Source organism: Corylus avellana, chromosome 2, assembly GCF_965113065.1.
Source record: "Corylus avellana chromosome 2, dhCorAvel1.hap1.2, whole genome shotgun sequence".
Classification (NCBI taxonomy): Eukaryota; Viridiplantae; Streptophyta; class Magnoliopsida; order Fagales; family Betulaceae; genus Corylus; species Corylus avellana.
In genome coordinates this window covers 8852689-8922747 of record NC_142491.1, presented here as the reverse complement: position 1 = coordinate 8922747, position 70059 = coordinate 8852689, and the positions used below count along the sequence as shown (strand labels likewise).

Below are 70059 nucleotides of genomic sequence, written 5' to 3'. Positions count from 1 at the left end.
GAAAAAAAAAGCAAAGCACCCATTAAAGTATGAATACTTTCATTCTAGATTCACCTCAAAGTAAAGTGACCAAAACCTTTTTTTGTTGGAGACCCATGCGGTGGACCATAGCTCTAATTGATTTGGAGGCATTGATCCTCATAATAAAGGAGCAAAGCTCTAAATAATGTTATTGTAGGGTCTCTCTCACATAAATGAACCATATCCATCATGGTATGGTCCACGTCTTGTGTAACAACATCCCATGTGACACTTTCTTTCTTTTTCAAAGGGTGTTTTTGTCTTTTTGTCTTTTTCTTTTCTTTTTTTTTTTTTTGGGTAAAATTACCCAAATTTGGAAATTAATATATATACAGCATGGTTGGATTGTTGTAACAAAAAATATATTTTTATTGTTTTCCACTAGTGGACTTTGAAAATTAGACGGGCTAAAATAAGAAATTTCCAAATATTTTGGAGGGACTAATGACTTTACGTCCTAGCCATATGACCATTTAGGATTATACATTAATTAGTAGACCAACCGAAAAGCTTGACTATGCTTATTAATGACGTTATTTTCTGTTATTAAGTCAAGCACATTAATAAATAACTTAAAACACAAAATAATTAATATTTTTATCTTTATGTTGTATTAGATTTTTTAAAAAAAAACAAAAAATTATAGCATTTTTTTTTTTTTAAAAAAAAAAACAGAATTTTAATGTTAAGTTATTCATGGGCGGCTTGATAAAAATTGAGGCATAAGGTGCAAAAAAAAAAAAAAAAAAAAAGGCTCTTTTTAAATTTTAAAATATTAATATAATAAATATTAAGAAATTAATTTAAAACAATTCTTCTAATTTTTTGAAATATAAAATTAATAATTAAATCTTCATGTGTCGAGTTTAATATGTTATTTTCAATAGATAATATGACTAATATATTTTAGATTTTTTTTTTTCACATGTTCGCACAAGAAGGGGAAAGGGGATTTGAACTAGTGACATCTGCTTTATTAGGCGTAATTTCAGCCAAATGATCTACCTCTTGAGGATAAGTTCCACATATTTATTTTTATTTTTATTTTTACATGTCCGCACAAGAGGAGGGAGAGAGATTCGAACTAGTGACCTCCACTTCATTAGGCGTGGTCCCAGCCGATTGAGCTATCTCTTGGGGACAAGTTTTACATATTTGATCCATATTCTTCTACAAATATAATAATTGGAGTATACCATTAGCTTATATGGGGTCCACATAAGTTTACAAATTTAATAGTTGATTTATAAGATGAGATAATCCAAATATAAAAAAAATATTGACCCTTAACATTTCTCATTTATTTTATCTTTATTATAAGATAAACAATTGTGAATAAGATTTAATTAGTTATGTATTGAAATCAACTACACGTGACCAGAACTTGTAATAACGGCCAATTAAAATCAACAATGCCTAAAAATAAGCATAACATATAAAATACAAAATTAGAAGTGATAAAAGAAAATAAAAGACAAAAAATATATATATATATATATATATATATATATAATTTTCTAAACTCTCGTAGTCGTAGGTAGCATGTCAAATAATTTTTTATCATTTTATTTTTCTTAGGCCTTCTAATTTAATATAAAATATTTTTTAAAAATAAATTAAGGGCCGGCACAGAATTTACTAAAACACCCTGGAATACGTTTTACCCAATGGTAAAGCGGTAACCACGCGCCACTAAACACCCTTTCCCGCTTTTCAACTTTTCAGTTCCAAGGCACCATCGCATGTTCTCTCACCCACTCCCACCATCATTTCACAATCCGTTACTCCCACTATTAAAATAAACCAAATTAAAATTAATTAAACATAATTACTGCATAAAAAAACTAATTAAAATTTTAAGATTCTAAAGCTTTTTGTAATCTCCGATAACCCCTCTCTCTCTCTCTCTCTCTGAAAAAGCCGTCCAAACAAAACGCCACCCAAAGAGAGAGAGAGAGAGAGAGAGAGAGGGAGAGAGAAAGCTAGAAACCAATATAACGTAACTGAATCTCATGGACTCCCACTCTCAGATCTTGAGCAAACTATAGCCATAGAGCCATATAGCCATAGCAATATCCATTTCTTTTTTGCCCAAAGATTTCCTCCATTTCCCTCAAGATTCTCCCTCGCTCTTCCAAGAATCTGCCAGCTCCATTCCGATCCCTTACTCGTCCATTTTGGTTGAGTTTTCGCCGGATTCGAACTCGGCTTTCTGGCTCTTCCTCGAAGCGGTAGAGTTTCGCGTTCTTGCTCTTCTGATTCCGCGATTTTTGGCGGGTATCGGACCGTTTCTTGTCCGTTCTCTCTCCGGCATTCTCTGTTTCGGGCTGTACGGAGCGAGTATCTAGCGGTTTTCTTCCGATTTCGGTGATTTTTGCTTGCAGGAGTCGTTGTGAGGGTTTTATTAGGATTTAATGGCTTGAAGTTCGGTTGTGGATTTTGGCGAGGGAGGGATTGGTTGGGAGGTTGGCAATGAAGGTAGTGATGGTGTAGTGGCTTTGAGGTAAATATGGACGATAGAGGAGGGTCATTTGTCGCTGTCCGGAGGATTTCGCAAGGTCTGGAGCGAGGCAACACCTGCCATTCAACTTCTGGTAAACTTTTCTTCTGTATCAATTCCTTTTTGTTTTCTTACTGTCTCCAACTTTCTCTCTCTAGATAGTTACTTTGCCCTGTTATTTAATGTTCTCTCTTTCTCTCTCTCTAGAATTCTCAATTCTCCTCCCTCTATATTTGAATTTTCTTTTTTCGTTTTTTTTTTTTTTTTTTTCGTTTTTTTGTTTTTGTTTTTGTATTTGAGGTTTAGATCTGTGACTTGGAAGCGGGTCATTAGGGCATAGCTCTGAGTATATGCGAAGTTCTAAACTGACTTCATGTCTTCCGCTATTCTAGATTGCTGTGGTGGGTGATTTTTTGAGATGGCTACGGGTTTTTATTATAATTCCTTATTTTATGTTTTTGGGTAAATTTAGTGTATGCGAACCTCAGGAGCGAGAATGGGATGATAAAACTGTTATATTGGATTGATTTTTCTAGAAAGCGATTGAACTAGATTTATACGCTAGGGTCCTTCTTCTCATCATTCATTGTGTCCTATTGATGCCTCTAAAATCGCAACAATGTGTCTGTGGAAGACGGTAACTATATAACAAAACTCATTGATCCATTACTGTTGATTTTTTTTTGACTGAGAGTAGATATGCTTCTGTGCATCTCCTACTGCCGGGGGTTCTAATCTGCGTTCTGCACGTGTTGTTTGTTCTTAGATTTTACATTGTGATGCGCTTTTATTTTGCATTTATTTGGTAGTCACATTGATTTTTGTATTCCAATTTTTTGTATCAATGAGAAGCCCAAGTACTGGAAGTAGTACTTCAAATTTTTGTAACTTTTGCTGGATATGACTGGTTAAGCGCATAATGCACGTTGTTCTGCTCCCTATTTAGCTTAGCTAATTGGTAGCCAATACTTTGTCCACACTCTTGAGACTGTCTAAAGTATTGCAGCTGAAAAAAAATGAAGAAGATATTACGTTAATTATGTTAAAATTGTAGCAACTCACATTCTAAAACTTTGCATCTGAACATTTAGAAGTTTGATTTTCATTAGTTGGCGGTTTTATTTTGTTACAGCTGAAGTTGTCGCAGGATCAGCAGCGTGGCTTGGCCGAGGACTTTCTTGTGTGTGTGCACAGAGAAGAGAGAATGATGCTCGCCCCTCATTTGATTTAACCCCTGCCCAGGTAAAGTTCTTGTGATTTGATGATGGTTTCATCTTATGTCTCTATCATTAATGGAACATGTTAACCTTTAAAGCATGCTAACATGTCTTCTCAAGCAGCCCTTGCGGTTTATAGTGATTAGCCTTAATTCCATGAGAGTTTACGTAATTGCTTTCACTTTGGTGCCTTCAGGAGGAATGCTTGCAGAGGCTACAGAGCCGTATAGATGTTGCCTATGATAGTTCAACTCCTGAGCATCAGGTACCCCTCTTGCTGAAGATTCCTTTGACTTTCTGGACGTACATTCAATTTTCAATTAAATTGATTGAATACAGGAGCGCAATTTGCATGAGTTCCTACTTTTCTTTTATTATCCTTATGGTTTGTTTGTTTGTTTGTAAATTTACATCTGTACATTCAGACAAATTTGTTAAACCCACATGGCTTATCTGTACATCAAAGTATTGAATTGTTAAGGCTCTAATAGTTATATGCCATCTCATTGTTTTAGGGAGCTTTAAGGGCTTTATGGAATGCTGCTTTTCCTGAAGAAGAACTACGTGGTTTAATATCTGACCAGTGGAAAGATATGGGTTGGCAAGGGAAAGATCCATCAACAGATTTTAGGTAAATAGCGTTTCATTTATCATCTCCATAGCACATGTGTTGCTAACTCTTGCTTTCATTTCTTAACATTTTATGTCACCAATTAGTGCAATTTGGACTTTTATCTGGCAGAGGTGGTGGTTTCATATCATTGGAGAATTTGTTGTACTTCGCCAAGAATTTTCCGGTATAGCCTGTTTCTTATCTTGTTCTCAGTTTCCCCTGTTTCTCATCTTGTTTTCTTATCTTGTTCTCTATCGCCTCCTTTTCCCCCTTCCATACATATTTCAAATGCTGACAAATAGATGTTTGGATGTAAGAGAATGCTTTTACTAGCAAGTTCTTAAAACGTCTGATCATTTGAAATGGGAGAGGCAGTTTGAAGTTTGTGAGTGATGAGCTTCTTTACATTGGAATGAATGGAAGAACTAATTGCTGTCTATTTGTTTTTTTTTTTTAATCATTTTATAACATTTTCTCTAGAAATAAGGTACCAGTGGTTAGATGCTTTTTTCTTTCTTGGTGCCTACAGCTTTATTTGATGGTTGTAATCGCCTTTAATAGTAAGAACAATGTTTTCCCTGTTTGAATGAACGTTATGCATTTAAAAGTTAATTTGTTGGAAAGTGATTTATGAGGTGGGAATATATTGGTGAACTAAAACTGGAACTTTCTTATTAGTTAATTTCTATCAGGAGTCCTTTCTGACCGACTCTACAGCGGACCTTTCTTTTTAGTAATAATTTGAAGTTCAATGCATTGCTGGTGTTTAGTTTTTCTTGAACTAGTAATTGCAATGTTTCATCTGACACGACTTTTTATGTATCTTATCAAGATAGAGGGGTCCTTTGAGATCTGGGCTTGTTTTTTAAACCTCTTGAAATTCTTTTTCTTCTTTTCCTTATCCTTATCAACATGTATATGTATTATTTATTTATTTATTTATTTATTTTTAAAGATAAATAGCTATTCTAAGTATATAGATTCCACTTGAAGATGAAAAGCTGCAACCTTTGAGTTTGGAAATTACCAAAGTCTTTTTAACATTTGAACAGAACTTGTTTAGTGGGACGCTCTCTCACTCTCTAAATACATATCCAAAGATGAAGTTTGAAAGCTGTTGATGCTTAAATCATAAATCTGGAAGTTTCTCGAGTCTATGTATCATGTATGGTTAAAACAGAACCTTGATATGTTAGTGGGATCTCTCTCTCTCTCAGCACCCTCCAAACTCTTCCCTTTTAACAGTGATCCTGTGAAGTTTTTTGTTACGTCCTTGAGTTCCATATATTTGAAAGTAGTTCTGCTTGATACAAGTCACCGAAACAAATGATAGCAGCTTTTCTCTTAGATGTACCTCGAGTATCCTGCTGCCACAGAATCCTGATAAAAAGGTTCTACTGGGTAAACTGGGTAAAACATTATGTATAAGGAATGCAAGTTACTTACTGTTGTATTTGGCTTGAGAGGTTTAGAGTGAAGGTGGATGCACATTACTCTTGTTGTTAAGTAGCTTACCTCACATATCTTATTATATAGGTTACAACTACAATGAATGAGCGGTAGTATGGACTAGTCCATAATCTTTGGGTTGATTTTTTTTTTTTTTTTTTGTGTTGTGGGGGCCTTCTACCAAGATGCTTTCCAGGTCTAAACCTGGTGTGTGTCTGAATTACTCTGCAATGATAATTTTTTCTACCTTTTACTCGCCAGCATTCCATGTATATTTTTTAATGTTGACATCAGGACGTGGGCTGTTGATTCTGATAAGCATGTTGGGCATTGGGCATTGGGCAATAACTAGTAAGATATAAATTATTTCAACATACACGTGTTACAGATATGAGACACTTCTGTGTGTAACGTTGCATGACATGGTAAGTGCATATATTACCAGATGTATAATACCTGCGTGTCTGTGTGACCAACTTGTTTTAATTAAAGTTTGAGGCACTGTGCAAATTTATTTTTACATTTCTTCAAAGGAAAATTTTCAGCGAGTTTAAATATGGCCTTATTAGATGCAGCTTTTGTTTTGTTTTGTTTTGTTTTGTTTTTGTTTTTGTTTTTTTTTTTTTTCTAATCCGAGAACTTATGAAACCTTTTAATGCAGAAATCCTTCCAGGATCTTCTCCGAAAGCAGGAAGGCGATCGGTCAGTGTGGGAATACCCTTTTGCTGTAGCTGGTGTGAATATCACGTTCATGCTTATTCAAATGCTTGATCTGGAAGCAGGTTAATAACTTTTCTTCTTAAATTTGTGTTCAGATTGTTCGGAGGACTATCTGCCTTTTTTAAAAGGAATTACAATTTTCAGAGGGCAGTGCACCATGCCCTGTGGAAATTTTCATTCTTTGATTAGTGACTACTTGTTAGTCCCTTATTCTTTCATTGCACTTTGGCGTGTGCATCGTGGAGTGTATTAAGTCTACTTAAAATGAATCCGCCCTTTTTTCTTTTTTCTTTTTTCCTTCCCTTTTTTGTGTTTGTGTGTAGAGGGAATTGCATTCTGTTTATTTTCTTGTCATTTCTGGTACAAAGTAGTGGATTTTATATATGAGAAAGATCTCTGGCACATCCAAGGTACGCTTAAGATGTGTGTTATCTAAAGTTATGAAATACTCGTGTCCTATACAGTATGCTGGTAAACGAAATTGCCAGACTTGAGAGTCAACCTTTAATGGTCTTTTGTGTCTTTCAAGTCAATTTGAATAGGAATTTGATGCTTTTCATCACTTAACTGCGTGCTTCAACTGTTCAGTGAAACCAAGAACACTGGTCGGAGCAACATTTTTGAAGTTTCTGGCAGGTAATGTTGGACCGGTTTTTAGTTCACAACAACTGCAGTGTTTCACATTTTTCTCCGGGCTCATTATGCTTTTCTACATGCGCTGTGTATAGAATTTGTCGGGTTACCACATTAAAAAAATGCTTGCTGTGTGAATGTTCAATATGATAATCTAATTCATTCATTGAATTTTAACCTCTGTTTGCAGTTAAATATATATCCTAAAACATCGTAATGCCTTTTTCTGACAGAAAATGATTCAGCATTTGATCTTCTATATTGCATCACCTTCAAGCTAATGGATCATGAATGGCTTTCTATGCGTGCATCATACATGGATTTCAATGTATGTATTCTCTGCCAGAAAGTTCTTTGTAGAGATATTAAACTTACTGACCGTGATTAAAAAAAAAACTTACTGATTTTAGTTTGCTTGTAACTTTTCTTGATAAATTGTGTCTCTCTTATGTTATGTTCCTCACAGACCGTGATGAAATCGACGCGGCGGCAGCTGGAAAAAGAGCTTTTGCTTGAAGACATAACATGGTTGGAGGACCTGCCCTCATACAGCCTTCTTACACGATAGTAGATCAGTTTGCTAGAGTTTTAACAAGCCAATTATGTAACAGCAAGATTCATGCACTTGTTTTTAGCTTTAGATAGTATTTGTATATGATGTGGTGTTCCTCATTTTGACACTGCTTGCTCCCAAGACAGACAGCGTGTTGCGATTTGATTTCTCAAAAAGAGGGTTTCTTGAGTTTGTAAGGCTGAGACGATGTGCAAAGAATAATTTCAATCAGCAGGTTTAAACCCTGCAGTTAACCTTTTACAAAGGTGAAGACCATATCTCTCTTATTATTGCAAATTTAAGATGGAGTAATGTTATTTAGTAGACTATCATACAACTTGATGATGTGACAGTAAAAATTAGCCATTAGATTAGCACTTAAAAAAAGAAAAACTTTGGGTTAATTTATATGGTATAACAGTTCATTAAATATCATATTACTCTTTAAGGCTTCGTTTACTTCGACGTAAAATGGTTTTCAGAAAATGATTTCTGTATTTTACGGTGTTTACTTTAACGTAAAATAGTGGTCAACGGAAAATATTTTCTTTTTGACCGAAAATTCTTCTTTAATTTTTGGAAAATGGTTTACGGTTTTTGAAAACCGTAAACCATTTTCCGACTATGAGTATCTCATTTTTAAATCGATGGACCTTGCCAAGACCCGCCTAGGACCTCGTCGGGACCTAATCGGGACCCACCCGAGACTCCCAGGACCTGTCCAAGACCCGCACAGAACTTGACTGGGACCTGCTCGGGACTTGCCCGCGACCTAATCGGGACTTGCCCGGGACCTAACCGGGACCCAGTGAGGCCCCGAGCAAGTCCCGGGCAAGTCCTGGGCGGGTCCCGAGAGGGTCCAAGTCAAGTCCTGGGCGGGTCCCGGGCAAGTCCCTGGTGGGTCCCGCCGGGGTCTTGGGCAGGTCCCGGTCAGGTCCCGGGCGGGTCCCAGGCAAGTCTCGGGCAGGTCCCGGTCAAGTCCCAAGTAGGTCCCAGCGAGGTCCCGGACAAGTCCCGGTTAAGTTCCGAGCGGGGTCCCAGGTAAGTCCCTGCAGAGTCTCGAACGAGTCCTGTGCAGGTCCCGGCAGGGACCTTATTGGAAAATATATATATAAAAAAAAAAGATATTAAAAAAAATTATTTTTCGTGTGCAAAGTAAACGCCGTAAAATATTTTCGACGGAAAATATTTTCAGGAAAAATAACTTTCCTGAAAATATTTTACGAAAGAAACCATTTTACGTCGAAGTAAACAGAGCTTAACATATAGGTATAATGCTGGCTTTTGGTTTGGGTTTAAAGTAACTTTTTAGAAGTTTTGTCTGGATAAGTGCATATCTAAACTCTCAAGTATAGAGTTTGGTGTTCTCTTTGATAATTACTTAACAGTTTCTCGTTGAGATTGTGTTTTCAAATTCATCAACTGTCCTATCAAAAATAAAAAATAAAAATTCATCAACTGCCATTTCCCTTATAGTGTCCGTAAGTCTTTTTTATGGTGACTTCAGGACCTCTGGTTTCTTTTTGTTATTTCTCAGAGTCTAAATTACTAGTTATTGGCATTTTCTGTCTAAATTACTGGTTATTGGAAATCCGAGTAAGCACTTCCCCAAGACACCACCCTGTAAACCATGAATGATATCGGCCTCCGCCACTCTTCACCTAGACAATCAAGACCAGCATGAGTGTACATGATCACCATATCACATTGAAGACACTTCCTTGATCATTACTAAACTTTGTCAATTCATGCAATTGGTTCATATCCCACAAACATAAAAAGCTTTCCTTTCAGGCAAAGGGTTGATAGTTGACACTGAAGTTTATTCATAAGAAAGGGCTTTTCTTGCAATACCAAGAACAGCAAAACCCTAGATATCCACTAGATCAAGTAAAAAATTATTCTTGGTTTAGAGTCAGACTCGTGAAAACCAACGTTTAAATAACTAAAACAGCTTAACCTTAATAGGGGCATCATAACATTAAATGATAAGCAAATCCAAGGAAACAAGCTAAGCCAAAACTTCATAACTAGCTTATCAAATAGTAGTGATAACAACAGAAGAGCGAGGATGATGGGCTTCAAACAGCTCAATCAAGCATTTACTCATAGATCCACGAGTGGAGGCTGCTCTCCCAGTTAACGGGAGCTTCGGGGAACCACAGTGCAATTTCCTTCCTTGCACTCTCAACTGAATCGCTTCCGTGAATGACATTCCTGCAAAAAAGTTAATCTCATGTGTCACTAATCCAAGTTACAATAAAATTAATCATTTTTCAGGTTCCATTTCTTCATAACATTTCAGTTTCACAAGTCCAAACAATTCCTCAAGAAGACTTTCAAAAGACGAAGAAAACTAAGCATTTTTTACATGATATGAGCTAACAAGTAACAACCCATGTTGCGAAAACCTTCTAAACCCAGAAAAACAACATAAAGCCATTTATTGCTACATGATATGACTATAACACCAAGATTGCCCAATACTACAAGCAAAGGACACAAACCCTGGTATCATACAAAGTCCATCAGTAAAAGGAAAAATGAAGTTACCTGCCAATTTCAACTGCAAAATCACCACGAATGGTTCCAGGGGCGGAGTCCGAGGGGTTTGTGGCTCCAATAATCTTTCGGCCAGTTGTCACAACATTCTTACCCTCCCAAATCGTAGCAACAACAGGACCAGATATAATGTAGTCAACCAACCCATTGAAAAAGGGCTTTGCAGACAGGTCAGCATAGTGCCTCTCAGCAAAAGAACGGTCCACAGATATGAGCTTCAAACCTAAACACAAGTCACACATACTCAATACAGACCAAGAAAGGTTTCTATTTACCAGCTAGTTTTAAGTCATACTCAGAGTAGGCCATAATGTTTTCAATGAAATTCAGACTAGTTAAGCAGTTATGAAATTTAGAAGAATAAGCCATCTAAATATTCTTTAATCTAATCACAATGGAGAGATTATACTAGATTATACTAGTTTAGATTACACTTATCAAAAAAAGATTCTACTAGTTTAGATTTTTTTTTAATAAGTAATAACCCGTCTTATTAAAAGAGTAAAGCGCCCCTAAGTTCACACGAGTATACAAAAGGATCACCTAACTAGAAAAGAATTTTTTTTTAATGTTTTAGTTTCCCCTTTACTTAAAAGAAGAGAGAATTTGGAAATTCCAATGAAAATTCATCTAGAAACATGAGTATTTATTATTGAACTTTATAGGAGTAGGCCGTACAAGATGAAACTTGCATTTCAGACTAAAATTGGGGGTATAAAATTTCCTTAAACAAATCATCTATTGGAAACCACTACAGATAAAGTTGAGCACATGTTGCAGCCAACTCATAACTATCGCAGCTCATGTTATAGGATCAACTGTTAAAAAGATATTACCTTTCAAATAGAAGCCCTTCTTCTCAAACCTGCTAATGATCTCACCAACCTGAAACATAGATTAAATGCTTCAATAAAACTGACCCCTATTGCCGTCACCAGCAATTGCACACTGAAAATGAAATACAAGCATTCAAATAACAATTTACAATCTTGGTTTCGAGCAGATAAAAGTTCCCAGCTCAACTAAGCAAAACTAGTTGTATGACGGACTAATCTGATTAGATTTTCAGTTATTTTCCTCCCGTTTCTCATAAACCAAACACTTAGATCTACAAACACCACCTCACATAACAAACGAAATCCCACAAACCCAATTCAGTTTCAATCGAAAACCTGCAAGTTCTGGTTACAGAAAAATAGGAAGGAAAAAAAAAAAAACAAAAACCAAAACTTTCCTTTCCTTTCCTACACTTTCGCTTCAGCCAAACACAAAATCCATACAGATAGTAAAAAAAATTGAACTTTCAAATAAAAAAGAAAAAACCCACGTACCAAGCCCCTCTGGACACCATCGGGCTTGATCATGATGAAGGTCTGCTCCATCGTTCTCGCTGTGAAGTATTTTCCTGTTAAAACTCTTGAAAATAAGGGAGAGAGTGACGATATGATTGAAAGAAGGAGAGAAGGGGTACTATATATATGGCTGAAAACAAAACCCTAGCCCTAAGTGCAAGAGAATATTCGCTTAAGAACAGTTTGGTTTTTTTTTTTTTTTTTAATCATGAGTTCAATCTTAAAATTTGTTATCTTCATTAACTTTATTCGGATTGAGATCCTTTTGGTGTTGGACGGGGTCCAGTGCCATTTTTTTCAACCGTTCATTTGACAGCAAAATAACACCAACGGCCCCGATTATGACAGCAAAATTAAAACAAAAACAGACAGCTGAAAAAGACAAAGGGTCGAACCATATCATTTATTTGAAGGGAAGTATTCCCCAGAGGTAACTTAATCGGCTGGAACCACGCTTAATAAAGCGGAAGTCACTAATTCGACTTCTCGTCCCCCTCTTATACGGACATGTCAAAAAAAAAACCCTTATATAGGGAGGTTGCACAAAATGTGAGTTTTGTGCCACCAATCGGAAGGTGACAATTAAGCCAATCTTGCTAAACTTAAGTTTTTTTTTAAAAAAACACAACTATACTAGATTATATCACATACGAGAAAAAAACAAAAACTTAAAAAATTAATTAAAAAAAAAAATTGAAGGGGTGCTGCCAAGTCGAACCATTCTCTTGGTTAAAAGATGATTATGTGGTCACCCTCAAATGGCAGTTTAAGAGTGACGCAATCATTCCGTATGAGAATTATGGATGACGTGACCATCGTAATGAGAATCGGGAGTAGTTGTAACCATCACCAATTGATTGAAACGTGGGAGTAACCCCGACTGTCTTAAAAGTTAAAATTGTCATATTGGGTGGCTGAACCAGCTCACTCACCAAAAGGGTGGCTTAATCACTCTTGAACCATTCAAAGTAGTAACAACCTTAATGGACTCCTTAATGGACTCCAACGGCCAGTGTTTTTTTTTTTTTTTGGCATTGTAGCATGATAATTTTAAATGGCCAGCCAAAAAAAATGTAATTGCATCCATGGAATAACTCATATGTCAATTCACTTTGTTCTATCAGTTTTTTTATTTTTTATTTTTTAGCCAACTTTATTCTCTCGGTGATAGAACACATGGCCTTGTTATAAGTATTTTTCGGATAAGTAAAAGGAAAAAAAAAAAGAATTAAACATCAAAGAATATTTATTAAAAAAATATTATTTTCTGAACAAATCTTTTTTCTTTTCTTTTTTTGAAGGATGAGTACTGATTTATTTTATTTTATTTTTATTTTATGATGAGAAAGAATATTCAAGGTTTTCAACTTGATTATTTTAGCCTTATTATTCAGATATTCTATTTCTCTCACAAAGTTGGGTGCTTTCTAATAAGTTATTTTGATAATCTAAAAGACGAACTAAAGTAGGGATAACCTATTTAATTAGTGGTAGTCCAAATGGTAACCGCATCCTCCTTAAAAACATAATATTCTAATTTAAAGTAAAGCAGATAAGAATGGCATTACATACTTTTCTTTTACTTTTTGTTTTATAACGGCATAACATACTTATTTGTTCAAATAAATAAGTTAAAATATATATATATATATATATATATATATATATATATATATATATATATATATATATTTGTTTAAGGTTTACTTCTATGGGTTCTTTTTCCTATGTTTTAAACCAACATTTTCTTTTGTTTATTCAATCATTCGAGTTTGGGTCTGATACGTATCCATATACCTTACTAGGACAAGGAATTTTACCAAAAAAAAAAAAAAATTATTATTCAATATAAACGTTAATAAACAAATGGAAAAAGCAAATCAACTAGCACAAAGGAGAGACGGTTCCCTGGTTAGTCAAATATTTAACGCTCTCACAAGAGGCCTTAATACTTTCGTCTTCTTGGCGGGCAAGATTAACGTCTTCCAACCAAATTTCACGACATGGAAAACTCTTGCTGCACTTGAAGTTTATGGCTTCCTCTGATGCGCTGACACCTGTGATGTTTTTGTAAACAATATTGCTTACTTTGACTGCTGAAGCCTGTCATTAGATTAAGTGATTGTTAGTAACAATGATGAGTTTTGGGATACAAGTGTTGTTAGAGTATTATAACTCAGTTTTGCCATTGTGCCATGTGACACTCATGTTGAGTATCATCCACATAAATTTATAAATGCACATTATCATTACACCGAACATTTTTGTTAAGAGTATTACCTGTTCTGAGCATGAAGGTTCTTTTTCATCACAATAATATTGATTTATGATTATAGGATTTTGGACACTGTGCATTTTAACATTTTGAAATGTAATATTTTTGGCATATCCAGAGCCGCCCTGCGTATAAATAAATGAATAATATGTTAAGTGTGAACTGCTAACCAACAATGGAGTAACAAAAACAAAATACATATTTTTAATTACCTGCCATGTTTTTATTCTCAATCCATTTGTGGTTCCTGATAGTATCGCTCTATCGACTAACACATTCGAAACATAGTCACTTGAACCGCCCGCACCCAAACTTCCTATGCTGCAAGTAAAATAATATCCAAATAAGTAATAATTAAATTACATGTAAAGAAAAAAAAAAAAAAACGTAATAATATTCATGCATTCAAAGCAAGAAGAGTTAGAGATCCCTAGCTACCTGATTCCATGGCCGGGTCCACAGGTAATATCTGTGGCTTCAACATTTTCAGACCCACTTACTATCGAAATACAATCATCCCCTTCAATAAATAAAACATAAAATCTCATTATTGTCACTATATATAGTGGCAAGCCAAACTTGATATTTAATTAGCAACTTTTTATAGAAAATTCAAGGTTACCTGTCCCTATAATGCAGTTTTGAATATGAATGTTTTGCGTTTCTGTGACATGAATTCCATCGGTGTTGGGGCTATGCTCCGGTGCAGTTACCACGAGACGTGAAGCTTTGACATTTGAGCATCTTTGAAACGTGAGATGCATTTGTGGTGCGTTTTTGATCCGGAAGTTATCTACTGTCAAATTGTTGCAGTTGAGGAAAGTCACGGCCTATACATACATACATACCCAATATATATAAAAAAAGATAAAAATATTTTGAAAAGAATCAAGAAATAAAGAAAAAGGAAAAAATTAAAGGCTTACAGTTGGTGCGTGCGTGCAAGGCTGCATGCAAAAGAAATAGAAGAAAGAAATGACAACTAATTAATTAGTTCAAATTCTATTAATTAAGAGATGGAAAGAAAGAAATTAAAGTTGATGGAAGAACTCATGAGCCGAATTACATACCAGAGTTTTGTTGATTTTGCATGATTTATTCCACCATCTCTTCCCATTGCCATTGATGGTGCCCGTTCCCCCACCTTCGACAGTAAAATTTTGAATATTTTGGAACACAAGCCATTGTCGTTTATGTTTTTGATAATCTGATTTACGAGGAGAAGCTTTGATTGTTCCATAGACCTAGTACAGTAAGTATAAAGAAAGAAAAAATAGGCATATAATTAATTAGATATTTATATAATTACAGATGCATGCATGCAAATTCAACGTAAAGATAGAGACCTTGAATGTGAAATTAGAATTGCAAGGACCCTTGAATGTAATTGGCTTGAGATGATAGCTCCTATTTTGAGGTACCACAAGAACGCTATCTTTTGAAGAACAAGCCTCTCTCCATGCTTTCTTAAATGCCTGCAGTGCGAAAACATCAAACCAACATCAATCAATCAGTTGACCCACACAAAGAAAAGGAAAAAAAAAAAATCAAAACCAAATTCTGCAGGAAAAAGAAAAAAAAAAACGGTGGAACGTACAGAGAATATATATATATATAACAAGGTATATATAGACCTGAGTATCATCTCCTCCATCGCCTTTAGCGCCAAAGGCATCTACATTAAGCAGCTCCGGATTCGGTGTTGAAGTTGAAGGGATGCTTACTATGCGTGAAGTAGTATAGGCGCGGGAATCATGAAGCCGAAAACAGGATGTTTCGGATGAGAAAGACGTTATAATGATGAAAACGGTGAAAATAAAAAAAAGGGCGTGGGCGTGAAGAAGAGCCATGATATCTGAATTTGCACTAGTTGAGAAAGGAATTGATCTGCATGCAAGAGATCGACGATCGTTGTGATTTGTTTAATGAAGGAGGGTGGGTGTTGTTTTATAATAGGCATCATGAAGAAGCATGTCATATCCGACTACAACTACTATTAACTATTAATTCCCAAGTCGGTCAGTCGGAAATACAAATTCTATCTGCATTCTGATTCTTCAACATCGATGTAAAATTATCTTTTACCACTCACTCTTATCTTTTACCACTTATTCTGTCGTAAATTTGCTTTCGTTACAGACAATTATTCCTTTTGTATAGGTTTCTATTGCCTTTGTTGAGGTCGGTACGTATCATACTGGCCAATATGATTGATACCAGTTAATTTTTATGTCATTGTAAATTTGTAATGCCCCGATCCCAATACTATTAATTGTACATAAAACATATATTTCTCTTCATAACACTTTCACAAGTATATGTGGGCATTTATATTCTTTATAATATGTACTATAAATTATTAAATTGTAATGGCATTTCCTTTAAACTTTTTTTTCTTTTTTCCTTCTTTCTTCCTCCTCTGTTTAATTTATATCCTCATTACATATATCTGAATCATACATGTTAACATGGCCAAGGAACCCAAATTATTATAAATGTGTATTCATCAAACAACAACAAAAGATGAGAAGCAAGATCTTAGAACACTAGCAGCAAATACTCTATAGCTCATTAATTTCTCTATATTTAGGAATTTTTGTAAAAAAATCACAAAAACTCACACACTTCAATTTTCTTAAATTTAACCAATACCCTTGGGTAGTTTATAATGTTTTTCAATGTGTAATGAACCAAGAGTGGTCTCCTATACATTATTTTAATATAAACATTTATTTTCTATCTCTCATCTTTCATCTTTTGGTCTTTCATTGAAGATTGTCTAAAAATTTTGTAAAAAATATGAAGATAGGTAAAGAACCTATATTTTATAAATAAATAATATTTTAATAGTACAGTGGAAGCCATGATATATATCTTAAAAACAAAAGAGTTTGAAGAATTTGCTGAAGTTGGGTTGATCAGCAACGGTTACAAAGAAACATGATAAACACAAACTACTCACTTAGAGATATATCCTATGATTATCATATCACATAACACTTAACTTAATAACTATTAATAAAGATAATACCAAACTACTTAGACATAACTTACTGTCCTATTTATTCTCTATTACTATCTATTAATTACTAGAATCCTAATAGAAACAATACTCTCTAGAGATAACATACTATCCCATTTATTATCTACTACTATCTAATTAATACTAGAATCCTAATAGAAATACTACTCTCTTCTCTCTAGGTACGCAACACCCGCACAAAGAAAAAGGAAATTCAAAACCAAATTCTGCAGCAAAAAAAAGAAAAAGAAAAAGAAACGATCCAACAGAGGATATTCGTAAATTAAAATGTGGGATCAATTGGACCAAAACTACGCCGTTTTGGTCCAAATTAGAAGGCGGGATGAGGGTGAAATATATTCGTAAAAAACTTTTGTATTTGTTTGTGTGTGTCGTTCTCTCTTCCTCCCTCTCGTCGCAGAGCATGCAACGAAAAAAATTTGTCATTCTCTAGTTGAAGTTGCAGAGCAAGGAAGAAAGAAGAGCTTAATTCAGATAACTTTTCTTCCTCTTTCTTCTCTCTCTTCGGAACCTTGTTTTCTCCATGCTAGCTTTGGTTTAATTTCAAATCTTGGTGCATATTTCTGAAATTTAAGCTTCATGTATAGTTGGCATACATCTTCATTTTATAAGGCGTAATCTTCAACTAATTGAATTACCCATTAGAAACCTGTAAAAGCCCCTGTTACATGAAATTTGAGGATTATTAGGTCAGTGCTAATAATCAAATTAATGCGGAGCTCATAAAAGATGTACTGCGGAGCCCTGTACATCTTTACATTCTTAGAGTTATTAGAAGAAAAAAAATGATATGGATATTAAATTTTTTACTAAGAAATTACATCAAATTAATGTGGAACTCATAAATTAGTACTGTAATATGTATAGATTTTTATTAATTGTTTTGATTCTCTCGGTTAGCATTTCTCCATAAAAGAAAAGTTAGATTTTTGTTTGATAAAATTTTTCATTTATAAACCTCTGAGCTGTTGCATCTAGCGTGATTGTTTGAAGAAAAAAAAAAAAGAAAAAAAAAAAGAAAAAGAAAAAAAGAAAGACCGTTCAAAAATATAACGGTCACTCTCTCCCGCGTGCCTTCTCTCATTCCTTTAACAAACCCTACCTTAAAACTCTTCTTCAAGATTGTTGCCTCTACCATGTTAGAGTGGTCTCAACAAGTCTCAGGTAATCCCCCGGGGATGATTTGCTTGAGATGTTTCATGTTTGATTCTCTGGTTGTCAGATGTGTAGCATTTTATTGTTTAAACAACGTGTTTTATAAAGTGGTGATGTTTAAACAACATTATTATTTATGCATCACTATTAGGTGACGTTTGAACAGTATTACTATTCTCAAGTTAAATATTGTTCAAGCATTGTTTTTAGGGAAAACTTTACTTTGGCCTCTTAAATTTCTACCCGATTTTACAAATCCCCCATGAACTTCCAAATCTCTCATTTTTTACCCATAAACTTCTAATTACTCTTAATTAGAACCCTTTCGTTAATTTTAACCATTAAAAATACAAAAAAAAAAAAAAAAAAAACTAAAATGTCATTGATTTTTATTTTTAAAAAATTAAAAAATATATTTTAAAAGTTAAAAATCAAACAAAGAAGTTCACATTAAAAGTAATTGAAAGCTCAAAGTTCAAAATGAGAGATTTAAAAATTTAAAAAGAGTTTATAAAATTGATCAAAAGTTGATACGGCCAAAATAATGTCATGATGTGACATTTACACAGGATTACTATTCACACGTTGAATATTGTTCAAACATTGTTTTCTGACTACAGTAGTATTGTTTGAACGGTATTAATAAATTAAGGTTGATAAATTTAAATAAAAATATATATATTTAAAATAAAAAGTGGTTAAAAAGTAAATTTGTTTAGTTAAAATCGAGTTAAATTGTGACTAGTTCAGTCAAAATGGTATTAGTATGGGTCAGCTTTCTAGTCAAGTAAAGGCAGTGCATGCATAGTCAAATCACGAGGCATTCGAATTTTCAAAAGCCTGTTGTCTTTGTGTAGTTAAATCAGTAGCATCGTATATCAGCATGGAACTGCAAACAATCTCGAGGAGCATCCATGGTGAATAAAAATGCCATACTCTGCAAAATTTTATTTTCAAAATTTGTTTTTAAATCATGTTTTATTTTTTTTAAAAGGAATAATTCTTTATTGCTCGTGTACAAGATTTTGGCCATATTTATAATAAGTGGACAATTGTTTTTTATTGTATTGATTTTATGATATGAGTTAAGTTTATAAGTTTTTTTATGGTATCAGAGCTTACCACATAATAAAATGGGGCTCACTTATACTATTTATCTTATGACATAAAACCAAGAAAAATAACGACTTGCATATGATGAAGGGTGTTGGTGTATTTGATATTTCAATTTTGTAAATAAAAAAAATATTATTTTAAAGTAAATAATAAAAAAATTGATTGTTTGAGATTGTATTTTAAAAAAAGAGAAATAATTTGCGTTAATATTTTGTTTATATATTTTTTTATTTTATCTTACAAATTAATAATTAAATTTGTGAACTTATGAAGTCAATGATAAACTTCATAAATCTAGTGGTTGATCTATTGAATTTGTAAAAAAAAATATTAACAAATTATTGACGATGCAGAATTTAAAAATACTGAATTTTAAAAACTAAATCTTAATTGAAAAAATAATTTTATCAAATGTATTTTTTAAATTATTATTTATTTATTGGTTTGATAAAAATTATTACTTTTAAATCACTACGTTTATGCAACAGTGACGTATGATTTGAAAACTAAATATTTTTGAGAAAAAAATTTGGTAAGAGTAGATTTTCCTATATATATATATATATATATTGTCCCATTTTGAGCAGGGCAGAGAGCTTGGAAGAATGGCAACCTATCTGCCGGAGGAAGTGGTGGTGAAGATACTGTCGAGGCTGCCTCCAAAATCTCTGATACGATTCAAGTGTGTCTCAAAAAGCTGGCAAGCTCTCATAGGAAACCCAGATTTCCTCTCAAAAAACCTCCTAAACGACTCCATTATCACCCAGAACTCCAATGATCCTCTCCGACATATCATCTTCTTCGCCCTGGACCCCAAAACCCCCGGAAAGCTAGTACACTCTTTCCGCTCTTACGACTTCCTCCACTGCGCGCCTCAAACCCCTCTGAATCTCCCAACAGAACCGAGATTTGACATCGTCGCTTCCTGTAATGGCCTGCTCTGCCTCTGGGACTATGCGCGAAACGACATCTATCTCTGGAATCCCGCAACGTCATCGGAACTTAAGGCTCTCCCGGCCTCGTCTTCTTACGGTCGACTTAGAGTCTCTATGTTTCATGTGGGGTTCGGTTTCGACTCGGTATCTAATGATTACAAGGTGATCAGAATTCTTATGGTTGAAGACGAAGATGAGACATGGGATGAAGTAGAAATATACAGCCTGAGATGCGGATCTTGGAGACAGCTTGATCTGGGCGTGCCCTTGGGGATATATGAAGATTCGCGGAGCGCGGCATTGGATGGGGTTTTTCTATGGTATGGTAACGACGATTACGAGGATCATGTGAACGATGATGATGAGATAATAGTTGCTTTTGACTTCAGCAATGAGGAGTTCCGAACGATGCTGTTTCCAGATGCTGGGTTTTTCTGTGATTACGGCGAATGCACGCGGACTGTCACGGGGTTGAAAGGATCTCTTGCTATGTTGGTTTTTCCTAGTGAAGACCGGAAGAAAAAGATGTATTTGGATATATGGGTTATGCTTGAATTTGGTGTTAGGGAGTCGTGGACTAGACTTCTGAGCATTAAACTCCCAGTGCATTTGGAAAGGCCATTGGGGTTTTGGAAGAACGGGGAGTTGTTCATGGAGAATAGAAAGAGGCAGCTGGTCTTGTGTGATCTTTTGGCACAAAAGGAGGCGAAACTTGGGTTTAAAGGGTCTTGGGAAACGTTAGAAGTGGTAGAACTCAGGCTGAGTTCGGTTGTGATCAATGGAGGGAGGGATAATCCGTGAGGTATGGCACCATGCCCTTACCTAGTTTAATTCATGTTTCTGTCTTCTATTATTCTTTTAATAAGAATATTTGGTCCTAAATTACATTATTTTGTAAATTTGCTTTTTTGAGATCCATTTTGTTGAGTGAATCTGGTTTGATAATTGATACGGATCAATCAGCATCATTTTCATATATAAAATTAGGTAGGAGATACTAGAGGCACTTTGAGAAACCCAGGAATCATCCTCTTCTCTAGATCTTCCCCTGCATATATTAGATGACACGCAACACACTCCTAGTTGTGATTGATTTGAGATTAATTTAAGAATTTAAACAATTACCACTTCGTCTAGCTGATTTGGGTACTGCTTCAAATCGTCTTGCTAATTGAACACACGTGTTTGACAAATTGACTGAGAATAGTTGACTGCTTCTAGACTTTATTAGGTAAAAAGAGTGACATATTTCAGCGATGGAGCCCAATTCCAAGAGACCCAGGATTTTAATTGCCACCCATTTTGTTTTTGACATCAAATGATAGGGCTCAGCAACTTGCCCCAACATGTTCTTCATGACCTCCTCTCCTTCCTTGAAACCAGAAACGTTATAAACTTAAAACATATTGTTAAGAAGATAGAGCTGCATTTGTACTTCGGTGTTTTCCTAAATTTCCACCAACTCCCCATTTGGATCATTGCTTAGTTGACAATGAGTTTACAAGATGTGAATCCTAAATGAAGAGCTTGATCCTAAAATTCGCATTTGAGTTGCCGCCTTTTCTTGCTTATTGTGAATCCTTAAAGAGTTTTAAGGTTGAGATTGGTACTCTTGAGGTTGAAGTAGACATTCATTGAATTTTGGCATGCTTAGACCTTTTACCATATATTACTTTTGCTCCAAAAAGCTGCCTTGAAAACTTGAAATTGTAGCACTGCTTTATGCATGAACTTGTAGTTCTTGATATAGAAGCTTCTAATCTTAAGAATCTGACATTTGTGAACACTGACAAGGACACCACCTTTGTGTGTGTGTGTGTTTGATCGTTAACCTACATTGGTCTCTCTTTGCTTTGATACTACTCTTTGCAGAATTTATCATCATTAATAAATGTTTTCATTCTCTTCACTGGTATAGTTCGCAAAAAAGTGGCCGGCCAACAAGTATTGCACCAAATCTTTTAGGATTTAAGCATTACCCAGGCTAATGGCCTTGAATTTTCAGTGCTTTAAGTTGAAAGCTTGAAAGATGTATTTCTGAGATCTATATTTTTTTTAAGGAGGTTATGTTATTGACTGACAATGCTTTATCTATTTATTTATTTATAATTCTTTTTTCAGCACCTCTCCCATCTGCATGGTAAAGAAGGAAAAGCTTTCATTAAATTGAAAGTTTGTGGAAGGGCTAGTCCAGTTGCTCAACTACTCACCCATCTTAGAAGCAGTTTGTATTGATTTTGAATTAGTAAATGACAATGTCTGAAAACATTTTAGCTATGAATATTTCTCTTTCTATTTGCATGGTGGTTAGGTATGGCAAACCTTAATTATGCATCGAAGCAAATATATTGGTCTTGCCTCTATTGGTCTGCATTTAATTATCCAATATCCCTTTCCCCTTCGCTGATATTGCTTAGAAAAAAAAAAAAAAAAAATCCAATATGTTTTTTTGGGTCGGGAATTGCATGCTCTAATCATAGGCATGTTTTCAGTCTCTTAACAATTTCTAAAACACACACTTAGGGCTTGTTTGGTTTACAGTATGACTATTCCATCAGAAAAATGAATAACTATTATTGAGAATAGAAGAGATATGAAATAGCTATTTATATTCTTTAATTTGATTGTATTGGAATAGAACCCTTATAATGTATTCCTTTGTTTGGTACATGAATGAAATCGTATTGTAATTAAATTTCCTAAAGTACTTTTATGATACAAATATAATTTATTTTTATTAAGGACTTTTTTTCTTTATTTTTAATTTTTTGCAAATTTTTTTCTTTATTTTTGAAACATAAACAACTATACTATAATTCTTTTTTTTTTTTAAAAAAAAAAAAAAAAAAAAATTCTATCTAGTATATGTTTTTTTTCTTCCTCTTTATGCTACATAATTATTTATAAAAATAAATAAATAAAAAAAAAAGCACATAATCATCGTATCACCATTATTTATTTATTTATTTAAAAAATAAAAAGAAACTGTGAAAAGCACATCAGCCATATTGATATCATGTAAGAACATGTCATAATAATGAACAAAAACACATCTCAATTAAAATCAAGTTTTGCTGCTAATGCAAATCACCAAATTATTTCATAATAATGAACAAAAAGCACATTTCAATTAAAATCAAGTTGCTGCAAATGCAAATCACCAAATTGTCTCTTAAAAAAAATTACAAAATGACTTATAGCTGACCAAACATCTTAACCATTAGAAAATTGTACATCATTCTCATGCGTCCTTAATAATTTCACGCACCAATTCTTTATTATCATAATTTGAAACGCTGAAGAAAAGATCTATTATCTCAGGCTAACAAACAATCAATTTTATTGCTTTGAGACGATCCTTATCGGCAATACTAATTATTTTTGATAGCTCATCATTAACTTTTAATCTATTCTCTCATTCTACCTTCCTCATAACTGACTTGTTAAGATTAACTGATGCAGTAATTAAATTTATCGCAAGTTGGTTACCAACTTCTCTAATTGTGTGGGCGATGTTATTTTCGGTACTCTTATTAGGCATTTTTCTTTTCCAACCTGAAAGTCCTATTCCATTGTCATTGGTGGGCAACTATGTTCTTCCATCCCATTTTTCTCGTTCTGGCCAATATTGTTTTCATCCTCTTTTTTATGTAGCATCTCTTCACACATGTCCATAGGTGCTTGAACATCTTTGCTAGTATAATGGTCTTTTACATAGACAATGCAAAGATCCTCATATAAGGGAAAAGTTTTATTTTTAAAATTAGCTGCCCCTTTATAACTCTACAGAACCATCAAATATGATAATATCCAATTAATATATTATGCACACAATAAGATTATAATATATAATTCACAACATGTTAAAATTTGACTCGTACATATGCTTGCCACACAACATCTTCAGGAACCACACATTTTCTAACATTATTCCACCCAAATCCACTTGCATCATGACCACGCAACAATGCATGGATTACTTGAAAATCATTCTCAAAGTTTTCAATCTTGATTATATATGTGGTTTTGTCTTGATTCCAGCAGGTAATGTCTTTGAGAGCTTCATCTCCAAGATTCTAAAATAACCTGGTTGAAACCTAATTTTGCCTATCGCTTCCTTTATTGTAGTGCTCTACCAAAGCTTGAACAAATTTAATATTTTCTTAGGAGTCCATTTCTTTCTACCAGAATCTTGAGAATCTAATTTTAATCCACCTCTTGCTTCAAGCATATTACATAAATTGCTAAATAAATTTCTATTCATTCTTAAATGGTTATGGCAAGTTTCATCATCCTCATATATTAAACAGTAAAGATTCCCTTGTCTCGAATATAAATCACTAAAGTACTAATCTGTCAAGGATTTCTTTCAAATATGGTAATCTATCAAAACACATAACAATTCAAAGAAAGTAATAACAACTGACAACATTTCCACCCAAAACATCAACACCGAATCAACTTCCTCTTCTTTATTTGTGCCATATTTGTAGTTTTTTCAACTCTTTACAATGCAGTTTCCAAAGAATAATTTAATCGATTGAATATCACATTTCATAAAGCGGAGTTCACTAAATTGAATCATTTTATCCTTTCCCTATATATGCGGAAATGATAAAAGGAAAGGTGACAATTAAAACAATTTAAAGACCGGAGAACTTTTTTAATCCTTAACATTTAAGCAAGGTAAAAATGGTGTTTTAATTATCAAACAAAAAGCACAGGACTTTTTATATATACACCATTTTGTGCTGTGCAGAGCAGAGCAGAGAGCTTGGAAGTTTGAAGAATGGCAACCTATCTGCCGGAGGAAGTGGTGGTGAAGATACTGTCGAGGGTGCCTCCAAAATCTCTGATCAGATTCAAGTGTGTCTCCAAAAGATGGCATGCTCTCATAGGAAACCCAGATTTCCTCTCAAAAAACCTCCTCAACCACTCCATTATCGCCCAGAACTCCAATGAAGATGATCCTCTCCGTCTTATCCTTTTCTTCGCCCAAGACTCTGATACCGGAAATCTAATACACTCTTTCCGCTATTACGACTCCCTCCACTGCGCGTCTCAAACCCCTCTGAATCTCCCATCACCAGCACCACACTATTACATCGCCGCTTCCTGTAATGGCTTGCTCTGTCTCTGGGACGACACCGTGCGAAGCGACGTCTATCTCTGGAATCCCGCCACCTCATCAGAAGTTAAGGCTCTCCCGGCAGCGTCTTCTCACCGTCACACCGGACTTAGAGTGTTTCCGGGTCAAGTGGGGTTCGGTTTCGACTCGAGATCCAACGACTTCAAGGTGGTCAGGCTTTTTCAGGTTGTAGAAGAAGATGGTACTGAAAGGGCTGAAGCACAAATATACAGCTTAAGATGTGGTTCTTGGAGACTGCTTGATCTATGCGTGCCCAATTACGTCAATTCGCGGACCGCAGCATTGGATGAGGTATTTCTATGGTATGCTGATGATGATGATATAATTGTAGCTTTTAACTTCACCGATGAGGAGTTCCGAACGATGATGTTCCCGGATGCTCGCTTTTTTTGTGATTACGGTGAATATACCCGGACTGTGACGGACTTGAAGGGATATGTTGCTACGATGGTTTTTCCTCTTGATGAAAGGAAGAAATATATGCATTTGGATATATGGGTTATGATTGAATTTGGTGTTAGAGAGTCGTGGACTAGGCTTCTCAGCATTCAACTCCCATTGCATTTGGAAAGACCATTGAGGTTTTGGAAGAACAGGGGGTTGTTCATGGAGAATAGTGAGGGACAGCTGGTCTTGTATGATCTTTTCGCACAAACGGAGACGAATCTTCATTTTGAAGGGTTTGGGAGAACGTTAAAAGTTGTGGACTACACGCTAGGATAATCCCTGAGGTATGGCTCCATGCCCTTAACTTGTTTGATTCATGTTTCTGTCTTTATTTCTCTTTTTTTTTTTTAATAAGAGTGTTTGGTCCTAAATTTTACTGCATTTGTTACATGATTATGTAAATTTGCTTCTTTTGAGAGCCATTTTGTTGAGTGAAGTTGGTTTGATACGGATCAATCAGCATCATTTTCATATATAAAATTAGATAGGAGATACCAGGAATCATTCTCTTCTCCCATGCATTAGATACGCGCACACACGCTTAAGCTGTTTGACAAATTGACTGAGAGTAGTTGATTGCTTTTAGACTTTTAGTATGTAAAAATAGTGATATATTTCAGTGGATTGCACCAAATCTTTTAGGATTTAAGTTGAAAACTCGAAATAGATCTCTCTATGAATGGGTGAAGGAATCAAGTTGCCTTTTTCTCTTGTTCTTTTCTTTAGGTTCTCTGGACCATTTGAAATTTAGAACTAGTGTATTTATTTTTAAGGAGGTGATGTTGTTGACTCACAATGCTTTATTTATTTATTTGGTAATTCTTTTTCAGCACCTCTCCCATCTGCATGGTAAAGATGGAAGCTTTCATCAAATTGAAGTCTTTGACTGTTCATGTAGGATTGATTGAAGGCAACATGGAAGGGCTAGTCCACCCATCTTAGAAGCAGTTTATATTAAGATTTTGATGTAGTAAATGGCAATGTCTGAACATTTTAGCTATGAATATCTATCTTTCTAGTTGCGGGTAGCGGTCAGTTGCGGTTAATGTGCGGTTAATATTTGCTCACCCTAATTATGCATTAAAGCAAATACATTGGTGTTGCCTCTATTGGTCTAAAACACACTTATTGTAAAGCAGACGGCAGCAAACAGGCCAAAACTCCTCTATTTTGTTTATCTTCTTCCCTCTTTCTCTCTCTCTCTCTCTCTCTCTGGCTCTCTTCAAGTCCCACCGTCCTCCTTTGTCGATTGAATATCCAGCTCACTTGGAGAAATCATTGGCTTTTCTCAGTTCACCCAAACCACAATGGCTTCTGGCATAGTGACATCGATGTGTGGGAAGGTTTGGTTGAGTTTTGTTAGAGAAAATGTCGGGCAATTTTATGTGGTAGCCAAAATTGAAATGGGAAATATTGTGCCAGATGGAAAAAGAATAAATAAATCTTTAATAAATATTGTCGAATGGACTAGTTTATTTATAGCTTTACCCACAAGTCAGATACCGTTTATGATAGAATTTGAATACCAAGTGAAAAAATCAAATAAAAATGTGCAAATTTAAGTATTAAAAAGATAATTAAGCTTAAAAATAAAGAAAAATGGTTTGCGGAATAGACTCGTGGGATGTAAGGGTTATTTCTATGAAATAGTCATTCATTTAATTGGAATGAAATTTGAATCACTAGCATTTCCAATGGAGGAGCCAAATGATACTTTTATCTAAAAGGACTAATCAAAAAAATTCCACATTGGATTAGTCAAAAAAAAAAAAAAAAAAAAAAACAAAATTGATATTTAATTGGATTAGCCAAAAAAAAGAAAGAAAAACAGCTATGACCCCATGAAACACACTTTACTCCCTGAAGTATTTTGAGTTGACACTTTACCCGCTAGTACTTAGGTTTGCACATTTTTATTTTTGTCTACATGAGTTTCAAATCCTATCACAGATGGTATTTGACTTTCGGGAAAAGACAAACTTAGTACATCCGTTACCTCAAACTAACGGAATGTCACGTGTTTTCAGATACAAATGCTAGGTGTCCTAAAAAAATAAAAAATAATAAAATTAAAATTAAAATAATTAATCAAAAAACTAAACCCTAAAAAGAAGAAAAGAAAAATTTTGGGCCACCCCCAATGGCCAAAATGGGGGTGGGTAGAATCTTCTCAGGAATAGTTATTTATGTGGGAATCACCAGCATTCTCAATGGAGAAGCCAAATTATATTTTTTTTCCAAAATAGCTAATCAGATTTGTAAACCACCCCCCATTAGATTAGCTAAAAAAAATTCAAAATGGATATTTGATTGGATTAGCCAAAAAAAAAAAAAAAAGCTACATACAGCAGTACTTTTAAAGGGAGCTATTTTATATTTTATTGTTTCTCTCCTGTTTTATCTTTTTCCCAAAACTTTTCCCACTTTTCAAAGGATCATTATGAGAATATTCTTTCACAATTTTTGATAAAAAGATATTTAAATAATATAGATAAAAATATAGCTAATTGGATGTAGGAAGCCTTTAAAAATCTATTAAAGCATTCTCAATGGAAGAGCCAAATGGTACTTTTGTCTAAAATGGCTAATGGGATTTGTAAAAAGCCCTCCACATTGGATTAATCAAAAAAAAAAGAAAAAAAAAAGAAAGAAAGAAAAAGCTACATATAGCAGCACTTTTCAAGGGAGTTATTTTACTTTTTATTGTTTTTCTCACGTCTCAAAACTTTTTTCACTTCTCAAGGGATCATTATGAGAATATTCTTTTACAATTTTTAATAAAAAAATATTTAATAAATATGATGACATTACTATGATAATATGGTTTTTATACTTAACGTTGGCAAATACGATATTTAAAAAATATAACCATTGAAAAATATAATTATTATAAAATACAACCGTTTCAAAAATATTATAGTTACAAAAATAATTATTTGAAAAATAATAATCGTTGAAAAATTATTGTGCTAAACGAATTACTATTGAAAAAATAAAGATAGAATCACTAAAAAGTAAAAAAAATAATATTTAAATGATATAGATAAAAATATAGCTAATCGGACGTAGAAGGTCTTTAAAAATTAATTAGCTAAACTAGATAAATTGGATTTTGAGGAGCCATTTTGCATAAAAAAATTGGCTCTTCCATTGAGAATGCTCTTAAGTAAATTAGATAAAGTGAGTTTTGATGAGTTATTTTACATAAAAATATGATTCCTCTATTTAAAAATGCTCTCGCTTTCTTATGAATAGATATTTCTTAAAGATATATATATATATATATATATATATATATATATTAAAGTTGGTGTCCACTCATTAGAAGAGGCGGGACCGGGGTGGACCGGGTGGTGCGACCATCCCATACCTAGCAGGACAACTTTTTAAATTTTTACCATTCATTAAGGTCAAAATGGTCTTTTAAAAGGGGTAAAAGGGACTTACTCATATAGCTTATTTTCAGCCTATTGTTTTAAGCATTTTGCGCAGATCGAGCAGCGGTTCCCTGGAAGAATGGCGACCTATCTGCCTGAGGAAATGGTGGTGAAGATATTGTCGTTGCTGCCTCCAAAATCTCTGATCCGATTCAAGTGTGTCTCCAAAAGATGGCATGCTCTCATAGGAAACCCTGATTTCCTCTCCAAAAACCTCCTCAATCACTCCATTCTCACCCAAAACCCTTGTGATCCTCGCCGTCTTACCCTCTTCATCGCCACAGACATATCCGACCCCCGCAAGCTAATACACTCTTTCCGCTCTTACGACTCACTCAGCTGCGCGTCTCAAACCCCTCTGAATCTCCCACCAGTGCCGCCAAGCTTTAACGTCGTCGCTTCTTGTAATGGCCTCCTCTGTCTCTGGGACGTAATTCGAAGCGACCTCTATCTCTGGAATCCCGCCACGTCATCAGAACTTAAGGCTCTCCCGGCCGTGCCTTCTCGCGGTCGCGGCGAACCTAGACCCGCTAGATATGATCCGGGGTTCTATAATGTAGGGTTCGGTTTCGACTCTGTATCCAACGACTTCAAGGCGGTCGCGCTTGTAGACGAAGATGACGACGGATGGTTGGAAGCAGAAATGTACAGCCTAAAATCTGGTTGTTGGAGACCGCTTGATATGAGCGTGAACTTTCAGTTACCTCTCGTTTCGCAGAGCGCAGCATTGGATGGGGTTTTTCTATGGTATGACGACGGAGACGGGGAGTATATGGACCAGAGAATAGTTGCTTTCGACTTCAGCGAGGAGGAGTTCGAAATGATGATGTTTCCTGATGCTAGCTTTCTTTGTGATTACTACTATCAATACACGCGGACTCTCACGAAGTTGAAGGGATCTCTTGCTATGGTAGTTTTTCTTCAAGAGGTGGAATTTATGTATTTGGATGTATGGGTTATGCTTGAATTTGGTGTTAGTGAGTCGTGGACTAGACTTCTTGGCATTGAACTCCCATTGCATTTGGAAAGGCCATTGGGGTTTTGGAAGAACGGGGAGTTGTTCATGCAGGATATTGAGGGGCAGGTGGTATTGTATGATCTTTTGGCAGACACAGAGACGAATCTTCAGTTTGAAGGGTATCGGAGAACGATAAAAGTTGTAGACTGCAATTTTGTTCAGTTTGAAGGTATGGCTCCATGCCCTTGGCTAGTTTAATTCATGTTTCTGTCCTTTTTTTTTTTTTTTTTTGCTTAATAAGAATGTTTGGTCCTAAATTTGGCTGCTTGTGTTACATTATTATGTAAATTTGCTTTTTTGAGATCCATTTTGTTGAGTGAAGATGGTTTGATACGGATCAATTAACATTATTTTCACATATAAAATTAGGTAGGAGATACTAGAGCCACTTTGATAAACCCAGCAGTCACCCTCTTCTCCTCCCCTGCATTAGATATGCACACACACGCCATACTCTCCCTGTCAAACCCCAAGGCACCAGCATACCACATCCGGCCCTGATATGACCCATCATTATTGGAAAACGGCAAAATCATGCAGGAAAAATAAAATGCATGTGGTTGAATCATCAATTGACCTTGTTGTGATTGATTTGAGATTAAGAATTCAAATAATTACCACTTCGTCTAGCTGTTTGACAAATTGACTGAAAGAGTAGTTGATTGCTTTTAGACTTTTATTGGGTAAAAAGAGTGATATATTTCAGCGATGCAGCCCAATTCCAAGAGACCCAGGATTTTAATTGCCACCCATTTTGTTTTTGACATTAATGATAGGCTCAGCAACTTGCCCCAAGATGTTCTTCACTTTCTTGTGCGGCGTGATTGGTTAACGTTTACTTAATGGGTTGCTCATGTTTTTGACTATATTCTAAACAACCACAATCGAGACAATGGTTTTTGGAGCTTGTCCGAATGGACAGCCTTGATGTATTAACATGTTTTATATTGACTTAGTAGCTTGATGAGTGTTATAGTTGTCCAAACCATTTACATGCAATATGGTTATAGGAATGGAGAGTGGTGTCATACCTACCCCGTCATGTTCATCTTGTTCATCTCGGTTGCATTACACCACCGACTGCAACAACCATAAAGATTGCAGGAGAAAACAACAGGAGATAGACAGGAAATTGGAAGAGAAAGAGGTATTACTACCATCTCTCGTAATTATCATTTTTCGTTGAGTTTTGATGATAATGGGATTGTAGTGTGCATTGGGTGTTGAGATTAATTTTGACTTGATTATGAGGGAAAGCATCTATGGTTGAATTAAGCTGATTGCCTGTGTATTGTGAATTTTTTTACGGATAGACAATAAATCATGAGTGAAATTCCAGATATTTGAGGCTTGACATATCTACTGTCAAAAGTCTCTACCTTTTATATTTCCTACTTTGGGTAAAATGATGATCTGATTACAGTGGCTCCTTTTCCATGGATCAAAGTCACTAGAAATGACTTCAAACCACAAATTAGAGATCCGGCGCCAAATGGTCTGGATTTTGAGTTTGTTATGAATGTTGTTATATCTGAAACGAATAGCTATGTATTATATTCAACAGTTTATATGAGCTTGAGCCTTTGTTTGTTGATTATTGGAACCGTGAGTGTTTACATAAGGCTTGGTACGTGGGGCCTCTTTGCCTGATTGAGTCACCAAAGGTTCCACCAGAACCCCACAGTAAGCCCACATGGGTGCAGTGGCTTGACAAGAAGCGTGAGCAGGGGAACTCAGTTCTGTACGTAGCCTTTGGTTCTCAGGTGGAGATTTCGCCTGCACAACTCAAAGAAATAGTAACTGGGTTGGAAGAATCCAAAGTGAATTTCTTGTGGGTGATAAGAAAGAGTGAATCAGAGCTTTCAGAGGTTTTTGAAAGGAGAGTGAAAGAGGAATTGTAGAGAGAGACTAGGTTGACCAAAGGGAGATTTCGATGCATAAGTGTGTATATGCAGGGGTTTCTAAGCCACTGTGGGTGGAATACTGTTTTGGAGAATGAAATTATATTCTTCATTGTCTTCCTCTTCTTTGTAGTCCTGGAATAAGAGAAAAACTATCGATTTGTTAATTATTTATTTACAGAAGTGATGAAATAACGTGCATTGAATGGGAGCTTAATAATGAGACTTTTCTTTTAGACTTGTAATTGGGGATGCATGAAAGCTTATGATCATGCAGCTTTATGTCTTTCCTTTTTTTGTTTTATTATTATTATTATTATTATTATTATTATTCAATGGTGATATCATTGCCTTGTATCATAGTCTTGGCTTTTGGAAGTCAAAAACATGCTTTGGTTGTTTAGTCTTTAGTAGGAATTGAGTTGTTTGCATATCTTTGGTGTTCTGGGATATTTTTTGACTAGCTTTTATTTCTTTTTTATCCATCAAACTACGTTTTCTCCCTTCTTGGCATTGTTCGGCAGTTCCCTTGCTGTCTAGAAGTACTGGATTTGTCATATTTGGACAATAAATCATGATGAAAGAATATCATATTCATTCATTGACCTTTGCCCACATTTTTGGGGTTACTGGGGGGGGGTAAAATGAGGTTGTAGATGGTTGTATACATAAACCTAATACAACTATTTTGTAATTCATAGAAAGCAAATAAAACAAGATCTACAAGTCTCTGCTTTGCTGCTGATATGGTTGTCATTTTTCTTAACCTTACCAAGTAATGGGCTGGTTACTTTTTTTAGATTTCCTCCAACTTGATTAGTCTCCTTTTTTATTTGTTGCTTAAGTTGTCGGTGCTGTTGTCTCTCTTTGAAACTACTCTGGTTTACACCAGTTTGTTCCTTGATCTTGTTGGATTGACCCCAGAGTGCCATTTATTTACTTTCCAGTAACCAATATATCCTTGTTATTAAAGCAGAATTAACAATTCACAACAGGTTTACCTTTGTTTAATTTAATTACGTTTCTTGTTCCTTATTTTTATTATTGGTTGTCGTTGTACCAGGTTGATGACTGACTTGAAAGATTGATGGATGAAAAAGCAGAGGACTTGTAAAGAATGGAATGCATCTTTTGTTGCAATGAATTTTGTTGTAATGAATTTAGAGTTTTGAACTAAAAATTGTGTTTAAAGAACTTCTGTTGTAATGATTACTATTTTTATTTGGTTGGAACACATGTTTTGGTAATGGTTATGCATGGTGCCTTGCCGATGTGCCATAATCAGTACAAATTATAGCAATTGCCCAAAAAAAAAAAAAAAAACCCCTCTTTTAGGGGCCTTTTACAAATTAAGAGCCTTAGCTAGGCGGTGGCCCAACTGCCTAAAGTCGACATTTAGAACTTGGTATGGCTATTCTTCCAAAAAAAAAAAAAAAAAAGAACTTGGTATGGCTATCGCGAGTTTTTGGTCATGTCATTCGGGTTGGCTAATGCACTAGAGGTCGTCGATACATAAGAACTTATTGATGATTGTTTTCTTACTATTTGGACTTTAACCTCAATAATGTTGATTATTTTAAGAAGAAAAGTCCTTGGTTTTTTACCAAAGTGTGATTTTTATTTTTTATTTTTTTTTGTATTTGTTTTTCTTCAAAATTATAAATATTGAGAAAAAAAAAAAGAATTGAGATTATGTTTGAATGGTTTAAAGAATATAAAATAAAATTATAAATAAAAAATTATTACAAAAAGATAAATAAAAATAAAAATAATAAAAAATTTTGGGTTGTTTTAAACCACCCCTAGGGGTGGTCGGGCCACCCTAAAAGATTACTTGGGGGTGGCCGATCCACTCCCAAAACTAATTGGAGATGGCAAAGCCACCCCCGAAAACCGCTTGGGGGTTGCTCGGCCACCCCATTAGTTTTGGAGGTGCCTGATCCACTCCTTACATTTTTATTAATGATATATTTTAGTTGGATTGAAAAATTTTGAGTTGAATTGAAAAAAAGTAGGCGTCAAATCTACACAAGTTGAGTTGAGTAATGTCATCCAAATAAGCCCTCGAAAGCTGTTTGGTAATGTAAAGAAAAAAGTTTGACTTTTTAAGAAGAAATGAGAAAAAGAGCGAGAGGATTTTGCCAAACAAAGCTTAACTTAATTTATACTTTAAGCGGATGCCACTAGTTCGAATACTCCTTCTCCTCTTATGCGGACATATTAAAAAAAAAAGAGGCAACAGTAGTGAAAAGCTTTGCTAGACAGAATATTGATTCTAGACGATATGCATGATGAATTGATGATGAAGATTAATTAGTGTTGACCGGTTCGTGCATGGATAATATGCCACACATATGCTTGGCTTTAACACATGCATTCTCCCACCAAAACGGTACACTTTCATGTACTGATCAGTTCTCCAATAATTTGGGCAGGCTTCCGCAGATATTACACATTTCTTTGTAAATCTTCACTCTCAAGCGCTTATTCCTTTTAACGTGACCGTGAAAATCATCGTTGAATATTATATATACTTTTATCTAATGATAATTTTCACTATCATGATAATGAGTTAATTATTAGCTGAATGCTTGAGACTATGCGTAGCACGCACTCTTCGTAAAAAGCTGCTATACTTCGATATTTACAGTTCTCAGTCGTGAAGAAGCGTTACAAGTATATACACATATATAAATATGTTGAGATTTTGTTTTTTTGTTTTTTTTTTTTAAAGTTGATATAAAAACTTGAACAATAATAAATAAATATGTTGAGAATCACTGAAAATCATATTGACAAAATAGGTAGTAGTGTCACAAGGTGATCATGCATTATCTGAGTGAGGGTGAGGGTGATCATCAGGGCATGGCATGCATGCATGCATGCATGGCATCAGAAAGATGTAAAGCATTCATGTTCAGATGAATTGGAGTCGTCGCATGGAGAGTGGTTGTGTCTTCCTTCATACGTTGTTATCACCATTCGACAATCCTCCGACAACCGTTCAACTCTCTTCTTCACCCGACAGTTGTTGTGGGTACATCGGTAATAACTTCTGCAATCAATTCAATGCAAAAACAATAAACAAAAAAAAATAAAATCTTTAATTTTCTTTTTAATCCCGATTTCCAATAATCCGAAACAGCAAAATTACTTGAAATAATGCATGAAAATAACGAAAAAAAAAGCATCTTAATGAAATTGTAAATATATTTTGTTCCTAGAATATATAATAAACATACTTATATTATAATTTGCAATATAACTATTTATTGAGCAAACAAAAATAAACATAACAACTAGAATAATGATATATCATTTACATATTTCTGATTACATTTTTAGGTAAACCCTAAGATCCAACTAGTCATCATCTCTATCCAAGATGTGTATTATATTTCCTAGTTAACCAAAAAGAATAAATTATGGCCTTTCTTCATTCTCTAAACTTTCTTATTGATCACCAAATTAAGTAAGAGATCATCGCCACTTTGTTATAACTAAATAATTAGGGTTAAGAGGTTAATTACATTTACTCCTTCTAATTACCATTTTTTTTTCCCAATGTCCCTCGTCATTGTTTTAATTTTTGCAATGTCCCTCAATCTACCATTAGAGTTGCAATGTCTCCCTTCCGTGACCCAAAATGACAAAAATACCTCCAATCTACCATTGGAGTTGCAATGTTCTCCTTTCGCAACCCAAAATGACAAAAATACTCTCCACAAGATAATTACTTACATTTTTTTTTTTTTTTTTTTTTTTTTTTTTTAATCTTAAAGGAATATATTTTTATCATTTTGAGTCACATAAGGGTGACATTGCAACCCCAATGGCAGATTGAGAAGAGTATTGCAAAAATTGAAACATTAGGAAAGTATTGCAAAAATGATATATGGTAGTTAAAGGAAGGTAAATGTAGTTTTTCCAAAGTTTTCGCTCATAATTTTGATTTCACAAACTCTGGCACTATTGTAGTTCTTAGTAGACAATTCAGAATAATCACTTAACAAATATAGATTCTCAATTCAACACCAAGTCAAAAGTCTTAGTATTCTGAACTTATTTAGAATATAGGCAGTAAACTTCTTGGGTCTAGAAGTTGAATTTAGGTGACCAGGACACCACTTTTTTTCAACTTGACTCTATTTGAGATTATTTTCAGAGGCTTCTCGGGGAATCAGAGTGATCTCATCCTATTGACATGGAGGTTCTTGAGGGGGCTCTTCCTCAAAATTCCTCCTACACAATATGAAGATTTGGCTTAATCATCTTTGGACTATTCTTTGTAACATTTTTAAGAAGCAGCATGCAATGAGCTAGCTTTTATTAGTAGTAAGAGGAATATTGGAGACTATCCTTATGTCTTAAAAACTTATGAGAAACTATCATAGAGATAAAGGTCCCCCAGGTGTGCCTTGAAGGTTGATGCAATGAATGCTTAAGATTTTGTAAATTGGGATTTTGTCTGTGCATTTTTAAGGTTTGTTGGAGTCCTTGAGGTTATGGTACGGTGGATTGAAGAGCGTATAAGTAACACCCCACCTGGCCTAAATGATATGATATTGTCCGTTTTGAGCATATTTCATATAAACACATTATCTTTTTTACATCCAGACATTGTGGAACGTCATAGTATCACTACTCCTATATTCTCTATTTACATTAATAGTGAGGTCAAGGGCTTTTTTCTCTATGAGTAGACATCTTAGACAAGGTGACCTTTTGTTGCCTTATCTGTTTTTGGTGATGGAGGCTTTCTCAGGGCTTATGGAGAGTAGGATTAAGAGGGACTAATTTTGTTTCTTTTGGAGATTCCTTAAGGTGAAAAATATTCAATCTATATTTTGCTGATGACATTCTTAGTTGCTATAGTCAAGAAGTGTTTGAATCAGTTTAGGGATATGTTAGGGTTGTCTAGTAACCCTAATAAGAACTGTTTGTTTACTTGTGGAGTTGTAGAACGTTTTAACAATCAATTGTTGGGTAGTTTGGGGGGTTAGAAAGGTAAGCTCCCCATAAGGTATTTGGGGCCTGGTTCCTTTTATTTCTTTTAAATTGCAGAAAGCTGATTGTGTGGTGTGGCTGAGAGGATTGCTTCCAAGGCTAAGATCGAGCTGGGCTCTCTTATGGAGGGAGACTTTAGTTGATTACTTCATTTATTTTTTCCATGCAAGTTTATTGGTCTTCTCTTTTTATACTTAATTCCTAAAGGTGTCATTATCCAAGTGGAGCAGATTCTTAGGTCTTTCTTATGGAAGGGAGGTAAGCTTAATAAAGTTCGGAAGATGATTCTCTTCATTTCAAATGAAAATGGAGAATATCCAATTAATGTTTTTTAGAGGGGTAAAATTGTCATTTTAATTTTTTGGACAATTTTATCATTCTAAAATACACTAACTGGATACTATCTATTTCATTTTAAATGCAATCTTTTAGTTTTTCTTCCTTGTAACTACTTGTTAGTGTCGACCCCCTCTGGCTTTTGGTCGTCTAGTTTTGTAGGGTTGTCAGTGCATTCTTTTTGTTCTCAGTATTTTTAATAAGTTCTTACTTATCACAAAAAAAAAAAGGGTGTAGTTTTCCCTTAATTGAAATAGGGGGTAAATTGTGGAGTACGTCAAGTTTGAACTCAAGATCTTTGTTCTAATAGCACGTTAAATAATCATTTATCATGAATTAAAACTTAAGTTGATAAAAAATAGTATTTAAGTAATATTGTATACCAATTTCTTAAGTGTGGATACCAATTTGTTATTTTACAAGTTTACTTTCATGCTTTGTAGACCATTAGTTTTGCTCGTTTGTAAGGGGAAGATAAGCTTATCCCTACTTGAACCTAAGAAAAAAAGAGAAATACTACTATATTAGGGATACTAACTCTTTTACTAACATAGGCTTACTAAACTAATGTGTAGCTTATTTATTGGTACTCGTTACATTTCTTTTAATTAGTTGTTTTGTTTTTCTCCAATAAATGAGCTACACATCAGTTTATTAAATCTCTATTAGTAAAAGAGTTAATACTCCTAGTATTTTTCAAGAAAAAACACACTATTTTCATGTCCAACTATTGCGAGGCCAGACGCATTGTTCATCATTTTCCCGTATGTTGTTGTAGTAAAAGTGTTGGGTTCTTGTTAAGTTCCTTCATATATATATAATAATATATATATACTATCTCCACCATTGGTCATAATTTTTATTTTACAAAATGTGTTCTATATATTGATGACATGATATACATGATAATAGTTCTATATATACATATTGGGAAAGTTATTTTATGTTCTCTAGCTAGCTAATTCCTAATATAAACCTTAATTCGTTTTAGCTTTATTATATTTTAGTAACTCGATAGTAATATTAATGCAGTAAATCACTAATCACTTAAGAAACTCATATATATATATATATATAGAGAGAGAGAGAGAGAGAGAGAGAGAGAGAGAGCAAGCAAACATTATTTTCTAAGCATGCATTTTCTATAGATCAATAGTAAATTGATGTTGACTTGGTTTTGGACTTCTAACAATTGTGTTTAGAAGATTCTGGTAAGCTCATCATTTCCTTTTGCACCAAACTACTAATTTTACATGCTTGATTCAAAACTCTGTAGAACGTTTTAACATGAATCCAAACACAATAGCAGTTGAGGATGGTGATCAACATTATTGCTACAAGGACCATGATCTGGGGTTCAAATAGCCAAAACAGATCAAAAGAACCAACAACCAATGCAATGGAACAATTAAACCATCCTAATGGCTTTAGCTTATTTTGCTATTTTTGTCAAATTATCATCAGTCCCAAAAATTTAAGCTTAAGAAAAAAATTAAAGCATTAATTAAATTCATTGTAGCATTTGAGATAAGTGATGCTTTAACGATTTCAATGCAATATTTCGCTAATGGTGGAGAAGATTACAAGAAGATGGCTTTGGAAACTCTCAAACACTAATGGGGGTGTAAAAAGGGACTCTTTCTAACCCTAAACCAACAGTAAGACTCTTATAAATGGGTTCAACTACAAATGAAATAAGCCAAAAGTTTAAGGGGTGAAAATTTCTATATAATGGAGGCATTCAAGACACACCATTAATTCAATATTAATGCCCACAAGGGTCCTTCACCTTAGGCTTAATATTTTGTTTAAGGAACCATTCCTAAGATGAAAATACGTACATGTTGGAAATTTAGAAAATGCATGTTATGTTGTGGAGCGAATTCTAATTAAAATGCGAAGGCATTAAGAATGTTAAAATAACTAGAGAATACAATTCGACCAATACAAGAAAACCCAGATCAATTTTAACAAAGAAAATGAAAATCATTTTCCAGTTTCCAGCTGGTCCTATTTATGCAGCTTGAACATCATGAGCTAGATGGTTCTGGAAAATTGTCTTGTCTGCTATAATTTAATCAAGACATAAGTGTCAAAAAATATGACCAATCCTCTCTTTTTGTTTTGTTTTATTTTATTGTTTTGCTGTTTGGTTTTTGTTTTGTTGCATGGGAAAGGAAGCCTCACGCGGGAGTCTTCTTCCACTATTCTCTTTTGCTTAATCAATACTGAGAGCAAATGTCAGGAGTCATGCTTCCAAGTACTTCTCTACTCATTTCGTTTCTACCTTTTTTATTGGAATAAATTACTGGTGGCCATCGAAGGTGTAATGATTAGACTACTTCTGATAAAAGACATGGAGACATGCAATGCAGTATGCTATTACTATAATACCCATGCACGGGTTTGTTAAATTATCACTTATTTCAAAATTTAAGCTAATAAAAAAAATAAAAATTATCAGTTATCTTAAAAAATTTAAGCTTATAAAAAGGGTAGTAATGGGATAAATAGTAAATATCATTCACAAATTTGGTATAACAATGAAAGATTTTTCATATGGCATCGATCCAGCAAATCTAGAATATATCTTCTAAGTTAATGTCATGGCTTTTTACCATGCCATCCACATTATATTGTAATTGAGAAGCATCTTTATTTTGCATGTATATTGGGTTTATACTTCATTATGAAAGCATGTTAATTAATTAAGTGAAAAAGGTCATTTTTTTAAAAACTTAATTTCTATGAATATATATGTTGGTTCAACCAAACAATCTCCTAGGACAAAATACCAAAATGTTTCATATATATGTAGATAAATTTAATGTTAAATGAAAGCAAAGGATCAAAGAAAGAGTACCTTGGATGAAGGCTATTCTTGACTACTTTCTGGCCATATTTCCTCCATTTGTAACCATCATCAAGGACATCAACATCACTCCTTGTTTGGAAGCAGAATCTTGGCTCTCTAAGCTTCCTTCTCACCTTCACCTTGCTCTTATCTGAGTTTGAGCTCCTCCACCTCCCAAAATGTAAAAATCTCTCAAATTTAGAGGAGAGCTTGTAATATATTGGAAGAGCAAAAGTAGATCCTCCACTCATGAACTTGAGGATTTTGGTATCAATGTGTATCAAGACTTTTATGTGAAGAAGGAGAGAGAGAGAGAGAGAGAGAAATGAATTGACATGGTGTGCAAAAAGCATGCTGCAAAGAAACACAAGCAATCTCTCTTCCATATTTGGCTAGATCTCCTTAGATTCTTTTTTATTTTTTGTTTTGATGAATTATCTCCTTAGATTCTGTTCAAGAGTTTGAACTATATATATATAATTTCTTTCACTTGCCTTATACGTGCCTTGCATGTTTGTTATTTGGGTTTGCTATTGAAGAGAGAGAGAGAGAGAGAGAGAGAGATAGAAGCCATGTAATGAAAAAGAAAATGGTGTTGGGAGAAAGATACCATGAATTGTTGCCATCGCTAGCATTACCGGTACAGTTTTCTTCATTGACAGCCTTGGGATCCATTGTTCCGACCTAAATTTTTCCATAAAAGAATTAGAATACAAAAAGAATTAGATAAAAAGAAAAGAAAAAAAAAACAGAAGCATGGAATAAACGAAACTTTCATTAAAGAACAACAACATAAGATTAAGAATCTTGTTAATTTTGTTTCACTAAGGTTTTGTCAAACAGTATATATATATATATATGTACTCTAAACCACCTGGTCATTGTTCCAAGAAGATCTAGTAACAAGGTCGTTATGGCTGAACCCCATGGTGGTGGGATTTGTGTTGGACGCGGAACCGGTGGTGGCGGAGGCGGTGGTGGTGGTGGTGCCGCCGCTGAGTGGCGGTTGAGACATCTGAGAAGACTGTGAGGGAGCCAAGAAGCTTAGAACCTGGTTATCTTCAAATTGTACAAATCCCATCTCGTGGATCGCTTGTGGAGTATTTGAGAAAGAAACTTGCAGCTCGTAATTTGGAGCTCCCCTTTCTTCTTGATCCATTGTTTTCTTCCTCTCTCTCTCTCTCTCTCTCGTTAATGGATTTGGTGCATGTAAGTCCGTACAACCAGTTGGTGGTAGTAAAGGTCTTTAATTTTGTGCTTCAAACACGGTGTAATTTTGGTCAACTGGTAAACGCTAAATGGAATGTTTCTTGGAAAAAAATATTCCTTCCCATCTTCTTAAGGTTGTCTACAGGGTCTACACAACACTGCACATTCTCCTCTCTCTCTCTCTCTCTCTCTCTCTCTAGAGTTCTAACAATTCCTCAAGGGAATGTGTTTGGTATATACTAGCACTTGAAGGACAAGGAGGACACTTGAATTTTTTATTTTATTGGTATTGAATGAGTGTTTTTCTTTTTCTTGTGAGTATTGAAGAAGTTGTTGGCAATAGTACGTATTAATTTCTATTTATTAATTTATTAGGTGTGAGCCTCACAAATTTATAGAATATTATTGTGAAAATATTAACGAACTTTAAATATAAACCTACTACGTACGCAAAATGGAATAATTTTTTTTTTTAGATAAATAATTATTTTCCTTCTCATTGGTTCTCTCCTGTTCAACTCTTGCAAATCCACTACCGAGTCCCACAAATCAAATGGTGAATTTGCAAGAATTGGATTTTAACTTCTAAGAATTTTGGCACTACTTACGCCTCCATTAGGATTAGGGTGTATGCAGACTTAATGGGTACTATAAATTCTTTCGAGACATGAATTTTTAAGTATATGATTTTTACGTATACTTTTAAAATATGCTTAATGAAACATGTAGCCATGTGAGAATTGTTAATGTAATAATGAAGTAATTAAATCTATTTTTTCCTATAAGTTTAAACTTTTGAGATAACTGTGATTTTCATAGTACTATTAGAGCCAAAGGTCTTGTGATTGAACATTGACTTCTCGTCAAATCACATCCCATTTTAAATTAAATATTTCACGTCTTGGATCTCACCTACTGAAAAAGAGTTTGAACACACACATGAGTGAGAGTGTTAAAGTAACGATTAAGTAATTAAATTTACCTTTTCTTATAAGTTTAAGCTTTTGGAATAACCGATAATTTTCAAGAATCACATAACTTAAAGAATATATACTACTTGAATAAATTGGAGAAAAGTTTGTCCTTTCCATGATGAACTTTTTGTTGCATGTGTAGACAATTTTCGTGTCCTTTTCCTCTTCCTCTTCTAGATCCACTGGAATTGCGAAGATTTACATGGCAAAAGCATTAGATTTTTCTACTAATGCACGTGTGCTTATCTTTGCCAGATGTATTAGATCCAATGGGAGTGTATTTATGGAAATAGATATAGGTAAATATTCTGCAAAAAGTCACTTCTGCCCGCCAACAACGCCACCATGCATCAATGACTTTTGTCTCGCGCGTTCCCTGTCACAAGGATTCACCGCCGCTCCAAGCCAAAATGTAGTTTTCATGAATTGATATATATGGATGTGCGAGGGTATTTAAAGGAGGTGTTAAAGAATAATATGCGTCTAATTGCATGGACAAATAAACCAAGCCGCCGCCCCCCCCCCCCCCCCCCCCCAAAAAAAAGAAGTCAAGGAATTGAGACAAAGGGTGGTTTCCACCACCCTTATTTTGATATTTGAGGTGGTGGCTAAAGGTTCATTGCCCCGGTGATTCGCCCTAAGCCCAATCCAACCAAATGAGGGTGGTTTTGACCACTCTCATTTGGTCATTTTGAGATGACCGAATCACTCTCACAAGTCATAGGGTGGTTTGCTATCTTTAGTTCAGCCAAATGGGAAAGTCAAACCACTTCCAAATTAACCATTTGGCAGTGGTCTTAGCCACCTTAATTTGGCCATTTGAGAGTGACCGAACCACCCCTAAGCCGATCATAGGAGATGGCATTTTGAGGAGTTCAGGTGATAAAAAAGTCACGTACGTGTAACATACATTATTGACATTCCGTCCAAAAAAAGGAAAAAAGTTAACACTTCGACTAACTTGCCAAAGTTTGTAAGTATATTGTGGAGATTGATTGTCACTTTTTAAACATTGGAAACTCGCGTTGACAAAAATAATTACTGAGCTAGGCAGATCATCAAACGTTTAATTTGTTGGCTTCTTTATTCATGTCTGTTGGGGTTAATTATATATGATCCATTTAAACTAAATTTCTAGTAAATATGCAGCAAGGGTAATGGTATAATGAGCTTTAGCAATAAAACGAGGAAGTTGACTGAAGAAATTTGAATAAACAAAAGAACTTCAATGTGATCAAATCAACTGGTACCCTTGAAGTTTTTGAGATTATACATTCTAATATATACAGTCAATATTAAGCATAAAATTACATGACTCTGAGCCTTTCTTAGGTCATGTTAAATCGTGCAAATGAAGCAAAACATTTATTTTAAATAATAAAATTAGCGTACCAAACAACCAAAATCATCATTCTCCATCAACTCTTTATTTCACAGGGTCTATTAATGGTATGCATGTTCCAAGTTCCTTGCTTAGTATAGACTCAACAGGAACATAAACCTGATACATAGGCAATTAACTGTACTTAATTCCGTCTTAGGAATTAATTAAGCAGTGTCAAATAATAAAGTGACAAGGTTGTCCTGTGCTTTTTGTTGTACTCTTTTTCTTTCATTGAGAGCATGATTTTCTCATTCTATTAAGCAACCACCATTAAAATGAAGTTGTTTCAGGCCATGTGGGAAATAGCTAAAACCACTACTATATCTTTAAGAAAGATTCTTGAGCCCCCACTTGGAGAAGTTTTGCTTCTTTTTTTTTTTTTTTTTTTTTTTTTTTTTGCCCTTTTCTTTACCACATAAATTGTACTTATTCATAATAAAACCATAGTTAGTGATTTTTTTGTTTAATGGTATGAGAATTGTTATTGATTATTGGATAAAATTCACATGCCCCCTCATTTATCACTTGCTTTGTAATGTTAACCTCAAAATCATCAAAAGTTTTAATGCAGGTGTTTCATTTTCTTAGCTCTTTTTAATTTCACCCCTTTCATCCTAATGGAATATGCCAAAATAACCAAAATACCTCCGTTGTTGTTTTTTATTTTATTATTATTATTTTTTATATATAATAAAAAAGATCTTTTGTTTACTATGGGTGGGTCTAGTCTAGTTTAGATATTTTTTTGATTCTTTTACCTTCTTTTTTTTTTTTTATAAATTTTATAGAAATATAAGAAACATTTTACTTATTAACCGTTTGAGTTAATGCAGTTAATGCAAAACCCTAATGATATGGGAGTGAAGTTAAAAGGAGCTGAAAAATAACATACTCGAATTTTAACTTTTGATAATTCAAAATTAACATTACAAAATCCATAATTCATCAAAGAAGTTAAGCAAAATTTTTCCATTATTATTTGTTTGTGAGTGTGATCCACGATCCACCCATGAAAGTAAACACCCCAAAGAGAGAGAAAATGAAAGAGAGAAGGGGGGGAGGGGGGGGCATGGAGGTGGAAGTCAACAGAGCAATGAGTGGTGGGGGTACATCAAAGCTTCCATCCATGTCAAAGATGTCTATAGCAGTTGAAAGAATGAAAAAAAGGATAGAGCCCCTCAAATCCTCCCAAATCAAATTCCAATATATATTTGTTTATGTCCACTCAGACCACCCTTCACTGCTAAAAAGAAAAGAAAAAAGAAAAAAGAAACTATCATAAACCCCACACAACATTTTCTTGGTAATCTTCCTCCTTCCACTCACTCTCAGCTGTTATTTCATCAACAGTCTAGATGAAAAGACCCTCTCAACTCCTCCCACAATACCAACACCAACAACAAAGTCGAAAATCCTCTTCCCCTAGCCACTCTCTTCTTGTATATAAATATATGCAATCTCCTTTAGAATCCTTGATCCCAGAAGAAAATATATATCGTCAAAAAGGGTTTGCTTTGCTCCCATTAGAACTCAAAGGCAAACCTTGACTACTATGCCGAAAGGGGGTCTTCAGTAGTGCTGCTGCAGATGGCCGGCTAGCAAAAGAGCCAAGCATGTTAGAAAATTATCCCATTTTGACTTTTTGTGCTCCTTCCCAGAAGGGGTATTCGAACACAACTGCCACGTAGCAAGTATAAATTCAAGAATCTTGGACACTTTGAGAGCATGTTTGGAATTATGTTAGGAAGTAGAACTTTTAAAGTTAAAAAACAAAAGCTTTTAAGAAGAAGAAAAAGATTCAATTTTAAACATTTTTCAAAAGTGTATTTTGACCAATTTTAGAGTAAAAAAGTTGAAGGAATACTTTTGAAATTTTGTATCAAATATGTTAGCTTTTTGTTTGGCGGCACAGTTTTTTAAGTATTAAAAGTATTTTTTAGCATTCCTAATGCAATCACAAACATACTCTAAAACCTACATTTTTTGTCTCACAACTATATATCCCACAATGTTGATGTGTCAATCATAATCAACCCTTAAATATGTTCTTATTAAAAATAAAATTTGAAGATTGGTTAAAAGTGACACATCCCTTTAATGTGAAATAGTTGTCGAATAAATGTATGGTTTATAGCATACTTTAATGTTCAACAATTGCACTTAGCATTTACTTACAAGTAGTGATATATGCCACATTTTTATCTCACAATAATTCTACAACGTTAACGTAGGGGTCCTAACCAACCTTCGGATATATATATACTTTTAACAATGGTTAATCCAAGAGTTGATTGTTGGTTGAGACTGCCATATCAACATTGTGCCATAGTTATGGACTACAAATATGATAGGTGCTACTTGCTCTTGTGGCCAGCCACCAAGGTCGAAGGCCTAGGACTCAACGTTCAATGCTCTGAGTGGTGCAGGGTATTGGGCCGAGGATTAGACTGGAAGATCCTATCTGGGCCTCTACACTCGGTACCCCCACCTTGGCGGGGTTAGCCTGGGATACTGGCCGGCTATAGGTGAAACTGGGAAACCTTGTTCGAAAAAAAAAAAAAAAAAAGTCTAAAAATTTATACAATCTATGTACGTTTTTAGAGAATTGCTTGCTAAATATCTTAATTTCAAAGGCGTTACAATAGGAAAATGCTTGGGTATTAATTCTATCTTTTTTACTATGACACAAATTTATGAGAGTCTACATCTTATGAAAATGAGTATCGCATGTACTGTCACATGATAATTCACGATTTAATTGTTGACATAGTAAGTATCACATCAAATAACACATTTATTTGTAAACATAATAAAGATCGTATGAACCGCCACATAACCATCCACATTTTAATCGCTGCGTCAATTCGTAAACAGCACTTCCATACAATATTAACCTTGCAAAATGAGTCAAAAAAAAAAGAAAAAAAAAAGAAAACCTCGCTTAATGAGGGGCTCCACTTGTACAAAAAAGGTTTTACAAGAAGTGATATATATACACACATTCTCATTATTCAGATACTCATCATTTTGATTTCTTAATTTCCTAGCGTGGCATTTTCCCATTGGAGAGGAATGGCCAATATTATTGGCTTTATGTTTTTTGCTAGAGATCCGTATCCACAATTGAAAGAGTCACTTCGCCAATCGATCACAATACAAAAAATCTTACGTGGCTTGTCGTAGTTTGTCGGTCCCTTTGGAATTAAAGATATATAAAAAGTGGCTGCAAATTGCAGAAACTAAAACAAAGAGAAAGAAAGCGAGAAACAAGGAGCGGAATATATGGAAACTTCTGCTAGGGTTTACAAAGGAACCAGTTCTTGACATTAGAGTTTGTTTGAGATTGTGTTTGAGAAATAGAGCTTTTAAGCAAAAACTTTATTTTTAAACTTTTGTCAAAAATGTTTTTTTATCATTTTTTTTTGACTTTTTTGACCATTAAAAACGCTTTTAATTTTTTTACCAAATGAGTTATTTATTTATTTTTTTTAATTTTTTTTTTTCAAACAGGCTTTTTGAGTGTTAAAAGTACTTTTAGACCCCTTAAACACAATCCCAAACAAGCCCTAAACCCTGCGATTGTTTTGAAAAATAGAGCTTTTAAAGTTAAAATTAGTTTTTTTTTTAACAAAATATTCATTTTTAAATTTTTCTTAAAAGTGGATTTTGACATTTTTTTTTAAGTAAAAAAGTGAAAGAAGTATTTTTTGAGTTATTTTAACAAATTTTGTTTGACACAGTTTTGATGTATTAAAAGTACTTTTTAAGTGCTCCTTAACACAATCCTAAATGAGAAATGCTACAGTTTTTTTTGGTGTTCTCTTGGTCTGATGTAGATATTGTTTTCTAAAAAAGCAGAATAAAGCTTACCCCTGGTCCTGAAAAAAAAAAAAAAAAAAAAAGAAAGAAAGGAAAAAAAAAAAAGCAAAAAATAATATCTACGTAAAACTGAAAAAAACACTAAAAGAACAACGAAAAGAATTGTAGCATTCCTCATCTTCCATAGGCTTTTAGGCACAATAAACGTAGTGAGCAAAATATTAGAAAATTAAACAAGAGAGAGAGAGAGAGAGAGAGAGAGAAATCTATCATATTCATCAAATAGGCGATCTTGTAATTTACCCAAAATGTTATGTTTGACAATTGACCCCTATTGGCTTGACCCTCGTGAAACTTTATTATAAAATTTTAATGAAAAATTCAATCTTGGCCTCTTTACACCATGTACGTACCCAATTTTTATTTTTTATTTATTTATTTTATTTTTTCTAATTTGAATAAGTTTTATGTGAAAATTAAATAGGAGACTTAAAGTCAATTGATGATTCCATGACGTGATAAACATGATCATATGTGTACGTATCAGCGTGTGTAACTTAAGGTACTAAAACAAAAGAACTTTCAGATAAACCAAAATAGTCAAGCAACTGAGAAACGCTAGTCCCAAGGGGGTAGCTCACTCTACTGTGAATTACGCCTCATAAAGCGGAAGTCACTACTCGAATCCTCCCTCCCCCTTTTCTTATGTGGACATGTAAAAAAAAAAATTGAGAAACGCTACAAAATCTAAGAAAACATAGTACACAAAAGAAGAGAAGCTTGAGTACTATGTCAGGTTGTAGGGTATAGAGTTATTATCTTCATGGTTATATTATATATATATGTGTATATATAATTGTAGATCACCATGTATGTAATGCACGTGCAGCATGACTAACCTGCATGGTGGTTCATGGTGGTTCACTTGGGTAGCCACCAACCAGGGCGTCAGAGTGTGGTTGTGGTTGTCCTGCTAATGGAGTTAAAAGTTGCAGCTTTGTTGATTATACAAGTCAAATTTATAATTTTTGCTTTTGCAAGCTACACTTTTATTTGCACCTAACATTGCCTAATCAAATTTAGTTTTTGTTCTTTACCTCAATGATTGTTTTTATTTTGTTGCCTTCATAAGGAAGAACGATACAGAATTAGCCAATGTACTGAATATCAAAATGAGAAGTTCTATTTGCCCTTCGAAGGCAGGGTCACTTTGTGTTTCTATTCCCGTCGGATAAACCGATGACTCGTGCAAAGTGCTCCCTACACGGATCATATAATAGTCCAGATTCGCTGACGAGGTAGCTCTAAGGAATTGTTTGCACCCAAGAGGATTCGCACCTTAGACCTGATGAGAATGCCACCAAAATCAATGCCTTACCAATAGATTGATTTAACAATGTCCATTTTCATTCTTTTTTTCTTTAAAAAAGGGCTGACATGTTAGGGAAAATGAACACTGTCACATCAACAGAATGAGATTGGGGTATGACAAATAGCACAAGCCTATCAAAATGAGAAATTAATGAGATACTACCAATCAGCTCTTGTTGAAAAAAATAAAAATAAATTAAGAACAGATTGACAATGCACATCAACGATTAAAATATATAGAGGTTCTTTTGCCAAAACTCTTGTTAGGTCTATTTGTACAACAACAAATGTTTTGAAATATCCTTATTGATAATAGTAACTGTTATTTTCTGATTTTGTCCTAATGAGTAGATACCAAATCAGACAAGCAAGGTTTGGGTTGAAATGGAGGAATCATTGATCATTCATGCTTGCAAAGTTGTGTACAGAAATTAATTAGTCAAACAAATAATTATTACTATTGATGATAATTCATAGCAGGACTTCTCAGATTAGGATGTCTAGCTAATTTAATTTATTAGAGCATTTTCCTATACTTAACCACACTTGTACCATTTAGTGAAGATCACGGGATAAAATCCTATAATTTGACAAAATGAAAATAGTTCCCAACTATACTTAGCATTATTTGTTATTGGTTAATTAATTAACACAAATGAGGTTGGAAATGAGCTAATCATTGGTCGTCCCCTCCCCCAGCTTTATCTATTAGAACAATTAAATTATTAAATTTGTCATTTTCTATCCACTTATTTTGTTTAATATAAACAATCATTTAATGTGGCATCAAAATGAGTGGATAATTAATGGATCTTGCTTGAATCTCTTGGATTAGTTCATTATCCTCTTCTTGGTGATTTATTTCATCATTTTTTCACTGTTCTTTTCCTATGTTGGGATAAAAAAAAAAAAATACATAAAGATTTTGAATCAAGCTGTTATGCTATTTTATAATCCACTGACTCCATGTGGACAATTCATTTTTCCAATGTATGATTAACTTTCTGGCGTGTTATATATGCAAATCAAGACCCAAGGATTGCTTCTGGGCTTGATAGAAATTGTCAAAGATTTCACCTCCACGTCATTGGTTACCCAATCCCAGAATTCTTTGGGTGGCAAGCAACCTTGAAACGCTGGTATGACGTCAGGTTTGAATTGTTCAACTGATTGAGAATTAGCGATGGAGTTCTTTCTCTCAAACTTCTCCATGAAATTATTGGCTATATATTCCATCTACAAAACTATGTGAGATCCTAATTCATCACGCATAGGAGTTTCTGGAAGATGAGGCATTTAGGAGTTTGCTCCATGAGCATCAGGAAAGCTTCTAAAGCTAAGGAAATATAGTTCATAGACATGCAGTGATTCTTTGCCTTGCTATTAGAAGAAAGCTAGCTTAACATTCAGGGAAGACAGCAATGCAGTGATAACCTTTTCTTCTCTTTTCCATTAATTTGAAAGAATTTGGCACCTCATTTGTGAAGAATGCAATATATTCACTTGTCTAATATGGATTGAGATAATACTTTACTCTTGATGCTGTCAACTTCTAACACAAAGTCCCTTATGAGCATAATTACTAAGCTAATGTTAGTTGTTGCAGTAGTGTACTTCATCTACAGAGAAAAAAATCACCCAGTGCATGTTATTAAGTAGACTTATATACAATTGAGATGATGTTACTGGCTTAATTTTTTAAATTGATAAAGGTAGTTCGAAGAACCTTGACATTAAAACTCTTTCTGCCATAGGGCTGTAGACCGGTAACTTATGACGTAGTAGTAAAAATTAGCCATTAACCTCTTTTCTGTTTTAACAAATACCAATTTAAGGATAGCTCACTACCACATCGTCAAATTGTATGAACGTTGTAGATGTTGAGGAAAAATCTCACATTGTCTGTGGATAAGACCTTGGGCATGTTTATAAGGAATAAATAACCTTCTCTTATAAAACTAGTTTTATGAGATGAGTTAGATATGCAAATTTTTTCATGGTATTAGAGATTACTACAGGACGAATGTGGCCCACACTACTTACCTTGGGACAAAGACCAAGAAAAATATTGGCATGCACGTGAGGGAGGGTATTGAGGAATAATCCCACATTGTCTGTGGATAAGACTTAGGGCATATTTATAAGAAATAGACAACATTCTCTTATAAAACTGATTTTATGAGATGAGATAAGTACACGAATTTCTAGATACCTTTCCTTTTAAAAAGGGGAGAGTATGGAGTCAATCAATGAGGAGGAGAATTCTAAGGGTCTAGCTAGGAAACACCTTTAATTCTTCTGCCGGACGAATATCTGCAGGCACAACTGCACAAGTGCTTATATGTATATATGTTCACATGCAGCCACAGGTTATGGGATTTTTGGAGAGAGAGATAGAGGTATTGTGGTGTTCCCATGATGAGTGACACAATGGAATTTGCCGTTGGAGCCTTAGAAAGTGAAAGTGTAATGAATTCCCATTCCAGGAACTGAACCAACACCCAGAAAATTAAATTACTACCAAACAATCCCTAAACACTTGGCAACAAGGAAAAAGTAAGTTTACCTACGGATCCGACAGCTTCATGATTTCAATATTCAAAGTTCAAAAGTGTCATAAATATTAATCTCAAAAGATCACAGTCTGAAGCAATAAGAGAGAGGGAGAGGTGTGCTGAATTCCATGCAGCAATCATAACCTTTCAATCAATTTCTAAAGTCTTCTAAATCTCATGATGGTAGAGTGAGGCAACAGATATTTGGTGGGTTCCACCTTGTCTTACCATGTCCCATATCTTATTTGTTTCAAAAATGCCTTCAACTTTGAAGGGAATGTTACTGCCGGGTGAAACTTAACAATCTCCACCAACTTTGCTCTATTGCCTTTGCATTTTTTTCTTATAATATGAAGCAATTTTATCAAACTTCATATAAAATTAATAAGTGATCCATCATCTAGAGTACTTCCAGTTCAGTGGAATGGTTTAGGTGCCTAGAGAAACAGGGAAAAAAAAAAAAAAAAAAGTGGAATAATTAGCATTGAAAGGTGTTTGATTTTCAAATGATTTATATGTTTTTGAACCCAATGTTGAAAGAGATTTACTGTTGAGAGTACACCATTTCAACTTAAAAGTTTAAATCATTAAGCTTAATTGGGTCAAACCATATATGTTTATGGTTATCAAACCAAGAAAACTTATGTCAACTAATCAGAAAATATGAGGTCAAGGTTAAAAGAAACAACATAATGGCTCATTAATATCATAAAAATAGGTATGCCATAATTAAATAGAGTAAAAAAAAAAGAAAAAAAAAACATTATATATGTTCTTCCTTGCCCAGTCTTATTTGCTTCTTTTTTTTTTTTCTTTTTTTTTGTTCATTTTTGTTTTATATTCCCTCACATGGTGATTAATCAGTGTTCACTTAACTCCAAACTATACTACCTTGCAGATTTCCCTTATTTGCTTCACTTTGTCCTCTTCTTCCATAATGATTTCTATTTGTTCCCTTCACTTTCTCCTATCTATAAATGTTTTTAAAATTTAATATTTGCATTGTGACCCTCAAATTTAGTGGCTTCTTTTTTGTGCCAATCATATCATAACCCTTGTTTCCACCATCAAAATTCCCAAGTCAAAAGACTGGCAACAGTGTCCTTGGCACCAATCAAGGCTAATTTTGGTACAAGTTGAAGGCACGTGCAACTGTGCAAGGAAAAAAGAAGAAGAATGAAAGAAAAAATATGGGCAGAAAAAAAAAAAATGGACACATGGCTTTTGTGTGAAAGTCTTGAGATAGGATGGAAAACTTTGCAGAACTTGAGGCTGTTTAGTTGTAGCATCTGAAGAATCTGGGCCTTCTATTAGCAGGCTAGAAAAGCCAAAACTAAACTCAACCTCCCTACTCAGAAAATCACCAGCCCCAACAGGGCACTTTTAATTTGATAACTCTCAACAAATACTTATTTAAAAAAAAAAAAAAAAAAAAAAAAAAAAAAAAAAAACTAAGGGATACAGAAAAGGGAAACAAATCTACTTTTCAATGCTATGAATTTGAATAAAACATAAAGTTAATGCGTAATGCTATACATCACGTTCTTTTTCCCTCTTTCTTTAAAGTTTATATCATTTGGTACATAGAGATTGTTTTTTCGATTGAGGGAACCACGTCACATCGGTTTTGAGGGATGGGAAGAGAATAGCGGGATGATGAATAGAATCACTCAAAATTATTACCTTGTTTATTTTATTTTAAAATTAACTTGTTAATCTCATGTGTAATTTCAATCCTTCCATGAGAAAAGTTGGCTGTCAGAATTTTGGGACATCTTGGAGGAAATACTAAAGGCTTGATAAGCCTCTCTTGTCCTCTTGGATCTCTCTTGAGTTGAGTTGTGTTTATCTTCTCTTTCCCTATGAGAGATGACTTTTTTTTTGGTGGGGTATTTCTTGTATTTTCTCTTTGTTTAATGAATTATGAATGTTTGATAATCGTTTTGGGATTTGTTTGAAAAATATTTTTGACATAAAAGTGAAAATTATTTTTAAGAAAAAATACAATTTATTCCCAAAAGTTTAAAAAATGACATATGATTCCACAACAAACTATCAAATGCACTATCAGTTAAGTTTTTAAATTATGTCATGTGCGACAAACGTGACATATTAGCCTCAAAATGCCCCAAAGGGGTCATGTGTATTTCTTTCTTTTCTTAAAACTTTGTGGTGGCACATGCTTTGGCAAATGTGACGCTCCAAACATTTACCGAGAAAATTTGAATGGAGTAGTATCCTCATTTTTTGCATGCTGTTGTAAGCTCTGTTTTTGTTTTTTTGTTTTTTTTTTTTTCTATCTTCTTCTTGTTGGTTGTCGTTTTTTTTTCTTGTGTACATAAAAAAAAAAAAAAAAAAAAAATCCATGAACTTTTTTATTTTTTGTCGGAAGAACATGAAATCATTGGAAGAAGATGAAGTGATGGACATACTAAGTTGGAAGCCCAAGACAATATAATTGAAAGGCCAATAGCCCACCCAAGAACAACATAAGACACCATTGACCATCACCCCCAACATGTTGGGTGACCATCTTGCAGGCCCAGTGAACACTCTGCTCATTTTTGCCTCTTACCTCTTTCTTTCCCTCTCTCTGACAATGGCTTCTTCAACTTTTCTCGAGCGTTACGGTTACGATTTGCTGTTGGGATCAATTGCTGCGTTCTACGTGATCATGGTTCCCTACACTAAGGTCGAAGAAAGCTTCAACGTTCAGGTACTCTTCTACTACTTAGCTCCTATTGTTTTCTCTTTCAACCGAAACAGAAAACGTGCAAGAAAACCAAAAGAAAATGAATAATTGTATAGGGGAAGATAAAGTTTTTGCAGTAGAAGCGCTTTCAATAAGAAAGCTTTTTGGGTACCCATCTGAGCAATGTAAATGGACAAGAAAAAGAAAACTGAAAAACTTATTAATCAGTGTTAAATATGTGATATGAAGTTTTGTTTACTTGTTGTTTTCTCAGTTTTCTGGGTTAGCAAGAATGGGTAATGTCCTGTTTGGTTTGGAGCATTTAGTTTTAGAGTTTTTCCTTTTTTAGTGTCTGGGACCTGACATAAAACTCTGTACTTGGTTCAGTCTGATTCTACCATATGGCTTAATTGATTTGAGTTTTGATATTTTTGTGTACAAGAAAATTCAAGAACGATAATCCGCTTCAATCCCATTAAGTGTTAATCCCAATATAACTTCAGTATGCGACGCTGAATTTCTTCACTTTCTAAGTTCATTATTTCAAGATCAACTTGTTATTGCATGTTGTAAAGCTTCTATGGCTCCTTTGCTTGCTAACTCTCTTTGTTTATCTTGTTAATCGTTTGTTGACCTAGGCAATGCACGATATTCTTTATCATCGACATCACTTGGATGATGTAAGTTTACTTGACTGTATCTTCAATATCTTTTCAGTATTCGATTAGGTTGGAAATTATAAACTTTCAATCTAATTGTCTAGTTTGGATGTTTGTTTTCATAATCAGTATGATCATTTGGAGTTTCCTGGTGTCGTTCCTCGCACTTTTATTGGTAAGCTTCAATTCTTCTATGGGTAGCTTAGAGGATCTTCAATACCACTTGGCATACATCTTTTCCCTCTCTCTTTACTATAGATATATGTATATAATGTTGTTTAGTTACCTTTTTATTCATTTAATATTGCTAAAGTGATGATAGAGCCCCATAACTTAGCACAATGAAGTCCCATATTTGTAGCATTGTTTTATCGTATATGTGGTTTTATATCTCATATGATTGCGAAGAGTTATACATTTTATAGTTTGATCTCTCTCTAGCGCTTTGCTTGTAAATATATTATTGGTTTACCTATTGAGCTCAGATGCTTATGTGTCTACATAGTTATTCAACTTAGATTGTTTTATTTGAGACATGAAACTCACTGGTCAACCTAATAGAGTTTGAATGGTTTTTCTAACTTATGAAATATTTGATGGATATAAAATTCTTTCTTCTAAGTGATCAAGCATACCAAGAAGATTAAATTCACTCCTTAAAAAGTACTGTTTTTCCTGTAGGGGCCTTGCTTGTATCAACTTTGGCGTCTCCATTTATTCTAGCAATGAACTTGCTGCACTTGCCAAAGATTTACAGTCTTTTTGCAGGTTAGTTCTTTGGGTACTCGGCACACTATATGAATTTATTTATCAAGATTGAAATCAAATTTAGTTCTATTGAGGTGCTGTGCCATAAGGCTTGTTAGTTATGGGAGTGTAGCACAAGATCTCATCTAGTTAATATCTGAAATCCTTGTTAGCCTCCAGAATTACTTGGTACTTCTTGAACTTTATGTGAGTAATTGGAGTGACTAATTATTGCAAGTGATTTGCAAGGAAAAAGTTGTTCTTGTTTTTATTTTCCTCTAAGTTTTCCTATATTTTCTACCCCTTTTAAGAATGACTGTTTCTGTTGGATTTATTTCTGGAAACTAGATCTACAATCTTTTCTTCCATATATTTGATTGTCATTTGGCCTTATTACCGCTTGTAATTCTTGGCTTCTATCTGGATAAGATCAAAGTCTTAAAAAGACTAAATAAATCTATAGAAAATTATGATCTTGGTATTGAGTTCAAGAATACAACACTCAATGACTTAGATAAGACGCTACTTTAATGATAATTCTTTTTGAGACAGCCTCTGAAATTATGTGGACCAACGAATGTGGTCATTTTTGTATCATATATGTCATCAAATCTTTTGGTAGTGTTTTCTTTCAGCAGTTGAATAATATCTAACTAGTGTGATTGCTTTTATAAGTCTCCGAATAGTAGCATATTGGATGCTTGACACTGCACTTTCCTCTCTTCCTTTTTCGCCTTTTCTAAACCCTGGACTTTGGTGAGAATGTCCTTAATATTTTCTGGCCTTTCGTTATGTGTCTTACTATTATACACATGAAGCCCCCCCGGTCAAAAAAAAGAAAAGAAAAGAATAGACATCATTTGTGTTTTATCTTTTCATTCTGTTATCTTGTCTATTTATTACCGTAAAGTAAAATAACCTATTTCTTTTGTTGTTGTCTAGTTCGTATGGCATTAGGTTGCATCATATTAAGTACGTTGCGATTTTTCCGTCTTCAGGTATGTTATTTTTCTTTTCATTGACTTATGCCTGGAAGGTTCAATAGTTAGTGGTTCTAAGGCTAAGAGCTTGCATGAGGCCGTGCCATTGTCTTGTCTGGATTTAAATACAAATTTAGATTGGAACAAACATATTCTGAATGTTCTTGATTAGCTTTATTACCTCTCTTGGAATCGAAAACTGGTGCTCAAGTTACATGGCCAGTGTACCTCATGAACATGATGAGTGAATTGAGGATGCATATTTTAGCAAGCCTGAAATACCGGTCCCAGGGGAAAAAGAAAAGAAAGCTGGTCAGTTTGACATATAATAACACGTGAACTCTATCCATAACTTTTGATAGTGATATTTATAAACCATCAAAACTTGTTAAAAGAAAAAAAAAAAAAAATCTATGAACCATCAGAGTTAACCTTGGAAGACTTGTTTTTATGGATCCAGTTGAAGCTGATGCAGCCTTGAGTTCTGATCTCTCAAGCAATCATCTCCCTTTAACTATTATTAAATTCATAATTTCCTGATATTAGTTTTTTGATCAAAGTTATTACCCAGAAATTATCAATTTTTAACTGACTGCTTGTTCTTAGAAATATATAAAAGATGCAAAACTGTTAATTTTGTATTTGTAAATCTTTTTCTCTGTGAAGTATTGTCCTCTTGATATTTAGTCTTTCACACAACTAGATTACGAAGTTGAACTCTTTTTGAGCAGGTTAAAGATAAGTTTGGAAATCAAGTAGAAGCTTTCTTTGTAATACTAACTGCACTCCAGTTTCACTTGCTGTTCTACTGTACCCGCCCTCTTCCTAATATACTAGCTTTTGGTGTAGGTAATGTATAACTCTTTTATGCTCATTTTCTTCCTTGTAACAGTAGTTAGTTTTTTTTTCCTGTTTCTTTTGGGGCAAGTCATTCCTTCCAACATAAGAAAGTAGAGGAAGCATTCTTTAGGATTGCAGATCAGTCTCACCACTTGACCCTGGTTTTAGGTTTTTATTTTTATTTTTATTTCTCTCTCTCTCTCTCTCTCTCTCTCTCTCCAGTTATTCTAGTATATTCGTTCCAAACTTAGGCCAAAACAATTTGTGGTGAAACTATATGTATGAGTTTACATCTATTTATCATTATACCATTGTGATGATGTGAGTCTTTTAGGATTTGTTAAGTGTGTTGTCTTAATAGTTTGGCATACTGGTATCTTGTGTCTGCGGTCGTACTTTCTAGGAAGGATTAGACAAAGACAGAGAACATGAGTAGTAGACTATCACTGTACTTTTACTCTTCATGCTTATATTCCAATAGGGATGCTGTGCTTGGTATATAATGCATTTTGATGTTATTCTCATTTTAAAGTAGGAACCGACTGTCACTCTTTCAAGGGAGGTTGTTTTGTGCTGATAAAGCTTCTTTGATTTTTATTTTTGATTGTTAACAAAACTGATGAGCTTCTGTCATGGTAGCTGGCTCTAATATTTTTTACTTTATCTGTTGTAGTCAACTTGGCATATGGATATTGGTTGAAGGGGAGCTTTTATGCAGCATTAAATTGTTTGGTATGTGTTCGATTTGCTAACATGTAAAATTATGCACTATACATGCAATGCTAGTTATACTGAATTTCACAAGCTCTTACCTACATAACTCAGTTATACTTCACAAAGTCCTGCTGCCTTTCAGGTTTATAGCTAGATTGAAGGCATGCCATTCTGAACTTGGTTACCTATCTTAATATGTTTTCTGTGTTTTTCATGATTGAAAAACTATAGATTATCTAGTTGCTGGATTTCTTGAGCTTTGGGCAACAATGCCATCTATACCACTTTGCAAAAATAACACATGGTTAATGGCTGTCTCTTTGGCAATGTCTAATTCTGATGGTACACACTGAGCGATTATCAAGTCAAAATCAACCTTGCCAACTAGTTGAATAAAGTTCAAGATATCTTCTTGCATTTTAAAGTTTAGCAGAGGTGAGGGAAGAAAATGACGTGAAGACATTTACGAGTGATTATTTACAAAGATTAGAATTATGGTTGGCTAACGGGACCTTCATGGAAGAGTAAATAAGTTGGGGGCAGGGATTAAAAAATTAGTTGATATGCAGAGGGAACATGCATACAAGAAGGATTGAGTTAAATTTGAGTGGGTGGTGTGAAGAAAGGAGATATCTTCAACTTGTGTAGATCTGCTTGTGCATACAACATCATTTTTGGAAAGAACTAGAGAGGATCGAGAGACGGGAAATTGATTTTCTGTTGTGAAGCAGGATTTGTGTGATAGTCATCCGAGAGAATACTGATTAAGCCATGCAAGTATATATATTGTATATTTCCATCCAGTGTGTTCTTTTACTATCTGTGAAATTCTTATGAATTTTAGAATTGGGATATTTGTAAAGTATTAAGAATTTTGTATTCCTGACTTTTAAAGAAATTTCGCTAAGTTCATCTCAGAGTCAGCATCTCAAAGCAGGTTGCATGTAGTGTAGTAATAAAATTGAAATGGACATGGTTGATATGGACTTGAGAATCAAAGTATGGACATGGTTAATATTCAATTATATGACCTGTATGGGTTTATCTTCGTCCTGCTTAAGTACCCTCTCACCTTTTATTTTAAATAATGACGAAAGTCTTGGAGGAGCATTTTGTATGACAATATATTAATATCCTTTTAAGGTGCCCTTGCTGTCTAGCCAATGAACTTCAACTCAAATGGTACCCCTCTCCCATGAACCACCGAGTGTGTGTTCTCACCACTCCAAAAAGGAAAAAAAGGCCCTTGCTGTCTAACCATTAAGGTAAGCATAGTTGTGGACCGACTATGGATTACGTGTTAGTTTCCATGGATATTCTTATTTTATGACGTAGAAATAATTATTTTTATTCTGTTTTAGAGTCGTTGTGGTGCCATTACTAAAATAGAGAAGGAGCAAGGGTGAAATTTCATCTCTTTTTTTTTATGAGAGCCTCCAAGTGACTCCGGGGTATATATTGCTCCCGTGCTTTTTTCTAACCCAATTATTTAGTTTGTAGCACATGCGAACTTTGAATTATCTTCAACCTTATTCAAAATTGGAAACTAACAAGGGTCTGCGAATGTCGTTCACAAGGCAACTATCATGGGTGTTGCCATCCCCACCACTGATTGATAAATTGCATGAATATTGATTTGAGAATAAGCTCTATATAATGTTTATACAATAGCAAGCATTAAGCAACATAATGCTGTTATTTGATACAAAATGTCACTTCTTTCGTACAAAAATTCCTGCGAACTTTGAATTATCTTCAACTTTAGTCAAAATCGGAAACTAACAAGGGTCTGTGAATGTTGTTCACAAGGCAACTATTGTGGATCTTGCCATCCCCACCATTGATTGATAAATTACATGAATGTCTGTGAATGTTGTTCACAAGGCAACTATTGTGGGTCTTGCCATCCCCACCATTGATTGATAAATTACATGAATATAATTTGGAAAAAAGCTCTATATAATGTTTATACAATAGCAAGCATTAAGCAACATAATGCTGTTATTTGATACAAAATGTCACTTCTTTTGTATCAAAATTCATTCATATGGCCTTACGGCGAGATTCGAACTATTGACATCCACTTTATGAGACGTAGTCCCTAGCCGATTGAACTACTTTTTGGGGTTAAATGAGAGGTTTTCTATATTTGCATGGTTATGACTTGCTTAGGTAATTGGACCTAAACAAAGAATTTTTTTTTTTTTTATTACACTGATATTTCTGCTTTGACATGGTTGATCTGCAATTCAATATGTATTGTATTATGTACATGTCGAATTTTTCTATTATTTAAATTGCTTAACTAGGATTGCATGTTTGCTTTGCTGAGATCTTATTACGGCTCTCTGTTTTCTAATGACAACAGATTTTTGCTACAGTCATCTTTAGATGTGACATGCTGTTACTTCTTGGCCCTCTTGGCCTGACACTTCTGTTGGTAGGTTGTTGTGCTATAATTTTTTTTTTTTTTTCTTTCTTTCTTGCTTTGTTCCCCCTCCTGGTCAAATTATGATCCAAAGTTTCATAGCTTGCTATTATTGTCTGTTGAAAATTTCATGGTTGATACGCTTCTATCATATTTTTCCTGCATTTGTGTATATGGGAAGGAACTAGGTTGAACTTTTTAGATCAAATTTAGTTAGTAGTAAAAAGTTTGTATTTGGAACTAATGATGCGCAAGATATATATAAGAGGAATGCGCGAGAAAAGGGAGGAATCCAAATATCATTCCCATCTAAGGATTAGCTTATATAATGCAAAGGGAGGAGCAAACCAGAAATGGAATACACTAACAAGAAAATCAAGATGCTAAAAAATTATAGAAGTGATGATGTTGGACTGTTCTAAATTCCTATGATCTTATACACCTGGACGCCATCTGATTTGTAATGATGAAATCCACAATAGCAGGCTTCAACTCCCCTACTTCAAAAGTCTTAACAAGGCAATTATGGACACCTTCTCTAGAATAAGCACTTTGACATCAAAAGCTCTACAACTTTGTCGAAAGGAGTAAAGGTGTCTCTAGTGTAGTGCATTTGGGAAAGGCAAGTGCAGCTTGGTTGTCGAAGTCGGTTGAGGCTTTGATTCGCAGAGGACTGGGAGAGTTTGTGAAAGTGTTGGAGGGTTGGTAGGGCTGAGAGTGTTTATGATGTCTTTGATTCGTGGAGGCTTTGAAGTCTTGAAGGAGTGCAGAGATGTTCGAATTGGCATGGCCGGCGTGGCTTCATTGTCCTACCAGAGGGCCAAGAAGGGCAGGAATGGAAAGGATGTGTCCTGGAGCAGTGAAAGGTTGCAGCTTTTCTCAAGGAGTCTTCTGGTGGTGGTCGATGAGGTGTTACTTGTGCCCATCCATCATTAGGTGGTGGTCCTAGTGGGTATGGAGTAGTTCACTCGGTTTCTCGTGGGCATGCTTCACCAAACAAGGTGGTGCGAATGCTGGAGTCCAAGAAGCTCGTACCGGGGATAGAGGCACATAAGAATTCATACAAGGAGGTTCTAAGTGGGTCAAGAAAGGCCAACCACGGCTCTACCAGGTCCTTGGTTCAGTAATTAGCAGTGGGGAAGGTACAAGGAAGGACAGTCCCAGGTTTCCTACTAGGACCAGCATAACCCACGTCAACCCTACTAGTCTGAAGATGGTATTCCATAGGGCATTAGCCATCTCACAATGTAGCAAAAGACTAAAAGGTGGCCCACTGACTTCTCAGTCTTACACATACAACACCAATCAACCACAATGTCATGCCGCTTTCTGAGATGATTCAGGGTTAGAATCTTTCCTAAGGTATTTGAGCAAACAAAGAATGTCACTCTTACTGGAGCCTTATTTTACCAAATACTCCTTCAAGGGAAAGGAGTGCTATCATGGAGAACAAGGACATTGCATTATGTGGTGCCTTTGGAGAGGAAAGAAATTATCGGAGTTTTGAAAGACCACGAACAGTTGGTAGCAGAACTAAAGGATTTTTTTCTTCTTGACTCTTTATCACTAGATAATTGCCTTTAACTTAAATATTTTTAACTTCCATGCTTTTCTTGAACTTTTTTTTTTTTTTTTGCTAGTTAGGTGTTTCTCTTGCATATTTCCTATGTACTTGGGTTGCACCTTTTTTGCGCTTTGAAAAATTGCGTTTACTTATCAAAAAGTATACCTAATGAAAATTGACTTCATATGGTCGCTTGTTGCTTTGTAGTGCTTATTGACAATTAAAAAGGAATCTCACATGGTTTCTAATTGATTACTTTTTTGGATAAGTAATCGCAAATTCATTAAAAAGCGTAGAGACGCAACTCAAGTACACATGAAGTATACAAGAGAGAAATCTAACTGATTATTAATCATACTATACTCATGCTATGTCCCTAAGTAGTGCTGCATTGATAAGCATGCTTTGCATAGTATGCCGCTAGCTTCCATATAGAGTGAGACTGAGGTTTATGAATTAGATAGTATGCCACTAGCTTCCATTTATATAAAGTGAGAATGAGGTTTATGAATTAGATTTACGATGGCTTTATACTTTTCCTTCCTTTTTTTTTTTTTTTTGCCCTTTTCTTTTGATGTTTTCTCTTGCATACCTACTGCATGCTAGGGTTATTCCCCTTTCTGCACTTCTTTAATAAATTCTTTTACTTTTACATTATGGAAAGAAAAAACTTTTTGTTGCATTGAGGACTGACTCAACTAAGTAGAATGCTTAAAAGAAATCAATACAAACTACCGGGCTTCAACTAAGTGGAATATATAGTCATAATAATAGTTCCCCAGCTGGTACACAATCTCTTAGCTTGAACTGATTTCTTCCAGTGCTTTAAAGAACAGATTCTCTCTCACACTTTTGCACATATAGCTTCAACTTCGCCTTCATTTCTACTAGTGCCACCACAGATTCATGCATTTCTTCCAATCCATATATGGTATACATGAGAATTTAATGGTATCAATGACAGACCAAATCAATTTCATTATGGGAGACGTTAAAACGCTGCACTGGGGCAGCTCTGTTGTGCATAGGTTGGTTAATTTATCATTTATTTTCTTTATGTTTTTTATTTATTTATTACAATTCAACTCAAGTAAGCCTTCCTATATGATTGGGATTGGCTACATGACGATAACTCCAGTACTAATATCTAGCTTTGAAATTCTCCTCAGCACAGGTCTCACCATATTGGTTGATTCAATTATGTGGAAGAGGATACTCTGGCCTGAATTTGAAGTTTTTTGGTTCAACTCTGTTCTGAATCGAAGTTCTGAGTGGGGTGTATCCTCTTAAAGAAAATTTTCTTCTGCACACTTAAGAGAAATTTCACGTCTCTCTTATATACTTTTCGTATATAAGGGCTTTGCCTGTTTTATTTTCAATAAATTATTATTCATTTAAAAAAAAAATTCTATTGCACATTTGATGTTGCACATTTGATGTTGTTGTACAATTTGAAAACCTTTGAGTGTTTTGTCGGAAAGATTTAATTATCCATCCGTCTCTCTGATCATTTTTTATTTTCATTTATTATAGTTTTTTCTCTTTTAGATCCACATGAGCGCACACATGCTGGTAAGGTTACTATCTGTTTGCAGCTTGTTTTTTGGCATACAGTTAAGTTTAAACAATGCTGAGTCATCTCCTCTTGTAGACATTCTGAATGCTATGTAATGAGGGTAAAAGACTAGTCCTGCTTGTATCCTGAAGAGTCTAAAGTGTGGTAGTTGTATCTTTTCTCTTATGACAATTTTCTAGTAGTATGGTTCTATCCTATTATTTGTGTCATAGCTCCATTCTGGTAGTTAGCTTTGGTGCCTGCTCATGTAGGAGTCTCATATGACGTTCTTTTTTAAAAAAAAAAAGATTTGGACCAAGGTCTAGGAATCTTATCATTTACTCATTGCTTGATATTTTAAGGAGGATCATCTTGTCAGTTTTGGGCATGAAAGTTGATTCTAAAAATGTAGTGATAAAGACACTATCTGTGTTCCTTAACATCTCTTTTTGTCAGACACATTCCGTTCACTGGTACTTCACTTCAGCGCTCCCACGCTCATTGCTTGTCGCATATCCTCTTTTTCTGGTGAGTTTTGCAACTAGTAAATGTGCAAAGATAATCATCCTAACTTTGCCTTCATGCATTTGTTATGGTGCTTCCTTTGCATCATGTACTTACTACCAAAAATGGTTACCTAATTTCAATTTGGTGATGGCTTATAGTTCTTCTTTCTTGCAGCTTGGGGTCTTACTTGACAGAAGGGTTTTATCCTTCGTTCTTCCAGTTTTCTTTTTTATTGTACTTTACTCTAAGCTTCCCCACAAGGTAGCCCATTCAATTTTATTTTATTTTTTATTTTTTTTCCTTATTAAGAAGCCATATATGATACCATTTCATTTCATAATGCAGGAGCTTCGTTTTATTATTAGTTCGGTTCCAATCTTCAATTTATCTGCAGCAATTGCAGCTACTAGAATGTATGTTGCAGATGTTTAATGTTCATCTATATCTTAAGTAATATGTTGGAAATTTTCGAGGATTGTCATAATATTGTCAAAGACTTGTTTAATAAGTCCGTTGAGTTAAAAGAAAATCACTGGATTAGATCATTGTGTATTTTGAAGGATAGGTTTAGATGCCTTATCACTTCCCTAGGCTCGTCACTTGAAAGCTAAGGTCAGATTAAGCAAGAGACTGAGCCTTCTTCCTATGTCTCCCACTTTTTTTGCCCCGTCTTTCTTTTATCAGCTAGAAATCATCCACTTCAGTAAAGTTTTTGAGTGATAATAAAATGATATCCTAGGGCTTGTGATTCTTTTCTACCTTCTTGGTCTCCCCCTTCTTATTTATCTATCCTCCATCTTTGCTACTTTATTATTTTTAATGGCTGTTTGGGGGTTTGAAAGACTTTTCTATCCAGTATCTTATATGTTACTTTTGTTGTGACATGATGTGTTGTCCCAAATGTTGTTGGTGCTTTGCTTGATGTGGTGTATTTGGAGAGAAAGAAATGACCGAAGGTTTGAAGATAGTGAGAGGACAGTGGCGGAGTTAAAGACCTTTTTTTTTATACCCTTTTCCATCGGATGGCTGCTTATTGTTGTTATTACATTTCTAGTTTTCTTGACTTTTTGTGCTCCTTGTTCTTTTTCTAGTTAGACATTTCTCTTGTACACTTTCTGTATACTTGGCGCGCCTTTGATTTTAATGAATTTTATTTACTTATCAAAAGAAAAAAGTGTACATGCAACAATCCTGCTGGCTCACATGGGCAATAGATTCAAAAGTTTCATACCTCTTGAAATAATTGATATATTTGTAACTTCACATTTTCTTTTATCTGAAAGCATCGGCTTCTAGAATAATGTATTTGCTGCCTTTTTAGTCTTTCTGTGCTTTCAATTGCTAATGCATTTTGTCATTTTGTGCCCCAAATTGTTACAGCTACAACAATAGGAGGAAGACTTTCTGGAAGTTGCTTTATTTCGTAATGCTGGGATTACTATTAATCAGGTTGGTTGATAAACCATTCTGTTTCGGAGCAAGGCACAAAATTAATGTAATTTACCTAGGATGGATGTATAGGCATCGTTTTATATGTATTTCCAGTAGTTTCCATGCATTTCTACTGTCTTACATTTTGTATGATTTTTGGAAATGGTTTTTGAACTTTTTTGTTTCTGAACTGACTGAAACAGTGCACCAAAATTTGTTCCTTGGATAGCAAATCAGTCTTATGTTATTTTATTTTATTTTCGCACTACCATTTTTGGATGTCCTATTTGGAAGGTTGATGTACATGAATTTATTATTTTCCTACACCACCCTTTCTTATACTGAGTAAGAAAATATCTCCAATTACAAGTTTTGGGAGGGCATTTTTGGAAACATATTTTTAAAACTTGAAAATTGATGCACGAGATATTCCCTTAAAAACTTGACTTTCAAAGGTGGACAAACAATTTGGGCTAAAGAAGTGGTTTCTCCATTTGTACTCTTCTTCTGTTTTTGCAGTCTAGGGTGCACCATCATAACTTTCATGGCATCCTACCAGAATTATCCCAGTGGGCATGCTTTGAAAGAGTTGCATCAAATTGGTTAGTTCTCTCTCTCTCTCTCTCTCTTTGTCTTTTTCTTGTCTGAGATTCAGGCTTCGATTTGTTTCTTTTAGTAGTTTCTCAAGCTAAAAGATTTGGATGTTTCCTGTATCCCCACAAAATAAAAGAGAAGAATAATTATATGTTTTTGGCAAGAATTTGAGCATTGATTTTATTGACAGGTCATCTTCCTAACAATACAAATGAGCAGTGGGTTCACATTGATCCCTTTTCAGCCATGAATGGAATATCCCGCTTTTGTGAAAATAATTTCCCCTGGAGGTATATCTGATTATTGCTTGGTGTATATGGATTATGTCTTTTGATGGTAGTTTTCTATTTTTTATGTAATTCACTTATCTCTTTTAAAGTACTCAGGTTTTGTGAACCAAAGTAATTGATGATTTCACTGACTTAAATTAGCTAGTCATCATTATGTTCACTACATGGTAATTTATGCTGTTTATGTAAACAGCTGTTTCTGGAAAACCCAGATTACTGTTCCATGCGATGCAATCGATTTTTTTTTTTAAAAATCTGATAACGAAGTTCTGTTGGTGCATAACTTATGTAGAAATTCTGTTTCATGTTTGAGTATATTTGATTATCAAAAAAAATGTTTGAGTATATTTTTTTTGACTTATCAAAAAAAAATGTTTGAGTATATTTGATTATCTCTACAGAGTGCGAAGTTTGTGTATGACTTACACATTATAAGTATTTTTGTAAAGCAGGTATTCCAAAGAAGAAGAGATCCCTATAGAAGAATTTCGCCACAGAAATTTCACCTATCTTATAAAGTGAGTTTTCCAACATCTCTCATTTTTCTCTATCCTTAAAGCAGCCCTGGGCCTATTAATGTGAATAGAGTATCTATTTGAGGGAGAAATCTGTTCCATGCCATACCATTTACCTCCTATGACAAAAATACCCTAAATTAAGATTAATCTTTACTTTGTTTACTGCATAGTGTTCTTTACCCCAATGTGTACCACACACTAACTTAGAAACACACACATGTACTCTGCTTGCATAGAGAAAGAGAGAAGTTTCCCAATTACCCTTTCTGGAAAGTTTGCAGAGGGAAGCTTTATGCATAGCATTCTCCACCTGTAACACACACCGGGGGAGAGAGTTAAGTGACATCTATCATTGAGATGTAGACATGGAAGAACAATTTCTAGTACAGGGTTTTCAGAGAAAACTGTAGTGCATCCATGGATTTGAGTGGGTGGGGGGTGTTGAGGTTAGGAGAACATGCTGTTTTATCTTAAGCATTCATTCACTTATTTACGGGTAAAAGTAGTTATTTGTATCAGTAATTTCCTTCTTTGTCTCATTATTACAGTGAACATCCCACTGTTGATGGATTCAAGTGTCTATTCACCACAAATGGGTTTTCAAGAATTCGTCTTCAAATTAGCTTCCCACTGGTTTTACTGGTAGAGAATCAAAATTACCTAATGCATGCAAATGCTTGATATCCTCATGGCTCGATATTTTCTTTCTTATATCTTTTGCAGGTTAAAGAACCTAAAGTTTATATTCAAGGAAATATAGAAAGCAAGGATGTTATGCATAGAAACTGGCCAGGTTGCTCATAATTATCTCGAGGTAAAGTCCAGTTCCCAAAAATTGAAACCAAGTGTTATATTAGTTGCAGCTGCACCTTTTCAACACTTCATTTGGGGCAGGTGGAATCTCTTATTTGAAGTTTGCATTGCAGCTGATGATGAACAATGACCCTAGATAAACTGTACTTGATGGAGAACCTACCTTGGTGGTGATCATTTGTATAATTCAATCTGTGCTCTTAAAATTGCAAACTTGGAGCATACCAAATATCCAGACCCCCATACATATATGAGAAGGGGACAATGATTTTGATCCAAAATTTAGCTTTCAGTAAAACAGAATTGACATATCCCAAAAAAAAAAAAAAAAAAAAAAAAAAAATTGACATATCTCAGGGAACTGAGGAGGTGGAGAAAGTTGCAGGAAAAAGAATACTTCTCTTAGGAGAGAGAAGATAGCAGCGGACAATATTTCGTTTTATAGCAATAGAAATCTTGAATGCTATGACCTTTGTTCCACTTTTCTTTTTTTTTAAAAAAAAATTTCACTTAAGACCTTTGAACTGCCATGAAATTTCAAAAAATCTCAAGTTCATACTTTCAATTTGATGCAATGCACCCCATTTGTTAGATTTTCAATGTTAAAAGTGATCAAATGACCTTTATACTTTTGACTTTTTTATAAAATTTTAAATTAAAAATAAAAATAAAAACGAAAATTGAAGAGTAATTTGGTATTTTTAATCATTTCTGTTAGGGAATAACTGTTGAATCTGAATTGAATCAAATTGAAAGTTTTTGAAATTTGGAGGGGTTTTCTCAAAGCGTGTAAAGTTTAGGAGTTTAAAGTGAAGTTTTTCAATTTTTTTAATAATATAAGTATAGCTAATATGATCTCTCCATTTCACTTGAAATGAGGATCGTATTCTCATCTTTGTGTTTTAGGCAATTAATTATGCACCATAGCATTGCTTAATTGAGAGATATAGGTTAGAGACAGTAGTTATGAAATCTTATCAAACCATAAGTTACGTATAATTTTGCATATAAACAAGAGTGGTTCTTGACATGCTCTGATAACAACCTACAACCTTGCTTTGATGTTTATGATGCTTGCAATCAATTAAGCATTGTGAAAGAGGATGGCCTTTTTTTGTCATGTTTGTGACGTTTTTGGCAATTTGTAACACCTTTAAAAATACAATTTTCATATTGAATGTCGCTATTAATTTGGCCATCTTTGTTTACAACCTTCAATTTCATTTGCAAGGCATTTGTGTAGCGGGTCTTGGACTCTCAGGTTTATAGAAATGAAGATAATTGATGGGCCGTCTAGAATGAGAAAAAGAGATAGTGGCAAGGTCGTTGGTTTGCACTTCAAGAATAAGGATAATCAATTCCATCGTCAATACTATAAGTATTCTAATACATTAACAAGCCATAAATTTTTTTTCGGACAACAATTTTCTTTAAACTAGTCTGAAAGAAATATTCTCCAACCCATTTAAAATTGTGCCAAGTATTTTTTTTTTTTGAAAACTTCTTGCATTTCATTTCATAAAATCTAGAGTATAAACTCTAAACAACAAGAGCAATTTGCTCTAAAAGAACTACATCAGAAATACATGAAGGAATCTCTTCCCTCCAAACTTTCTCCGTATGTTCTTGCGCCGCCACCTTTGCTAGACCATGGGCCGCAAAATTTGCTTCCCTTTTCACATGAGCGACCCTCCAATTTTGATATTGCAACAGCACTACTTTAATGTCTTCAATAATCTGCCCGAACCGGACCCATTGTTCATTCGTAGAATTTATCGCTTGGACCACTTGGAGAGAATCTCTCTCCAATGTTAGATCTGTAACTCCCATGTCCCGACAAAATTCTATCGCTTGTAATGCTCCCATTGCTTCAGCTATGACCGGCGTCGGACATGCCTCCATAGAACGACTAAGCGCCGCATACACCCGTCCTGTTTTTTCCCTTATAACCACCCCTATCCCCATTCGCTGTCTTTCCAAATTTAGAGCCACGTCCCAGTTGGCTTTTAGCCCACCAGTCCCCGGTCCCTTCCACTTCAACTGCGCTGGAACAGATGTAGTATGAGTATCTTCTGCCGAGTGATTTTCATTTTGCTTCCAAAATTGACATACCAACTCCTCC

At 34.5% G+C, this 70059-nt stretch overlaps 8 protein-coding genes across 11 annotated transcripts; 5 read left to right on the top strand and 3 right to left on the bottom strand.

Annotated features, from left to right (window-relative positions):
* Positions 1-1930: 1930 nt before the first annotated feature.
* On the top strand, positions 1931-7982 carry LOC132185147 (ELMO/CED-12 family protein). The gene is made up of 9 exons (XM_059598962.2): positions 1931-2615; positions 3654-3763; positions 3935-4003; positions 4254-4369; positions 4481-4535; positions 6462-6582; positions 7109-7156; positions 7387-7481; positions 7620-7982. The coding sequence occupies exons 1-9, from the start codon at positions 2531-2533 to the stop codon at positions 7719-7721; spliced, it is 801 nt and encodes a 266-aa protein (XP_059454945.2). The 5' UTR covers positions 1931-2530; the 3' UTR covers positions 7722-7982.
* A 1526-nt stretch (positions 7983-9508) lies between these two features.
* NDPK1 (nucleoside diphosphate kinase) lies at positions 9509-11757 on the bottom strand. The gene is made up of 4 exons (XM_059578715.2): positions 11600-11757; positions 11105-11153; positions 10260-10491; positions 9509-9923 (listed from the first exon to the last, which is right to left on the bottom strand). The coding sequence occupies exons 1-4, from the start codon at positions 11648-11650 to the stop codon at positions 9809-9811; spliced, it is 447 nt and encodes a 148-aa protein (XP_059434698.1). The 5' UTR covers positions 11651-11757; the 3' UTR covers positions 9509-9808.
* Positions 11758-13504: 1747 nt separating this feature from the next.
* On the bottom strand, positions 13505-15745 carry LOC132172623 (polygalacturonase-like). The gene is made up of 9 exons (XM_059584160.2): positions 15530-15745; positions 15242-15370; positions 14966-15139; positions 14822-14842; positions 14518-14725; positions 14334-14415; positions 14108-14216; positions 13901-14020; positions 13505-13723 (listed from the first exon to the last, which is right to left on the bottom strand). The coding sequence occupies exons 1-9, from the start codon at positions 15743-15745 to the stop codon at positions 13505-13507; spliced, it is 1278 nt and encodes a 425-aa protein (XP_059440143.2).
* Positions 15746-19788: 4043 nt separating this feature from the next.
* On the top strand, positions 19789-22505 carry LOC132186207 (F-box protein At3g07870). The gene is made up of 2 exons (XM_059600066.2): positions 19789-20946; positions 22266-22505. The coding sequence occupies exon 1, from the start codon at positions 19815-19817 to the stop codon at positions 20943-20945; it is 1131 nt and encodes a 376-aa protein (XP_059456049.1). The 5' UTR covers positions 19789-19814; the 3' UTR covers position 20946; positions 22266-22505.
* A 2372-nt stretch (positions 22506-24877) lies between these two features.
* Positions 24878-26768, top strand: LOC132165564 (F-box protein At3g07870). Of its 2 annotated transcripts, none has more exons than XM_059576197.2 (2): positions 24878-26024; positions 26639-26768. In XM_059576197.2, exon 1 carries the CDS (start codon positions 24934-24936, stop codon positions 26014-26016), a length of 1083 nt encoding a protein of 360 aa, XP_059432180.2. In that variant the 5' UTR covers positions 24878-24933; the 3' UTR covers positions 26017-26024; positions 26639-26768. The 2 variants fall into 2 exon arrangements, with proteins under 2 accessions (XP_059432180.2, XP_059432172.2); XM_059576189.2 differs by having other exon boundaries at positions 26571-26768.
* Positions 26769-29204: 2436 nt separating this feature from the next.
* LOC132167942 (F-box/kelch-repeat protein At3g23880) lies at positions 29205-33306 on the top strand. Its single transcript, XM_059578991.2, has 3 exons — positions 29205-30364; positions 31206-31342; positions 33160-33306. Exons 1-3 carry the CDS (start codon positions 29257-29259, stop codon positions 33169-33171), a joined length of 1257 nt encoding a protein of 418 aa, XP_059434974.2. The 5' UTR covers positions 29205-29256; the 3' UTR covers positions 33172-33306.
* Positions 33307-34873: 1567 nt separating this feature from the next.
* WRKY12 (WRKY family transcription factor) lies at positions 34874-41690 on the bottom strand. Its single transcript, XM_059577855.2, has 4 exons — positions 41168-41690; positions 40904-40977; positions 40303-40464; positions 34874-35151 (listed from the first exon to the last, which is right to left on the bottom strand). The coding sequence occupies exons 1-4, from the start codon at positions 41450-41452 to the stop codon at positions 34989-34991; spliced, it is 684 nt and encodes a 227-aa protein (XP_059433838.1). The 5' UTR covers positions 41453-41690; the 3' UTR covers positions 34874-34988.
* Positions 41691-54144: 12454 nt separating this feature from the next.
* Positions 54145-68218, top strand: ALG12 (homolog of asparagine-linked glycosylation 12). Of its 3 annotated transcripts, none has more exons than XM_059592625.2 (20): positions 54145-54321; positions 54936-54977; positions 55086-55131; positions 55638-55724; positions 56646-56701; positions 57415-57532; positions 58197-58255; positions 60606-60677; positions 63194-63257; positions 63404-63507; positions 64241-64312; positions 64466-64552; positions 64637-64704; positions 65672-65740; positions 66242-66324; positions 66507-66606; positions 67059-67124; positions 67673-67766; positions 67848-67938; positions 68051-68218. In XM_059592625.2, exons 1-19 carry the CDS (start codon positions 54205-54207, stop codon positions 67926-67928), a joined length of 1485 nt encoding a protein of 494 aa, XP_059448608.2. In that variant the 5' UTR covers positions 54145-54204; the 3' UTR covers positions 67929-67938; positions 68051-68218. The 3 variants fall into 3 exon arrangements, with proteins under 3 accessions (XP_059448608.2, XP_059448617.2, XP_059448601.2); XM_059592634.2 differs by having other exon boundaries at positions 68019-68218; XM_059592618.2 differs by having other exon boundaries at positions 67848-68218.
* The last annotated feature ends 1841 nt before the right edge of the window (positions 68219-70059 follow it).

Bases quoted from the DNA above. Each gene is read 5' to 3' on its own strand.
- LOC132185147 (XM_059598962.2), top strand. From the start codon at position 2,531: ATGGACGATAGAGGAGGGTCATTTGTCGCTGTCCGGAGGATTTCGCAA. The intron at 2,616-3,653 runs GTAAACTTTTCT...ATTTTGTTACAG, and splicing joins CACCTGCCATTCAACTTCTG to CTGAAGTTGTCGCAGGATCA. The intron at 3,764-3,934 runs GTAAAGTTCTTG...TGGTGCCTTCAG, and splicing joins TTGATTTAACCCCTGCCCAG to GAGGAATGCTTGCAGAGGCT.
- NDPK1 (XM_059578715.2), bottom strand. From the start codon at position 11,650: ATGGAGCAGACCTTCATCATGATCAAGCCCGATGGTGTCCAGAGGGGC. The intron at 10,492-11,104 runs GTAATATCTTTT...ACTTGTGTTTAG, and splicing joins GAAGGGCTTCTATTTGAAAG to GTTTGAAGCTCATATCTGTG. The intron at 9,924-10,259 runs GTAACTTCATTT...ACTTTTTTGCAG, and splicing joins TTTGCAGTTGAAATTGGCAG to GAATGTCATTCACGGAAGCG.
- LOC132172623 (XM_059584160.2), bottom strand. From the start codon at position 15,745: ATGGCTCTTCTTCACGCCCACGCCCTTTTTTTTATTTTCACCGTTTTC. The intron at 14,843-14,965 runs GTATGTAATTCG...TTTTGCATGCAG, and splicing joins GCAAAATCAACAAAACTCTG to CCTTGCACGCACGCACCAAC. The intron at 14,217-14,333 runs GTAGCTAGGGAT...TTTTACTTGCAG, and splicing joins GGACCCGGCCATGGAATCAG to CATAGGAAGTTTGGGTGCGG.
- LOC132186207 (XM_059600066.2), top strand. From the start codon at position 19,815: ATGGCAACCTATCTGCCGGAGGAAGTGGTGGTGAAGATACTGTCGAGG.
- LOC132165564 (XM_059576197.2), top strand. From the start codon at position 24,934: ATGGCAACCTATCTGCCGGAGGAAGTGGTGGTGAAGATACTGTCGAGG.
- LOC132167942 (XM_059578991.2), top strand. From the start codon at position 29,257: ATGGCGACCTATCTGCCTGAGGAAATGGTGGTGAAGATATTGTCGTTG. The intron at 30,365-31,205 runs GTATGGCTCCAT...ATATGGTTATAG, and splicing joins CAATTTTGTTCAGTTTGAAG to GAATGGAGAGTGGTGTCATA.
- WRKY12 (XM_059577855.2), bottom strand. From the start codon at position 41,452: ATGGATCAAGAAGAAAGGGGAGCTCCAAATTACGAGCTGCAAGTTTCT. The intron at 40,978-41,167 runs GTGGTTTAGAGT...GGAAAAATTTAG, and splicing joins CTTCTTGGAACAATGACCAG to GTCGGAACAATGGATCCCAA. The intron at 35,152-40,302 runs GTACTCTTTCTT...AATTGATTGCAG, and splicing joins AAGAATAGCCTTCATCCAAG to AAGTTATTACCGATGTACCC.
- ALG12 (XM_059592625.2), top strand. From the start codon at position 54,205: ATGGCTTCTTCAACTTTTCTCGAGCGTTACGGTTACGATTTGCTGTTG. The intron at 57,533-58,196 runs GTAATGTATAAC...TATCTGTTGTAG, and splicing joins TATACTAGCTTTTGGTGTAG to TCAACTTGGCATATGGATAT. The intron at 67,125-67,672 runs GTGAGTTTTCCA...TCATTATTACAG, and splicing joins AATTTCACCTATCTTATAAA to TGAACATCCCACTGTTGATG.